General features: G+C 40.6%; 1 protein-coding gene across 3 annotated transcripts; it reads left to right on the plus strand.

Moving 5' to 3' along the window:
* The first annotated feature begins 17,724 nt into the window (after window positions 1-17,724).
* CCNF (cyclin F) lies at window positions 17,725-56,875 on the plus strand. Of its 3 annotated transcripts, none has more exons than XM_069063279.1 (17): window positions 17,725-17,866; window positions 22,135-22,289; window positions 26,166-26,272; window positions 27,926-27,993; window positions 28,340-28,533; window positions 30,696-30,749; window positions 32,370-32,474; window positions 39,592-39,669; window positions 40,749-40,900; window positions 42,175-42,339; window positions 46,065-46,188; window positions 47,281-47,461; window positions 50,010-50,097; window positions 50,968-51,067; window positions 51,550-51,677; window positions 54,102-54,271; window positions 55,169-56,875. In XM_069063279.1, exons 1-17 carry the CDS (start codon window positions 17,848-17,850, stop codon window positions 55,630-55,632), a joined length of 2,352 nt encoding a protein of 783 aa, XP_068919380.1. In that variant the 5' UTR covers window positions 17,725-17,847; the 3' UTR covers window positions 55,633-56,875. The 3 variants fall into 3 exon arrangements, with proteins under 3 accessions (XP_068919380.1, XP_068919390.1, XP_068919399.1); XM_069063289.1 differs by having other exon boundaries at window positions 54,105-54,271; XM_069063298.1 differs by having other exon boundaries at window positions 55,342-55,477.
* The last annotated feature ends 15,214 nt before the right edge of the window (window positions 56,876-72,089 follow it).

The raw sequence follows: 72,089 nt of genomic DNA on the forward strand, positions 1-72,089 counted from the left end.
AATGTCAAACAGAGAATTTTATTTTTGATCCTGAGGATGTTAGCTACTAGAGTTTATTGAGTAGAAGGATGACATGGTGTAGCAACAAGCACCCCAAGCACGTCCTCAGGGTTTGCTGACCATACAGGTTCTTGGATCTGCTTTGTTAAAGGAAAGCAACTCAAAATGGGTTAACAAGCTTACTTTAATCAGTCAAACATATATCGTTTACCTTGTTCAGGGGAAAAAGGTCAGCACCCCAAACTTCAAAATATACAGACAGAATTATCAAGACATTAACAGATCAAGTAGACAGCTTTCCAAACTGTCCAACCATTACATCCATACCCAGTCAACATCTGGGTTTCCACATCTGGGTTTTTCAAAGCCGGGGGACTCTCAACAACAGCTTCCCAGAATTCAGATCAAATCACAGAACACTTCTCAAAGTGAGTCCCAAAACAAAGCTACACATCAGGGCTTATATAGCCTTCTCCTGGCTCAGAGAATGTAACAACTTTATTGACTCACTGGCCAATCAAGAAGTATCTACTGAAAAACAAGCCTCCCTCCCCAGGCTTCAGGTGCATTGTAGCCTAGGGGCAGGGAAGATCTTCCAAATTTGCATTCCCATTACACATGGTCAGACCTGTGCTTTTGAAGGATCACTTTGACAGCTTAGTGGAGGAAAGACTAGAGTGTGGAAAACATTAAGGCAGACCAACCAGTAGGCAATTGCTTAAGAGTGATAAGGGTGGTGGCAATGTCAGAGAGGAGGAGATAGGTGTGAGAGATGCTGCAAAGGTGAAATCACCAGGCCTAGGCAACAAATTGAACGGGGGGGGTGAATATGAGGGGGCTGTGTGTGAGAAAAATTGAGGGTGACCCCTAGGTTGTGGGCCTGGGGGACTAGAAGGATGGTGGTGCCTTCTACAGTAATAGGGTGGTTTGGAAGAAGGGAGAGCTTAAGGGGAAAGACAGTATGTTCAGATCACACCATCCTGAGCTTTCTCCCCTACCCAATATAAATTTAGCCTGTTAGCTTCTCCTTCTGGCAAGAATTTAATTGTCCCTTAGAGAACAGGCTTGAGAAGTCTATTCTGCCTCCCTTGGAGCCACACAATGATAGCCTTCACCACAAGTGGGCCTCTTTATAGGAGTAATAAGAGACTTAAAATATCCAGACATTGGCTAAAGCTTTCTGCCAAAAGCATAGTAGCTAATCAATTATTTATGTGCCTTAATTATAATTTCATTTTTTTAAACTACAGTAGAGGAGGCGATTTGGGGAACTGTTATGTAGAAGGAGAAATCATGAGAGGTGTAAACTCCTTTTTTAGAAAATGATAGAGGAGAGAGCCCAGCATAATCTGTGTCATAAATTCCATTCTTCATCCACCCCAGAACCTTACCATCTGCCCTTTTGCTGCTCTCCTCCTCAGCTGGAAGAACAGTCTCTCAACCAAATCTTCAGTCACCATGCCCCCCCCTTCCTCATACCCACCACTCTCCCCCCAAGTTAATCCACTCAGTTTTGCATCTTTGTCCTAGGATGTGGAGAGTTAGTGAGCAAACTGGGCATCTTGCCATCCAGTCCATGTTCCCCCCCCCTCGTTCATTTATCAGTAATAATAAATGACAGAGAAAGCAAAACTACCCAACTCTTATTGTATTTCTATTTTCTCTTCCAAGAAGGAAGATATTTCTGAACAAGAAAAAAAAATAAAAATAATAGTTGACTGAAAGCTAGGAATACACCTAGTTTCCTTCAATGAATCCAGTTCATCTATCTGGCTCTGATGAACTGAAACGGAAACAAAAAAAAGGGAAAAGAACATAAATATAATGTTTGTGCATGCTTTTTTGGAGGGGGGAAGGCAGGGCAATTGGGGTTAAGTGACTTGCCTGAGGTCACATGGCTAGTAAGTGTTAAGTGTCTAAGGTCGAATTTGAACTCAGGTCCTCCTGACTCCAGGGCCAGTGCTCTATTCACTGAATTCACCTAGCCACACCCCTATAAATATAACTTTAAAAAAATACACAGAAGAAAACAAAATTCAATTCAGAAGGGTTATATTTAATATTGGAATAGAGATTGGATCTGTAAGGAATTCCCAGGTAAGGAAATCCCCTCCTAGGGCAGATCAGCATCTTCTCTGTAACTACTTCTCAGTTCACAGAACCCTTAGTGTCCCAGTAATTTTTTTCAATTACCTAACAGTTCCATTTATTAAGTAGTTAGGTCCAAAGAATTTAATAAATACTTATGTCCTAACCAGCCAGTTGAAAAAAATGCATGAATTTAAAGGGAAAAAATATTGTATTTCATTCTTAAACAATTACTTCTTATTCTTAAATAATTATACTATTATTTACTTGTGTCCTCTTGTTGGACACTGCATGGTTTCTTAAACTTTGGGGTCAGACTGGATACCGCCATCCTCATTTCCTATCCCACAATGATTTTTTTTAGCAGTTCTTGCTTTTTAATCACAGCAGCCAATGAAAACCCAGCTTCACAAAATTAGGATGTTACAAACAAGAAAATTTAATTACTGGTGAATTCAAAAGTTTAATAAAAACGTCTCAAACATTTGAGAAAGGAACATACCGTGTTTCCCTGATAATAAGACACTGTCTTATTATTTTTTTTTTTGGAAAGAAAAACACCAGAGGGCTTATTTTCAGGGGAGGGCTTATGTTGTCCTGCCTCAGCTCTCCTCCGCAGCACTGCTCTCAATGGCGCCAGCAAGCAAATCACTGGGGAAGAACAGGATGACGCTCTCACTGCTGCAGCTCTGATTGGATGCAGCTCAGAGCACGGCGTGCGTTTCACGGGGGGGGGGGGGAATGGTGCATACAGAGGGTACCATAATGTAGCGTATAGCGCAGGGGATCACCTTCACTACAGTAGCAATCTCAATAGGGCTTATTTTCGGGGGAGGGCTTATTTTAGAGGAATCTTACACAGTAAGGGGAGGGCTTATTTTCGGGATAGGTCTTATTATCGGGGAAACACAGGTAGCACGATCCAACGCTGAAATTGTGAACCACCTTTAGCTGACTTGAGTTGGAACAGTGTGGGGTATCCTTATATTTCCCTTGAAAACTTAAATATCCCTCGGGGTCCCTGTGTGTTGGCTCTTGGGTCCCAGAGTACTCCAGTGCACAGTAAAGGAACTCCATCTCAAAGAATTACCTAGAGCACCAAGAGGTTAAAGAAGCTGTCCACAGTCACCTGGTTGGTAGCAGGATTTGAACTTCAATGTTGCTAAGTCCCATGACTGCTCTCTAACCACTACCCCTCACTCTCACATTGACAATAATAGTTTTTTTTTTTTTAAGTGTAAACTTAAAAAAGACATTGGGCACCATCTGCTGGGAGCTGGAGAGAACCACAAGCAGAGAAGATGAAAGTCATGACAATGTCCAAGGAGAGAACTTATCAGCTTCTATAGGAAATGTGTACTAAGTTACATTTGGGAGCTCTAACCATTGCATTCTGTAAATGTCTGAGAATATGCAGACCTCTGGGGAAACACTATTCACTTGTGAGTATTATCTCTAAGTATTTTTATGAGTTCTTCACTACCCTTTAAATAAACCTATTCGTTGTCTAAGCCTTATACAATTGTGGAGGGAACTGGAAACAACATGGTGGGATGGTGTCAGGAAATTCCCAGATCATCTGAGTGTAACCAGGAAGCCAGCATCCTGCCAAGTAAAACATGATCCCTCTGTGTTAGGAGGAAATCCCTGTCACAAGGGTTATGCACAGATTTTTTAAAATGTCTTTTATGCATTTGAAAGCATCTTTCAAGATTTCTTGAGTTGTTTCTTTTTCAGTCTATTCCACTTTGGGTCTTTCAATAATTTAGTTGCTCTGGTATTTCATTATATCAGTGCCCTTCTCCACTTTGCATACTTTCTTTTTAAGTAAAGTTTTATTCTCATGGATTTTTCAGCCATTTTTTTTCCCTTGATGAATCTGTTATTGTTTATTAGGAGGACCTGAGGATCCTAGCTCCCTTCCAATTTCTAACTGCCATTTTGACTGAAAACTTGTTCTTGGACTTGACATTAGGAAGATCTGAATTTACCTCCTACAGTTACTCCCTATCTACATGACCATGGGCTAACCACATAACCTCTCTCCAGATGGAGACCAGAAAAGCTAAATTCCATCCTTGTTGTGTCAGGGCAAAGTGAAATTCCATTTATAAATGTTCAATAATTTGCAAGTGCCTCATTTTATCCCATAACAAACCTAAACCACGCTTTAGGGTCACCTCTGACAATGGGGGGATAATAGCAAAGAGAGTACATCAAAGGAAAGCAGTACAACTCAGCTGTCTCCTACAACTTTCCAACGAAGATCAAAGAAGACAGAGCAGTCATCAGGGGAAACCACAGTACATCATATTTCCTGCTTAGGTCAACACAGGGAGATAACCCAAAGCTTATGGGCCCTGGGAAGACAGTTTACCAAAAAAGGCCTCACAATAAGGGACAGGAACAAGGAAGCACCGCTATATTGCTCTAACCCAAGAAGAAGGTAAGGTAGTTTTTGGGATAAACCCGGGGTTAGGCCCTATTACTTATTCACCAAAGAAGAGAGCACAGACAGGAGAGCCTGCACCTCACAGAGGTGAACCTGTAGCTATGCGATGCTGTGACACTGGGGGAAGAAATTCAGCTTACAAGCTCGGGTGGAGCCCTGAAGCTGAATGATCAGAGCTGGGAACTTAGACCAAAATGAGCCTGGAGTTCTGTCATTCTGGAACTGTCCAGTCTTCCAGCTAGATGACCATAGGTAACAGGAGTTAGGATCAGCAACTGTCTTCAGGAGTTCCAATGAGGATTAAGCCTGTAGTTATGTCATCCAGAGCCTAGAGAGCTCAGACTGGGAGGGCTGGATCGTATGGCTGAGGGAACCAACACTGATGGTTTGCAATTCCCTGAACTGAGCCACCCCTGAGATCCCTGAGGAACATAGCAACTAAATCCTAGGAATGCAATGTCAGAACTCCAGATAATAGAGATCAGGACTCAAACTTGCCCCCCAAAAGTGCACAGAACCTGACCCTAACACAAAATCCCAGTTCAGGAAGTAAGATTGGAAGAATGAATAAGTAAGAAAGCACCATAAAAAATAGTATGAAGCTAGGGATGCCCTGGACACAAACCCAGAAGAAAGGGAATAATAAAAAGAACTACAAGCAAGACCTCAAGCAAAAACCTAAGTTTGGCCAAAAAGTCAACTAACTAGAACTCCTATAGGAAATGAAATATGAGTTTGAAAAGTCAATATAAATGACAGTATTAGAAGAAAGACTTAAGAAAGAATAGCTTACACAAATAATAGATTCCCTGAACATTAAAATAGACCAAAAGGACTTAATGACTCTTCGAGACAACAAATATTAAAATGATGAAGAGGAAGAGGAGCTCATATAAAAACAACCAAACTGAAAAATAAAAGAGAAAAAAAAATTGGGATCAATGGACTATCTGACAGCCATGACCAGAAAAAAAAAGGGGGGGGGAGGGAGCCTAGCTAACATATTTGAAGAAATCATGAATGAAGACTGCTCAGACCTATAAGAGCCAGAGGGAAAAGTGAGAATAGAAAGAATCTACCAGGATCTCCTGAAAGAAACCCTTAAATGAGAACTCCCAGGAATATCATCACCAAATCCAGAGCTCCCAAGTCAAAGAAAAGTACTAGAAGTAGACAGAAAGTGTTCAAGTACCAAAGAGCCTCAGTCAGGATCAAAGGTTGTACTCTAAATGAAAGGAATTGGAATACAATATTCCAAAAGGTTAAGAGGCTTAGAAAGAATAATTTACCCAGCAAAACTAAGTATGATCCTTTTTTTCTTTGGGGGAGGGGTACATCTTTAATGAAATTAAAGTCTTGCAAGAACCCCAGATGAAAAGTCCAGAGCTGATTAGAAACATTGAAATGTTAATGCAGGAGTCAAAAGAAACATAAAAAGGTAAATATGTTTGAGCAACTGGAAGGGGCTATACAATGAAATATTTATATTTTAATAGGGTGAAAATAAACAAATGTCCCCTCAGAACCCTACATCAATGGTCATAAAGGAAGTTAAAACAGGAAACTAGGGAGTGTTTGTGTTGTGTTGTTTTTTTTTTAAGAAAAAAAAGGAAAATATACTAGGAAAGAAAATGGAAGAAAAGGAAAGATTTGCTACCTCACATATCAGATTCCCCCTTCCCACCCTCCAACTTTTCAGCTTCCTTTTATGTGTAGGCTTCCCCCATTATAATGAAAACTCCTGGAAACCAGAGACTTTCTTTTTGTTTGTTTTTCTATTCCCAGTACTTAGTACAGAGACTGGCACATAGTAAGCTTTTAATAAATGATTGTTAAAATAAATAAACAAACATGCTTGTTGTTTTTGTCTGCATGCACAAGAAGACTACCTAAATTAGGTGGAGGGAGCGGATGTCACTTGAACTTCACTTTCATATGAACTGGTCAAAGGAGGGTAGGGAAGAGAGGGGAAGAAACAGAGAGTTAGTTACTTTGGTGTAGAAATATATTCAAATCTGTGAATGGGATGAACTCATCCAAAAAAAAGGAAGAAGATAACAGAATGAATTTGAAAGCATAATCCAACAATATATTGCTTTTAAGAAACATAAAGATTCACTCAGAGTTAAAGGACTGGAGCAAAATCTATTTGGCTTAAGCTGAATTCAAAAAAGCATGATCTCAGATACAAAAAAAAAAAGCAAAAATAGACTTTATTAAAAGAAATGAGGAGAGAAATGACATCATCCTGAAAGGTACTACAATGAATTACCATCAAGATTTAACCTATATGCACCAGATGGCAAATTGATAATTTATGAAATTATGAAATGGGGGCAGGCAAACTGGTTCTTTGGGTACTCTCCAGGAAAGATTACGATTGGCAGCAGGAACCAGAGCAATGATCATACAAAGGATATGAGGGCAAACAGCACAGAAAATACAGAGACAAGCCCCAAAAAGTGGAAGAGATAGAGAGGCAGATGGCTATAAGGGAATAAGGGAGTGGATGGTGAAAGCAGGGCATAGGGGGGGGGGGGGGGAGAGGGTCAGGGTGAACCACAGAATATTACTCACATTACCATGGATTAGAGTTGGTACATAGCACGGGCCTGATGGAGACAGAGTAGTACAAGGGGAAGGGCAGGAGTTTGAGGTCTCATTTTTTAAGCTTTTTGGAGAAAACAGACCTGAGTCACCTTGTGGTTAGTTCACTCGCTACAAAATCAGCTCCCAATAGATGCACCTCTCTCCACCCAACTGAAGAGAGGGAGAAAAAGAGAAATCCCTAGAAACAAATACGAATAGTCAAGCAAAGCAAATTCCCACATTGGCCTTGTCCAAAAAATATGTTGCATTCTGCATTTTTAATTCACGTCAGCCCAAACCCAAGTTTTAAATAATTGTCCCTGGGGTACCAGGGTGGTGATTGAATGAGTTGAATCATATGAAAAAAAGGAGCCTGGCTCCCTCTCATTAAAGGTGAAGACCTGACCGAACCTGAACTGGACTGAATCCTGAGTCCAAAGCAAAAGGGCCCCAGAGGGAAAGGAAGTTGCTGGTGCAGTGCCCCAACCTCCAACTCCATCAGCAGTTTCACTGATAGACTAGAAATCAGTAAATGACCCAAATATCAAAGAAAGGGAGGACAGAATTTTCAAATCATAGACCAGTGAGATTGACTTAGTTCTCAGGGGGAAAATATCTAGAACTTTTTATTAAAAGGATGATTAGGAAGCATTTAAAAATTAAAGTGTTGATCCCTAAGGGCCAGCATGGCTTCATCAAGAAGAAATCATGCCAAACTAATCTCATTTCCTTGTTTGAAAGGGTTATGTGAATCAGGGGAATGCCATATACAAAGAATTTCAGGAAAGCTTTCAACTAAATTCATTCATGCTATCCTCATGGACAAGACAGGGAGATGTGGGCTAAATGACAGTTCAATTAGATTGATTTGAAGATGGTTGAACCACTCAAAGGGTGTGGCATGGTGTTGGACTGGGAATCATAAAGACCTGGTTTCAGATTCCCCCTTGGATACCTACTGTGTGACCGTGGGCAAGTTATTTAACATCTATGATTCTGTTTCCTCACACAAAAATGAGTATAAAAATACCTGTCACATACACTGCTTCTGGCTGTTGTGTGGCTCAAATGAGATAAAGTCTATAAAGCACTTTTCAAACTTTGAAGCACTATAGTTGTGGATGTTGTCGTTGTTCTATACCTGAGATAGTATAAGAAACTCCCACAATGGAACTATCCACTAATATAGATTGGCAACTAGAGAACAACCTATAATCTTAGTGCTTCCTGGAGTCTTGAAAAGTTAAGTGAATTGTTCATGGTCACATTACCAGTATATTGCAGAGGTAAGACTGGAACCCAGATCTTCCTAGGTCTAAGGCCAACTTCTTCTCTTTCTTCAGTATCATTATAGAGGGAGGTCTCTAGCCAGGGTGTCCCAGGATAAATGTCCCAATTATCAAAAAAGGGAGGCTGGAATTTTCAAATTATAGACCAGTGAGACTGACTTCAATTCCTAGGTGGGGGAGGGGAAGAAATCTAGAACTTGTTATTAAAGAAATTATTTGGAAACATTTAAAAATGGAAGTGTTGATCCCAAAGGACCTGCAGGGTTCATCGAGAAGAGGACATACTAACCTCATTTCCTTCTTTGATAGGATTAGTCTCTATCTCTAGTCTTGTGCTGTTTAACATTTTTTCATGACTTACATGAAAATATAGACACATATTTACCAAATTTTCTGATAAAATGAGCCTAGGAAAGATTACTAACATCTTGGATGTTATGGTCCCAAAAGATCTTGACAGGCTAGAACTAGATTCTAATAAGATGAAATTTAATAGAGACATAAAGTCCTACACTGGAGCTCAAAAAGTCAACTTAAAAATACAAGATGGGGAATTAAACACAGGTAGACATGAGTTCTTGTGGGGGAAAAAGCTGTAGGTTTCAGTAAATGGTAAATACATTTGAAGTCAATGTGTTATGTCAAAAAAAGCTGATGCAATCTTAAATTGCCTTGTGTCCAGAATGAGGGAGGTGATAATCATACTGTATCTGATCAGACCAAATCCGGCATATTATGATCAGTTCTAGGCACCACATTTTGTTTATTTTTTCAGTATGTTCTCTTATTTATTTTAATTCAACCAGATTCATTAAGTGGTTACCTCAGTTCTTTTGATATCTTTAATTCCACATACAGAACCATTGTGCCATAAATTGCTGGAAATGGAATGGATGAAGATAACTTGCTCTGGAGAAGCCATGTTTTCCTCCCATCCTTTCATCTCTCTCACCTTTTAAAATTTCTGGGTACCACATTTTAGAAAAGATATTGACAAGCTGGAGCACATCCAGAAGAAGGCAACCAGGATAAAGAGAAAACAGAAGACCAAACCACCAAGTAAGGTTTGGTTGAAGGAATTGAGAATATTTAGCTTGGAAAGGACTTAGGAGAAACTTGGCTGTAGTCTATAAGTATCTGAAGGATAGTTCTATGAAAGATGGATTAGACAAGTTCTAGTTCACCCCACAAGGCAGAACCAAGGGGTACATTTAGGACTGATATAAGAAAGAAGCCTTCAAGGTGGCACAGGAGGAGGGCAGGCCTTTGGGCCCTCTTAGGCCCCTGGTCCCACTTGGGGCTTGGCCTGCCCATCGCTATCTGGCCTTGCCCTTGTCCTTACGCCTTGAAGGTCTGGCTCCCTAGCCTGGTCTGTGAATCCTGAAGTCTTTCAGGCCTAGAAACAAATATGGAAGTGATCTTGATGCCATCTCTGTCATGGCACTGGAAGAAAAATCAACCTGAATCCTGTGTCTTTGGCAGCCTGTCAGACTCAAGGCTCTGTCATAGCAGAGATCTTCAGGCATTCCTAGCCCTTGCAACTTTTGTAACCCAAGATTTTTGAGATTCAGAGGAAACCATAGAGATGTAGACATCAACCTCTTCCTCCCAGAAGACTCCAACACTGGTTTTCTCCCCACAGGACCAGACTGAACAATGGATCCAGAAGGGATCTGGGATTTGATCTGCTTCACATCCCTCCATTCTCTGGAAGATAACTATAATGGTAATGTAATTTTGAATTTGAAGATCCCTTTGTGCTGACAAAACAGGTACATAGCACTTAGTAACTGATTAAGCCTCTGTTGGGGAAACAGAAGGTATGAACTCCTGTCTCTTGTTACTGATATAACAGAAAGAGGTTAGCTGAAACAGGAAGCTAAAGCCATACCTCAGAAATTCTGAGGTCACTAGTTTTAGCATCCAGGCCCTATAAAAGATGCCCTGCTCTCCCCAGCCTCTTTTGGGGTAGGAGTAGGGAGTGGGGAGGGAAAGGAAATCAAGGCCTCATGATTACTACTGGACCTAGAAAAAGATTTCTTAATTCTATCTGGTTAAGATAAATCCCTGTGTTTCTTTGAGAGAGACCAAAAGAGGACATTCATAATTACCAGGCATTAACGTCCCTACCTCAATAATGAAAAGATGTAAAAAGACTATGGTCAAACTACTAATAAAGCTGTAAAAAAGGAATATAGACACTTGTGAGGAAAAAAATGAGTAATAACCCAACTGACCTTGGAAACATAACCCTAACCTTTCCCTCCAACCACCCACACCAAGGAAAAAATAATAAATCTAGTCCAGAGGAGGAGGGGATCAGGGAAGAAGATTGATAAAAGGAAAAAACTTCCCAATAGAGCTGTCCAAAAACTGAATGGAATCTCCTCAAGCGGAAATCTTTAAATGGAGTCTATATTACTACTCACATGAGATGTTGCAAAGAGGATTTTTCCAGTTACCTGGTAGGTTAAAGGATCTTACAGGCCCCTTCCAACTCTGAAATTCTTAGATTCTTAATTGTCCTCCATTAGACATGCTTAAACTTGCCAATGTCCCTTCTGAAATGTGGTACCCTGAATTTAAGGACAATACTCCGCTTATATGTTACATAATAACACACTATCATTTCCCTTGTTCTGAACATTATGTCTCTGTTAATGTAACCTAAGATTGTTATTCACTTTTTGACTGCCATATCATATTGTTCACTCTTTTTTTTTTTTTAAAGCAATTGGGGTTAAGTAACTTGCTCAAGGTTACACAGCCAGTTATTTTCTGGGTGTGGTGCTGAGTATCTGAGGCCGGATTTCATCCAGGTCATCCCGACACTGGAGCCGGTGCTCTTACTCGCTGAGCCACCTGGCCGCCCCCATATTGTTCACTCTTTACCAAGCCAAACACTCACTAAATCCCCCATACCTTTTTCATATTATTCCCTCATCCTATTCTTGGCAGTTTTTTTTTAACCCAAACTTAGATCTTTATCCCCATTAAACTTCATTTTATTGTAATTGACACATCATTTTCATCTTCTGAGGTATTTTTGAAATGTAATTTCTACTCTCCAATGTATTAGCTATCCCTCTGAATTGTAAAATATAATGTAGATGCCATCTACACCTTCATCTAAGCCATTAATATGTTGAAAACAACAGTCAATGAGAAGCCCAAGGAATACCTCAGAAGAGTTCTTCCATCTAGTCAACAACAATCTATTGTCTAGATATTCAACCAATTTTGAACCTACTTGACACTACTTTCCCTTGGTCCACATCTCCATTTTGTCCACAGAGATATCATAAGAAACTTGGTTAAATGCTTTACTGAAAGGCAGATATTCTTTATATGTGGCTTTCCCTGATCAGCGCCTAGCAACCCTGAAAACAAAAAAGGAAATGGGATTAACTTAGCATGATTTATTCTTGATGAATTCATGCTGATTCTTAGTTATCATCATTTCCCTTTCTAAGTTCTCACATACAAAAAAAATCCCCTTAAGGGGTAGCTAGGTGGCAAAGTGAATAAAGCACCAGCCCTGGAGTCAGAACCTGAGTTTAAATCTGACCTGAGACACTTGACACACTTACTACTAGCTGTGTGACCTTGAGCAAGTCACTTAACCCCAAATGCCTTACCTTCCCCCCTCAAAAAAAAACAAAACCTTTAGATTTTTGCCATTATTCCCCTCTGAAAGTCAAGACAAATATTGCTGGTTTGTAATCTCACAGAAATCTGTGTGCTATGATTTCTCAGAGATCAACAACAGTGACTCAGTAATCACATTCAGTACTGCACAATATACTTTGTTCTGGCCTCTTGAACTCATTTAAGAAATATGAGTGCTCTTATCATCTCATTTACTTTGTTTCAATTCCCTGTTGAAAAAAACTAGCTGTGTGACCTTGGGCAAGTCACTTAACCCCAATTGCCCCCCAGAAAGCAAAAAAAAAAAAGAAATTCCCCCCAAAATTGACTTTTTATTCCTTACTTCCCCATCTGAAGATCATTCTTCTTGCTAAAAAAAATAGAAGCAATGAGAATTGAGTAGTTCTGCCTTCTCTTTATGATCTTCCTCCTATCTACCATTTTTAAAAAATGGTCATATCCCTCATCTTGTCCCAGTAAAGTTCCCAAAGCCCTTGTTATCATTCACATTCATTCATGGTTAGTCTCAGCTCATTCTGGGCTTTTGCATTCCTGACATCATCCTTAGAGCTCCATGAAACTCTTTTATATTAATCATCAATTGTCTGCTCTTGGTAAATTGTTCAATGCATTCCCTAAGCATTCACATCAATCTCTTTAGACAGCTTCCCATTTTCTTTCTTTCCAGAACTGTTTGTGTCATCAGTTTTGTAGTAGAGAGAATCTTAAACCTTTTAAGCCAACTTCCCCTATAGAATTTTAACTCACAGAATCCTGATATTTTTCCCTGCACTCTGAAATCTGCTCTCCAAAAATCTTGGGTACACATAAAACTATGGCCAATTTTTCTCTATATATCTATCACAAATTCTGACATGCCAGAGTCACTTCAAGTCAAGATTCTCATCATTGCTAATTTAATACCCCTAGCTCCTCCAGTAATTACTGGTTAGAACCAAGTTCCATTTATCATTTCCTCCATTTTTTGAAGGATGAAATTTTCATTAAGGTAGATGACCTCCAAATTTGGGAATGTCAGAATTTTGAGGAAGCAGAGATTTTACTTTTAACTTTTAGCAGAGAGGGAACACCAGCACATGTCCAGACAGTTGGAGTTTCCCTTTGACACAATATGATATGATCTCTTTCCAGAACTTCTCATTTACTTCCTCTGTTTCCTCCAAAGTAAACACCTTTATCTTTACCACTCAGTGGTTGCCAGGTTTCCCCAATCCAGTTCTTGGATATCCTCACATAAATGTTTTCTGAATATCCAAATGCTAAAATCAGCCAGATTTCCCATTCCAGCTCTTGAATTTCCTCACGTCAGTATATTTTCTCAATATCCAAAGCTACTCCACTAGACTTTTTATCTGTTCCATAGCAGTTATAAGTCTAGGCATAAATCACATTCTACCAAATCATATCAATGAGGTCAAATGACCTCCTTCCATTTAAATCTCAAATAGCTTTGGGTAAATGAGAGCAATTTGTTCCAACAGCCATGAAGGTGGCTAAAGGTGCTATGGAGTGCTTAGAGCTTGATCAGATATCAAAGGTGCCAAGGTATCCTGGCCATCACCCAGCCATCTTGACTCTTGTCTTGCCACTGGGCTCTGATGATTCTGGAAGAGTGAGGCTGGTGACTTTATGCAACTCTGCCTCACTTAAATCCAGTTCAAACGTGCATTAAGACTTCACCATGATGTCACTGGTCCTCTTCTAAGACAAAAGACTTGAACAACAAATAGCTTGATTCTCTATAATCTATGCATTTGTGTATAGATGTCTGAAGCTTTCAGTATTATTATAGCCCTTTTCTTGAATATCTTTTCCTGTTTAACCACTCTCGTGGCACTTACAGCTTATTCACTGGGGAAATCTCACACTCAAACTGGGCAGTTTACAGGAGTCTTGCAGAAATTTTGAGTACTACGGTTACCAGAGAATCTGAGACCTTTGATCCCTCAACTCTCCTGCTCTCTACACAGCAAAGCAACTCTTTGTTTAAGGGTAGTTGGTTTCATGGATCTACCCAATCAAAATGAGTTCTGAGACCCTGCCTCTTTTTGAATGTTCTGCATTTCAATGGGAACTAGTCATATGACCTTGGCGTAATGGAGCTGGCTCCAGACTTGAGATACACAAGTAGTTGGAATGCTTCATAAAGTGCGTTTATTCTTGGCATGGACTCAATAAGTAAACGAACAGTACATAATAACAAGGGAACTACATAATAATGAACATCTATCAAGTGGCTGTTAAATCCACTGCTCTCCAAGACCTAGGAAATCCCTTGGATTAATTTGGAACCAGGAGTTGTAGGATATATTAAGTCCTCCCATAAATGGGGCCTGGAGTACTACAATACAGCTCCCATAGGATGTCTGACTCACACTTCCCTTAAGACTGATCATCAGGTAAACATGTAAAAACTCTGGAATCAGGGTCCTGACTCGCTCAAGGTATGTAGAATTCAGGAAGGTTGGATACCTCCCTATCTCTGCTGTCTAGCAACTGGCAGGAGCCTCTACCACAGTCTGGTCAGTTAACCCATCATAGAGTGAGAATTGGCAGCCAGCCCCAGCAAGTCTCTGCATACCTTTTACTCCCTTTCATAACTTTCTCTGCTACCTTTGCATCACATCACTTCCTTACTACTTCAGCTAGACCTTGAAGAAAGAGTTAGAATGAAAAGGTGTTATATGTGAATCACTGGTCCTCTCTACTGTGTCTTTTTCCTATGCCATACCAACCGCTGCTCTCTACATTTTCTTCCTCTCCCTTCATTTCTAGTTTAAAGTACTCTTGACCATATCACAAGTCTAGGAAAAAAATATTCTTACTGGATCTTATCGTATGCACTCTATCACTAGCCAAAAACCTCTCATAACAGTATCTAAAGTCATGATCCAGAAATCTAAATCTTGTTCTATGACATCCTCTAATTTTTTTTTGTTTTAAAATTTTCATTTGTTATTCTGAAATTGATAAACTCTAACAAACATGAACATTTCCACATACAAAGAACAAAATAAAGCTATAAATCTCTTATCATGTGCAGGTTTTTTAAAAATATACAATAAATATAGTGGTTCCAAAATTGTTCTGCCTATGGCAGCATCTTATTAACCACCCGTGTACTTTCTAACCCCTCCCCTTCATTTTGAAACCCTTACCTTCAGTTCAACAGTAATGAAAACACCACCTGTTCATTTAAGGTCTTAAATTCTTAGTCTGGGATTCCCTTAATCCCTAACAATGTTTTCTAGGCTTTCACATGAGTGAATCATCCAAAGTGTGTAGTGATTCTCCAGTCTGACAATGTTTCAGGCTTTTCATAATGTTCCAGATAGATACCATAAGAAGTCAGCATACCTCCTGACTACTCACGTCAGGTTGACTTAAGTAAGTATTGACACCTCAGCACCTCTTGGCAGGGTGTCAATAATTGTGATGACTCCATTCTTCTGGGACTTGTCTCCTGATGGCTCCAGTAGTGGTTCCTCATTATTCTTTGTTGCTAAAGAAGCTCAGACCTAGTGCATGATTCCAAAGATTCAGCGGTCCTCCTTCCCTTTCTTCGATGTCACCTTCTACCCTCCAGCCTCCCGATACAAGATTGAATTCCTCTTGAATTAATTCTTTTTCCTTTATTTTCCTCTGGAAGCACTTCTTTCCTTTAAAGGGACACTTCTTGCCTCTTTGCTGTTCTAACCATAGTTCATCTCTCTCCCTCCAGTTGAATGTAAACTCCTAGAGGGCAGGAACTGGTTTTTGTCTTTGTATCCAGTGCTTAGTACGTGGTGCTCAAAGTTTGTGGAATTGAACAGAGTATTTCTCAATGATATCTCTCATCTTCCCAGCTGGAAATTATCTTTCCCTCCTTTGCAAACCCTGATCACTTTGTATTAGTCCTTGTGACCTGCTCACATCTTATATGGAATTATGTCTTATATCCTTGAGCCAGCTAGGTGGCTAGTGTTAAAGCTAGAGTCAGAAAGACCTGAGGTTGAATTCTGTCTCAGACACTTACTAGTTGCGTGACCCTGGGCAAGTCACTTGACCTCTCTCAGCCTCAATCCTGTCATCTGTAAAATGAGGATAGCACCTGATTCCCAGGATTGTTAAAGATCCAATGAGATAACTTATGTGTGCTCTACCAGACTAAGTACTTCTCAGGACAGGGATTTGTTCTATTCCTCTGTTTCTCCTTCACATTAGCCAATCACAAACCCTGTCAGTAAAGGTTTGTGAGATGAGTGCATTTCCAACATGCCCATGTTTGTATTTTGCAATAGGTTTCATTTAAACCAATCAAAGTCTGTTCTGCCATTGCAGCTTTTAGCAATTGTTTCTTCCAAGTGAAGGCTTAGGTACCGTCTGTTGTAATTTCACAAATATAAAATGGAAGCTGGAAAACATCTTAGGATCCTTTAGCTACAAATTTACTGGAGATTTCTGTTTGCTGATAGTAAAGGGACATTTTGCATGTCACTCAGAACACTGGTCTATAATATTCCCTGCTAGTCCTTCGAGCATTTCCGGGGAATACTGTCTCCTGATACCAAAGCCTAGAAGGCAAATAATGATATAGATGATAAAATAAAATCGTGGTCCAAATGGAATGCTAAAGCTCTGGCATCTGGCATCAAGGATGACTGGGGTGGCAGAAGAAGTAGTGAAAGGGGTCCACAACCCGTCCACGGTGTGGGTGCTCCATCATTGCTGGGCTCTGGGTCTTCTCAACAAGTGGCTGGCACTGTCCCCCCAAGGTTGTACTCTTGAGAAAGGGATGGGATATTAAAAAGATCTGAGATGGCTTCAATTCAAGTTAATGAGGAAGAGACCAAGTCAAGGAAAAACCAGGACACTGAGGCCAAGTGAGGTGAGGCCAAGTGAAGGGGGAGCCCAACAATACTGAACACAAAGTCCAGAGGACTGAGAAAAACGCCCCGGCTTTGCTAAAGGAGGTCACTGGCCACTCTCCGGGGCGGTTTCGGGGTTACTGGGGATGGATGAGAGGAAGCAGCCGGGGTAGCTAAAGTAGACCCCTCTTCTGGTCTTCTGGAGGTTAAGAAGATGGGTCCTTTTTAGGGGTTTGGGGAACGCCAACTCTACTGGAAGGAACCAGTGTTGAGGAAGGACTGAAGTGGCCAGAATGATTCGGCCGTACGGGGGCAGTGGGGTCAAGGGTCAAGGAGAGGATTCTCTTAGAGGCCCAAGACTCTCCCTTTATGAGGAGGACACTGCGGACACCCAAGGTTCGGGGACTAGACCAAGGTGATAGCGTCACGTCCGAGGCGACTCAAAACCCAGAGCGCTTAGCCCAGAGAGGATGCGTAACATCAGGGAGCAGTAGCTGGGTAAGAGCATCAGGCTCCAGGTCAACTTCTCCCCCTCCCACTTTCGTCCCGCCCCGCCCCCGCTGCTCCAACGCTCCGCCCCGCCCTCTCTCTCTGAGCCCTCGGCGCAGCTGTGCTCCTGGCCAGTCAACCGCTCCCATTCGAATTCGCGTCTTCACGCGCCCAATCAGAGGGCCCGGCGCCGCGGGGAGGACGTCGCGAGCCTCTCTTACCCAGCGCCAGCGCCTACCGCCTGCGCCTCGAGCCAGCCAATGAAGACGCCTGCTGTGTTTGAAAAAAAGGGCGCGAGGCGCGGGGCGGAGCCTGGGGAGTTTGAGAGGACTGCACGCGCGGCTGCCCAGGACCGGATTAGCTGAGGGCGCTTGGAGGAGGAGGTGGCGGCGGCAGCGCAGCAGCTGCAGCAGCACCATTAACTATGAGGGTCCGCGGCGGGGGTGAGTGACCGAGGGAACCTTTGAAACTCGGGGTTGGACTAGGACGCTGCGGACGGGGAAAACCCTCCCTGGGCTCGAGGTCCGCGGCCGCTCGCTCCGTGCTTCTCTGAGCTGGCTTCGCCTGCGACCCCTTGCTCTGTGTGGACGCTGTGCGTCCCCCCTAACGAAGCTCCCGAGTAACGGGCACAAAGAATCCCCTTGATTGCAGGACCCCCGCACACCCCGCATAAAGGGATCTCTGCGGTGGTCCAGCCAGCCCTTCCCCCCCTCATTTTACACGGGGGGAAACGGAGGCACGGAGATGTGAAATGACCCTAGATCAGGACGTGAACTCGGTTCACTGCCTGCACGTCCCGACCTGCCTTCTCGATCTCAGCCTTCGATCGGGGGCATCGAGCACCTTGCTTCTTTAAAGGGCCACCTCTGTCCAGGTGCCTACCTGGTATTGTGGGCGGCTCTTTGGACGCCGTTTCAGAGAGGCCTTTTAAATGAACAGAATGGGTAATGAGTACATAGCATCCTAGTCTTCAAAGCCCCAATTAGAATGAAAAGTCAAGGATGTACCCCCACGGGTTCTTACCTGGTAGATTTTCGTGGAGTAACAGACTAACTTAGGAAGCAGTCTGTCCCCAGGAAGCACTGCTGCCCTTTGCTTCGAGGTTATATTGAAAGAACAGGTTTGAATTACCCGACGATTGAAGGGAGTGTTTGTAAAACGTGAGGAATTCTTAGGATCATCAATTTAGAACTGAAAAGGATCTCAGGGACTCATTTTGTCCAGCCCCCTATTTCCAGTTGAGAAAGCTGAGGTGAGTAATTTGCTCAGGGTCGAACAGTTATACTATGGTAAGGCTAGCAGCTTGCTGGTGGGATTAAGAGCAAGCTTACATTTGAGGCTGGGGAGAAAAAAAAGAGAAGAAAAGAAGCAGGCAGGAGAGCTGGGGAGAAGGGGTAGAGCCTTTGAGTGAGCCTGAGTGCCCAGAGGGCCAGTGTCTTTTAATACCAAAATTTTTTTTTAATGCAAATCTCATTGATGTGGGAAACTCCGTCTGCCCTTGCATATTGGTTCTACCTCTTGCAATTTATAGACTTTAGAGAGTTTCTTAGAACACTGGAGAGGAATAAATACTTGCCCAGGATTATACAACCAAGATACAGGATTTAAACCCTAGTCTTCTGGCCTTGAGTCCAGCTCTATCCACTGCTCCACACTACCTCTAGCTAACATACTTTAACCTTTTCTTCAGTTAGTTATTAAGCACCAGGTACTGTATTGCTAAGCACTACAGGTACCAAGAAAGGAAAGGACAGTCTACCCTCAAGGAGCTCAGTCTAAAGCAGGATACAAGCAACTGTATACGAACAAGCCAAATACAGGATAAGTAGGAAGTGATTAACAGAGGGAAGGCACTAGAATTAAGAGGTATTGGGGAAGCCTTCCTGTAGAAGAAGGTGGGGTTTTCTCTGGGACTTGAAGGGAGCCAGGAGTCAGAGATGAGGAAGGAGGAGAATATTCCAGGCCTGGGAGACAGCCAGAGAAAATGCTTGGAGCTGTCTTGTTTGTGGAATACCAAGGAGGCCGGTGTCATTGCATCACTGTGGGGAGGTATAAGAAGACTGGAAAGGGGGTGGCAGCTGAAAGCTAAGTTATAAAAGGCTTTGAACACCAAACAGGATTTTGTATTTGACCTTGGAGATGTGATAGGGAGCTGTTGGGTAATGAGACGCATGATCAGACTATTGATTTAGAAAAATCACTTTGTCAGTTGAATGAAGGCTGGACTGGAGTGGGGAGAGACTTGGGACAGTCAGGACCCCCATGTGTCTTCCCCCCCCCCCCAACCAGCAGGTTATTGCAGTAGTCCAGGCATGAGATAACAAGGGCCTGCATCAAGGTGGTAGCAGTATCAGAGGAGAGGAGGAATACTCTAGAGATGTTACAGAAGTGAAATTGACATACCGTGGCAACCGATTGGATATGGGGGAGGGGGCATCTAGGTTTTGAGACTGGGGGAGTGGTGGTACCCTCAAGAGTGATAGGGAAGTTTGAAAGTGGGGAGGATTTAGTGGGGCAAGATAATGAGTTCAGTTTTGAACATGTTGAGTTTAAAATATATACTGAATGTCCAGTTTGAGACATCTGAAAGGCAGTTGAAGATTTAAGATTGGAGGTCAGCAAAGAGGTAAGACTGGGTAAGTCGATTTTAAAATCATCAGCGTAAAGATAATAATTAAATTCTGAGACCACCAAGGACAGAGTCCTGTGGGACACCCACAGTTTGTGGATGTGACTTAGACAAGGATCCAGCAAAGGAAACTGGGAAAGAGTAGTCAAATAGGTAAGAGGAGAGCTAGGAGATAGAGTGTGGTATCAGGAAAAGCTAGAGAGAAGGTAATCAACAATGTCAATGACTGCAGCCAGGTACAGAAGACTGAGGATTGAGAAGTGGCCATTGGCTGTGGCAATTAGGCAAACTTTGTTGAGTGGAGAGAACAATTTCAGTGGAATGAAGAGTTTGGAAGCCAGATTGTAGGAGGTTAAGAGAAAGTGAGAAAAGAGAAGTGTAGGTAGCGATTGTAGATGGCCTTCTCAAGGGGTTTAGCCACAAAGTACAGAAGAGATATAGGACAGTAGAATCAAGTGTGGGTTTTTTGAGGATGGGAGGAGACATGGTTGTGTTTGTAGGCAGTAGGGAAGGAACCGGTAGAGAGAGATTAAACATAAGTGAGAGAGTGGGGTGATCTGCCGGAGAAGAAAGGATGAAATGGAATCCTCTGTGCAAATAGAGGCATTAGCCTTATCAAAGAGAAGGAACATCTTTTTGTATGAGACAGAGAAGTGAAACAGGAGTTCATTGCAGAGGTCATCTGAGTGATAGAAGAGGGAGCTCTCAGCAAATGGCCTCAATATTTTTAGTAAAATTGGGGCGGCTAGGACCCTGGATTTAGGAGGACCTGAGTTCAAATCCTGCCTCAGACCCTTAACACAAAACTATCCGTGTGACCTTGGGCAAGTCACTTAACCCCAATTGCCCTACCTTTCCCCCTCCAAAAAGCAAAAAAAAAGTTGTTTTTTTAAGAGTGGGGGGAAGGGGAGCCATGGGATGTTTGAGGAAGAATGAAGAGGTTTAAGAAGAGCCACTGTGGAGAGTTAATAGGGAGATACAGAAGGATTACTTAGCAGCAATGAGTGCCCAGTAGAAATGATGTAATATAAATCTGTAGCAGACCTAATCAGAACAGTTGCGTGATTTTTTCCACCTTTATTCAGCAGCATGTGTGTAGGAGCAAAGGGAATAGTAGATAATGGGAGGGTACAACTGGCAATATGATAAAGGGGCCAGGAACTGAAGAAAAGATGACAGGAGTTGAATTGGTTTACCAAGGAGTCCAGATTAGAGAAAAAGGAAATAGTGACTAGTGCAGGTGGGTAGCTTGGGGGAGAGATGAGCAGTCAAAGGACTGGAAATCACAGTGTTGCTAAAGAGCAAGGTTTGCTGTGGGAAGGCAGAAAGAGGTGGAAAGCTAGTCGATTATGGTCAGACAAGGGAATTTCTTGACTCGAGGTCATCATTACATACATCACCTGCTGTGCTATAATGCAGTGAGATTAGTGGGGATTTTTTTCCCCTATGTGACAAGATTCTACGTATTTTTATTTTATCAGATTTTTTCTATGTTCTTACTGCCATTGTGCTAATCTGCAGCAACGCACTTTTCTAATAGTTGTTCATTAGTTAAACTTGTTAAAATTGTGTCTGGCAGCTAGGACAGAGCACTGGGCCTGGAATCAGGAAGACTTGAGTTCAAATCCAGCCTCTGACACTTACTAGCTGTGTGACCCTGGGCAAGTCACTTAACCCTGTATGCTTCCGTTTCCTCATCTGTAAAATGAACTGGAGAAGGAAATGGCAAACTTTTTTGGTACCTTTGCCAAGAAAACCCCAAATGGGGTCACAAAGAGTTAGACACAACTGAACAACAAGAATTGTATCTAAAAAGCAAACAGGCTTAATGGGCACCCATGAATCTTTCCTATGAATAAGGTGTATGGACTTTGGGCTTCTATAGAGGTGTTTTGATGAACTTGCTCTAAGCTGTATTTTAGAGACACAAAGTTTTGATGAGGTATTACTGTTCTTTGCTTAAACACTTGTCCTTTATTGCAACATTCTGAAATTTTACTTTTGATCTTTCCTTAAATATATTTTACTGTGACGTTCACTTTCCCATTCACCAAATTTTGGTATTGTTGGTTTTTTTCCCAGTGATTCACTGTAGGTGCTCCAAGTGTTTTTGTCTTCCTTCAAAGCGCAGAATAAAAAAGAGGCCCCGAGTTTTAACTCTATTGAGTCTCCCTGAAGATGTCCTCTTTCATATACTGAAATGGCTTCCTGCTGAGGATATCCTTGCCATCAGAGCTGTAAGTTACATTCATTAGTTAGTGCATCAAAGTATCTTACTGCTAACTATCTGTTAAAAAAAAAGAGAGACATTGACTATTACTGAGTATAAAAAGTCAAGAAAATTCTATTCCTTAGTAAAATGGATACTGTTGAATGAACTTCACATCAGTGTTTTCCTAATTTATTATTACAGGGAAAGAGTCAATGTAAGAAACCTTAAAGAGTATTCTATGTTGAATTGCACAGTTGGAAATGATACAAAACTGGGGAGGTTTCCTAACCTCCAGGACAAAGTTGAGTTCCAAAAGGATATACTGGCAGACTGGGACAATGGGCCATGCAAATGAGATGAAATTTAATAAGGGTAAAATGTAAAGGATATATTTATTTTTGCTAGCACTTTATTCTAATTACATGTAAAAACAATATTTAGCATTCATATTTTTAAAGTTTTGAGTTCCAAATTTTCTCCCTACCTTCTCCTTAAAAGGGTAAGCAATTTGATATAGGTTATATGTATGCAATCGTGTAGACATATTCCTATATTAGTGATGTTGTGAGAAAACAACAAAAATAAAGTGAAAATAGTATGCTTAGATCTGCATTCTGACTGTCAGTTCTTTCCCTGGATGTGGATAGCATTTGTGGAATCATTTTGGATTGTTGCATCGCTGAGGACAGCTAAGTTATTCATAGTTGATCATTGCACAATGTTGCCATTACTGTTTACAGTGTTATCTTGGTTCTGCTTACTTCACTCAGTTCATATAAGTCTTCCTAGGTTTTTTCTGAAATCTGCTTGCTTATTATTTGAATATAAAAATTTAACAGAGAGTGAGGGGTAGGGGCTTGCAAACCAGCAGAAGAGCTGGACATTTCAGTGGAAGGCAAGCCCAATATATGAGAGGCATGGTGCCATAGAAAGGAGACTGGATTTGAAGAAGACAGGGGGTCAAGCTCCAATTCTGCCACTTATCACCTATGTGACCTTGAACAAGTTGCTTAATTTCTCTGCATGTCAATTTCCTCATTTGTAAAATTGGAAGATTGGACCAAATGACCTCTAAGGTCTCTCCTGGGTCTAAAACTATGATATAATAATAATATGCCAAGTATGATGTGACTTGGCAGCCAGAAAAGCTGACACAATCTTAGGCTGCATTAAAAGGTATACAGAGGGGGTGGCTAGGTGGCGCAGTGAATAGAGCAGTGACCCTGGAGTCAGGAGGACCTGAGTACAGACACTTAACAGTCACTAGCCTGTGACCTTGAGCAAGTCACTTAATGCCAATTGCCCTGCCTTCCCCCATCCAAAAAGCAAAAAAAGAAAAAGAAAAACCCCAAAACAAAAGAAAGATAAATAGTGTCTAAAATAAAAGAAGTAATGATTCTGTTGTCCGCAGACCACATCTGCATTATTATGTTCATTTTTGGGTGCCATATTTTAAGATTGACATTGACAAAGGAGACCAGTATGGTCAGGATAACTGCCATATAAAGATCAGATGAAGATAATACCTGCATTTCGGTATTTGAAGACCTGGCCTTTGGAAGAGGGTTTGGATTTGTTTTGTTTCGCCCACAGGCACATCTAGAAGCAATTGGTAAATGTTTAAGCAGCAGATTTTGGCTTCATGTAAGGATAATGGAATTACAAATTAGAAACTGGAAAGGAAGTTAGTTAAGCCCTCTTTATTTTACAGATGTGGAATCTAAGATCTGTTGAGGTTATAAAGCTTGTTCTAGGTCACATGGGTAATTAGCAGCAAAGTCAGAATTCAAACTGAGGTTTCCTGATTCCCAATGCCTTACTCTTTCACCCTACTGTTCCCCCCTTAAAGATTCCGTAGAATTAGAACTGTCCGAAATTATACTGAATTGTCTCTGAGTATTGTGGTGTATTCCCTATCACTAAAGTTCTTCTTAATGAGACTGATTGGCCATTTGTATATGGTGTTGGAGAGGAGATTCCTGAGCAGGTATGGGTTAAATTAGATGACCTCTAAAGTCCCTTCTAAATACGTTTCTGTAATAATTATGTGACTGTTTTTGAAGCCATCTAAAGTGTAGGGACTGATGAGCCAAATCTGGTTCGCCCAGCTGCCTAAGATAGTTCGTTGTAAAATGTGGTTGCCCTGGTGGTGAAGAAGTTTCTATTTATGTCTAGCTGAACTCAGTTTTATTCAAGCCCCTCATCTCTTCATGCTCTGCTTCCTTTAGTAAATCGAAGTACTGTTAAAACTCTAAAAATACATTTTCATGAACAAATGCCACTCGACATCCAGAGCTGGGAGTAACTTTGGCAACGTTCTTCTCTAACTCCTTCATTTAACAGATGAGGGGACTGAGAACCAGTGACAAGTAAGTTATCCATGATAAATGCAGCAAGTTAGTGGTCTAGCTGGAACCAGATAGAGCCATAGTCTTCTGACTCCCAAGGCAGAGTCTTTTTTACTGTAGCTCTTAATCACCTCCTCTCATTTCATAATATTTTTGGACCTTGTGGGATTCGAAAAACTTCACATAGTAAGTTGAAGTTGATGTGTACACTATCCATCAAGGCAAATCACAGCCTCTCCAAGTTTTAGTAGACGGTCTTTATGAGTTACAGTGATAGAAAAAAATTCATCACTTAGTGCCCATCTTTCTGATGATGTGAAGTCTCTGAATTTAGTTGGGCTTGTCCTTAGACTGCCAATTTCTAATCCATCACTGAGCTGATGTTCCAATCCTTCCCTGTTTTGTGGGATCTGTAAGAGCTTGCACTCATATTTAACTATGATTGTTAGATTTAACTTATCTTTTTGCCATTCTTTTAAGTTGTTTGTCAGAAATAATACAAACTTTCCTGCTTTTCTACTTATACACTCAACAATATATTCTCAAGACACAAATGTTATTCTTAACATTCAGAGCTGGAAGGAACCTTGACAGCTATCTGATCTAATCCCCACATTTAATACAACCTGACACTAAACATAATTCCAATGTTTTGTGCTATAAAATCTGTAATTGTTTCTAACTCACCCGCTTCCCAATCTTTTTTTTGGTCAAACATCCTTTTAGTTACATCCTTATATTTGTTTTTTGCCTATTCATCATCTTTTTTTTTTCTTTTCTAGTCCAGTTATATCATTCAGTAATTTAACCAGTACTATAATACTGCGTGTGTTTTTTTTCTCACTGTAGAAGCTCTTAGGTTAAACTTTCAAATCACAAATAGTTGTGATTAACTATTTAGGATCATGGGGTTTAGAATTGGAACCTTAGAAATCATCTAGTCCAATCCCCTCATTTTACAGATGAAAAAACTGAGGCCCAGAGAGGGTAAGCAACCCAAATAGTTTCTAAGTGAAAGTGTGTAGTCTTTTCCTTCCTTTCCCCACCAACTTTGTCCACATCATTCCCTGTGCCCTGCTCACATCCTCCACCTTTTGAAAATTTACCCATCCTTGAAAGCCCAGTTTAAATGCTACCTCATCCATGAAGCTTTTCCTGATAACCTCCTGCTTCCTAGTCACAAATTATCTTTCCTTGCTCTGATCTCACATAGTATTTTATACTTGTGTTCCTAGCATGTTCTCTATATGTGTGTTTTCTTATATATGTTTCTTCATTTTTAATGAAATTCCTTGATGGCAGAGACTTTTTTTCAATATTTGTATCTTCAATGTCTTACACTTGATAGAGAATAAATATTAATTTAATTAAAAGAGACCAGGTCTTCATTCTGTTTGTATACCCCCCACCCAACATTATTTTGCATGTGCTAAATGCTTAATGAATTACTCTTGAATTAATTAAGAGTAAATTTGTACTTTGTTTAAAAGAATCCTCAGGAAGACATTTTAGTGAGATCCTTTTGGTTTCTAACCCTTTCTGGTTTCTTGTAGGTACATCCACATCTTAAGTATCTTGTAGATAATCATGCCAGTGTGTGGGCATCTGCAAGCTTTCGGGAGATGTGGCCTTCTCCGGATAACCTAAAGCTTTTTGAGAGGTAACCTTTGTTGTGTCATTGTAAACCACTGATCCTTCAGATTCAATAGCCAAATTCATCAGTGGCTAGTTGTTTCAGTCAATTGTAGGAACGTCTAGCCCACAGAATAATCAGAATTTTAGAACATAAAGGGCCTTAGACTAGGATCTAAACCTCTTATAATTTTACATCTGGAGAGATGCACATTCTCAACTGCTTTCTCGATATCTCCACTAGATGTTACATTGGCATCTCAAACTGCCTAAAACAGAAATTCGTTGTCCTCCCCTCTAAACACTCCTCTAAGAACGCCATTATTTTTCCATTTACCTTCATTTTGCAGCCCAGGAGTTTTTGTTGACTCTTTACTCTTTTATCCTCCCTATACCTAGTCACTTGCAAGGTCTTAGCAATTTCACCTTCGCTGTGTCCTCATCATTTCTCCGGGACTGTTTATACATTACTCTAACTCATTCACTTTGTACTTCAGTCAAACTGACTTATTTGTTGTCTCTCATACATGATATTCCATCCCCGTCCCTGCTTTTACCCAAGCTATTCCTCATGTGCATAATGCTCTTTCTCACCTCCGTTTCTTAGAATCCTACCATCTTTCAAAGTTCTCATTAAGTACCACTGCCTTCAAGAGACTTTAAGTCTGGAAAGGTAGGCACAGTCCAGATTGTAGAAGGTTTTATAGATAATCTCAAGGGTTAGGATGGGGGCGGCCAGGTGGCTCAGCGAGTAAGAGCACCAGCCCCAGTGTTGGAATGACCTGGGGATCGAATCCGGGCTCGGATACTTAGCACCACACCCAGAAGTAATTGGCCGTGTAACCTTGAGCAAGTTACTTAACCCCAGTTGCTTAAAAAAAAACAGAGTTAGGATGGACCTGAGAAGCCATCTAGACCAGTAGATCTGAACAAGAATTGTTCTACAACATACCTGATGTATAGCCACCTAGGCTTTGCTTAAAGACCTTCCATGAGGGGAATTATAAGAAAATAGTTTGTAAATCTTAAAATGCAATGGAAATGTTCACTGTTATCTAATTAAACAAGTACCCAAAGATTCTTTAATGAAAATATTTAGTCTAGTAGAGGCACTTAAAAGTAATAAAACTATGTGTGTTTTTAAAATAATCTGCAAATAAAACTTCCCTTACTCATATTAGTCTCCATGTTACTCAAAACTTTGGAAATTAAACCTTCTCTAGAAGTCAGTCTCCTGCTTTATTGCTCCTTTGCTGTGTTTTCTCTGCATTCATAGACCATAGCATGTTACCATCCATATGTTCATATCTTTATAATTCTTCCTTACCTTAGTTGTGCCCTATCTCTCTAGTTTGCCCCAATAAACTTTAAGCTCATAACAATAAGGGGCCATACCTTTTACTCTTGTGTCCTTATATGTAATACTTAGTTCTAGCCTTGATCATCCTGATAGGCACTTACCGGGTAAATGAATAAAGAAATGTTCATTCTTATCTTGTGGGCACACGTGTTGTGTCAGATCCACTTGAACTTGAACTGAACCAATAGTTTATGTCCAAGTGAATTGGAGCGATTTTATTAGTTAAAAGATGACTTTTAGTTGGTTTCAAATGCCTCTATAATGCTAACATTTCTTTGAAAGAATAAGATCTCTAATCAGCCCTTTGGTGTTTTTTTTCAGGGCTGCTGAAAGTGGTAATTTTGAAGCTGCTGTGAAGCTAGGGATTGCCTACCTCTACAATGAAGGCTGTAAGTGTTCAACTGAGCAGGGCCAAGGTCTCTAACAAGTTTATGGGAAACTGCTACAGATCAGAGGCATTTAGACCCCTTTAGTCTTTGTGAAATGTTGTCAATAGATATGACCCATTTTGATCTTCTTAAAATGTTTCCAGTTTTTTTAGACCAACTTTCTAAAAAACTTAATGTTATAAATATGCCCAGGAATATAGGTGTTTCCAGAATTTTTTACTGAAATACTGTTAAAAATTTTGACCATCTGATGTATGAGATCTTTCCATATTTTTATATCAAGCCAGGTCAGAACCACATACCTTATTAAGCACTAAATAAATTTTTTTCCTGTCCATCATTCTAGTGTCTATTTCTGATGAGGGTCGTGCAGAAGTGAATGGATTAAAGGCATCACGTTTCTTCAGTCTAACGGAACGCCTGAATGTTAATGCTGCTCCATTTATCTGGCTATTTATTCGCCCTCCATGGTCTGTGTCTGGAAGCTGCTGTAAAGCTGTAGTCTTTGAAAGCCTCAAAGCAGAATGTCAGTTTCAAAAAGTAAGTTATAAGGATCCATACTTTTGTAATAAAATTCCTTTCATTTGAAACTTACTTTAAGCTTTTAAAATGTCTAAAATAACAATTTGCATGTAGTGAATATTGGATAAATGTTTATTTTTAGTGCTTCAGAGTAAATACAGTTTTAGCTGACAAAGTCAGGACCCTAAGCAATGTGAAAAAAAGCTTGTTAAGTCTAATCAGTAAATGTTTGTCTACCTGATGTGTATCCAGCACTATGATGGTTACAGAAAAGTAAAGGGCAAACTCCCTGACATGCGGAATTTATAAGCTGGGAAGACAAAATACAAGTGTATAAAAAAGTATAAGTCAATATACATATATAAAAAATGCATAAGTCATTCAAAATAACTGTATAAGATGACTCAAGTGTATGATTAGTCAATCAATGAAACATAGAAAATAATTGCCTAAAGATCTTTGGAGGGAAAAGATGTCATCTTTGGCTTGTCAGAGAAGGAAGTTGTAGAGGAGAGATTTGAACTGTGTCTTGAAGAGGTGGCAGGATTTGTATGTATCAACAGAACAGGGATGGTGTGAGCAAAAGAACAGAAATAGAAAGCAAAACCTGTGTCCTTTGGGATACTGAGGAGACTCACTTGGTTGAGGGGAAAGGGCTCTTGTAAGGGAAGAGCAAAAGTTAAGGTTTCTTGCACACATGTAATGGGTGTTTGTTGGATTGAATTTAAAAAGCAGGTTGAGGTTAAATTGGATTGTTTCATGAATTCATAAGTTGGTATGTGATCATGTAGCTAGAAGAAGCTATTGAAAGTTTTGGGGCAAATAAATGATGAAATCAGAGCGGTGTCTAAAAGATTAATTGGACATCTATGTGCAACATACATTGGAGGGAAAAGTGTTGTAATAGTCTTATAATTGTAATAGTGTTCAGGTATGAATGAAATGATAAGAACCTAGACCTGGATGCTGGCAGTAACAAGGAATCTTCGAGACAGTTCTTTGTACCATTGTTGACACTTAATGTTTATTGAATCAAAAGGAAAGAAGCCTTATAAAGGAAGAATGGTTACAATTAAGAGACTCATTGGGTTTGGGAGGCCAGGGAGAATGAGAAGTCAAAGATAACACTGGGCTTTTAAATGGAGAGTGGTGGTGCCATTAACAATAATAGAAGTCAGGAAGGAGAGGGCAGCTGAATTTTTTGGAGAGGGCCATGCTGAGTTAGAAGTTACAGCAGTATGTTAAATGTAACTATAGAGCTGGCAGTTGGATCAGTGCATCTGGGTTTGGAAAGATTGGAACTGGACATTCCTGCCAAGAGGTGACAGTGGAAGGTAATGAAACTGAGGAGACATGAAAAGAGAGCACAGAGAAGGGCTCGAGCCTGCCCTGGGGATGAAGGGAGAAAGAGCCCGGAATAGAGGTCGGAAAGGAGTAATTAGATGAGTAGAGAGAACCTGCTGCAGATGGTTTCAGAAGCTGAGGCAGGAGATGGCATCAGAGAGATGTGAGATGTCTACTCTGGAGGTGTCAAGTATGTGGCTTACAATCCTCCCAAGTCACCACAACCAGATTAAAATGGACTTGGGAAATTTTTGTAAAAATACAGTAAAATATAGGTAACATTTCATTTTAAAATTAAGTCATTATGTGCCCTGCAATGGGGCATTATGTACATATTAGTGGCCCCCATTTCTATGTGAGTTTGATACCACTAGTTTGCTCTTATCAGCTAGGTGAAAGAGAATGAGGTTTGAAAACAGGACAGTGGATTTGGTGTTTGGGGTCCAGTGGTGACCCTGGAGAACGAAGAATGCTGTGGAATGGATATAGAAGCCTGCTCACAAGGGGTTGAACCAGAGACCAGGTGGAAAGGAAATGTACATTGCAATTGTAACATACTCCCTTGAGAAACTCAACTGTAAAACAGCTAGAGAGAGTGCATTAATTAGAAAACAGGCAGTAGAATAAACTGGAGTTCTTTTTCTTCTTCCTTTAAATATAGGAGAGAATGGCCCTCATGCAACTGCAGTATTTACACTTTGGAGGGGTCTGCTGAGCATTACTTGCCTCCTACCCTGTCTAGCTCAGTTACTTTCTTCAGCTGGGGGTTTTGAGGAAAAATTTTCAAGCCTTGAGCAGTGATCTTTTGAAGTAATTGCCTTTCCTTTTCTTTTAAGGTTCATAAAGGATCTATACTATATTGTTTGGGTAAAGTTTTAAGCCTTTTTGAGGTAAGTTAACCAGTTATGTATAGATTTGAAATTCTAAAAATATGTTCCAAGTATAATTTCCTCTGGGTGATCTACATAGTCTAGGATAAATATAAGGTGACAGTCCAGCAGCAACTCTTATTATACAGAGGTCACATTTTTGATGACCTCACCTCTCTAGAAGAGCAGGTCACCTGGAAGCAGGAAAATAAAAGGTGTCCAAACCACTCCAGGCTTCAGTTCTTCAAGCTTGGCTAACTGGTCTTCAGTCCACAGAAGAGGAAAGGAATGAGTGCAGATACCAGGGACAAGCACCCTGAGAACAACAAGAGGGGATTGTGTCCAAGCTGATAGGAAGGGAGAAGACAAAAGTCATAAACCTGAAACAAGACTGTAGAGAAAAGAGCAGTCTGCAGGCACTTTAGTGGAGAGATAAACAGCCTCATATTCCTTCCCTAAAATATTCAGTTGGGGTTACCAGTTACATGCCAGTCAGCTGTCACCGCATAGTATAATTCTCCAGGGTACTGATAATTCGGCTCTACTTGAGGGAAAGGCTCCCAACTCAGAGCTGGCAAAGGAATGGAAATCTTTCTGCATAAGCCATGACTTGCTCATTCCCTCATTATGTGGCTTTTTAAAGATAGCAGGGATGGAGATTCCATATGGTTCTTAATCATAATACTAGTCAAGTTCTGCTCTAATTTTAATCTACTAACAAGTTGTATTGTCATTCTACCTGTGACCATGGACCTTTTCAAAACATAGGTAGCACAGCGAGTAAGAGCACCGGCTCCAGTGTTGGGATGACCTGAGATCAAATCCAGGCTCCGACACTTAGCACCCACCCAGAAACACCTGGCCGTGTAACCTTGAGCAAGTTACTTAACCCCAATTGCTTAGGGGCAGCCAGGTGGCTCAGCGAGTAGGAGCACTGGCTCCATTGTCAGGATGACCTGGGATCAAATCCGGGCTCAGATATTTAGCACCACACCCGGAAATAACTGGCCATGTAACCTTGAGCAAGTTACTTAACCTTTTAAAAAAAAAAACAACATACCTGTCTTTTGTCCACATAGAAAGTGGTTTTTGTATCACTTGGAAGCCTTTTCAAATACTAGTTTGTACTGATATTTGCTGACACTGGGAGTTATGTCTTTTATTGTGCTTAACTTTTTTAAAGCTAAACTTATGAAAAAAAAAAGAATGGTGACATTTCTATAATTTTTGTTTGTTTTGCTTTTGGGAGGGGCATTTGGGGTTAAGTGACTTGCCCAAAGTCACACGGCTAGTTAAGTGTCTGAGGTCAGATTTGAACTCAGGTCTTCCTGACTCCAGGGCCAGTGCTCTATTCACTACGCCACCTAGCTGCCCCATTTCTATAATTTTTTAAGATCTATAAAGTACTATATATACATTATCTCATTTGTCAACAGGCTTGGGTTTTAAAATATTAACATTTCTAGAAAGAAGGCATTGTGGTTTAAGAGCTGGAATGCTGACCCTTTAGGTTAGATATCTGATTACTTGTTAGGATAATGTACATGTAATGTGCATATCGATGTAAATATAAGTGGCAATAAAAGTTAATAAATGGCTGGTTTTCAGTGAAAGAGCATTTATGCTTTTTCTTATTCTTAGGATGAAGAGAAAAGAAAAGAAGCACTTGAAATGTTTGAGGCATCATCTAATCAGGGATGTTTAAATAGTTCTTACCTCCTTTGGGAAAGTAGTCAGAGGACTGCTGTAAGTAACCTTGGATCTTATATCCTTGTGCCCCTACAAATGCAATTGCTCCCTACCCTCCTTTATGTATGTTTTTTACTTTTGTGTATGTTTTTCCCAATACCATGTAAGATCCTTGAGGACAGGGATTGTTTAGTTTTTGTCTTTGTGTCAACAGAACCTAGTGTTCTGCCTGACTTATAGTAAGCATTTAATAAATGATTATTGATTAAAAATGAAAACCAATGTGTTCTTACACAAACGGGACTTTTTGATATGGCAAGAGTCATATCAATAGGGCAAAAAAACCTCCCCTTTCTCCTAGCCTAAACCCTTCTAAAACTTATTATCTCTGTTACAGAATAGAGGACTCTGAATGGTTTTATACTGGCAGCACTTTCCAGAAGTTGGGGGGTTTTAGGTAGTGATAGGGGTAATGATGGGCCATGTCATGGCACTCTTTTTTTTCTGACTTTTTAAAAAATTTTTTTGTTTAATTTTAGTTTATAACATTCATTTCCACAAACCTTTGTGTTTAGAATTTTCTCCCTCTTCCTCTCCTCCCCCCTTGCCACCATGGCAGCATGCAATCAAATATAGGTTCTACAAATACCTTTACATTAAACGTTAGTCAAGTTGTAAAGAAGGATTATAACCAATGGAGTGAACAGTGAGAAAGAAGGGACAAAACAAAACACAGAGAGAGAGCAAGTAGCTTGCTTCAATCTGCACTCAGACTCTAGCTCTTTCTCTGAATGTGGATATCCCTTTCCATAATGAGTCTTTTTTTTTTCAAATGCTTTATTAACTTCTGATTTACATCATTCATTTCCGCCAGATTTTGAGTTACAAATTTTTCCCCGTTTTTCCCCTACCCACCGCCCCAAAATAGCAGTCCCACAGGATATCCCCTCCTCCAGTCTGCTCTCTCCCATACCCCTTTCAACTTTTCCAGTGGATTTCTATGCCCCAGTGCCTGTATATCTTATTTCCCAATTACATGTAAAATAGTACTAATAATAGTATCTATATATATATATAGATAGATATATGTAAGTATTTTATTTTAAAACTTTGAATTCCAGATTCATTCCCTTCCTTCCTTGTCACCCACTGTTACTGGGAAGATAAGCAGTTCAGTATAGGTTGTACATGGGTGGCTAATGCACAATAACATAGTAGATAATATTGTAAAAGACTGACTATATTTCCCTCCCTCCTATCCCACCTCCCACTTCTTCTATTCTTTACTTTGATCCTGTCCCTTTTCAAAAGTGGGTGCTTCCAACTTCCCTCCCCCCCAGCCTGCCCTCCCTTCCATCATCTCCCCTCTCATCCCCTTCCCCCCCTACTCTCCTGGAGAGTGAGATACCCTATTTAGTGTGTATTTCATTCCCTCCTCAAGCCAAATTCAATGGGAATAAGATTGACCCATTCCCTTTTGCCTTCCAATTCTTCCCCTCCATTGTAACCATTTTCCCTTGCCTCTTCTATATGAGATAGTTTACCCCATTCTGTCTCTCCCCATCTCCTCTCATTATATTCCTCTCTCACCTCTTAATTTCACCTTTTAAGTATCATCCCTTCCTGTTGAATTGGTCCTGTGCCCTCTATCTATGTATACCTGTAAACATGTATATACACATTCACATATGTATTCATATGCCCATATACCCTCATATATATATATATATATATATATATATATATATATATATTCGCTTCAACTACTGAGAAAAGTTTCTTAAGTTGCAATTATTGTTTTTCCATGTAGGAATGTTAATAGTTCAACTTTGATAAGTTCCTTATGATTTCTTTTCCCTGTTTACCTTCTCTTGCTTCTTGTATCTGAATGTCAAATTTTCTATTCAACTCTGGTTTTTTTCAGCAAGAATGCTTGCAATTCCTCTATTCCACTGAATGACCATATTTTCCCCTGAAATATGATACTCAGCTGTGATGGGTAGGTGATTCTTGGTTTTAATCCCAGCTCTTTTGACCTCTGGAATATCATATTCCAAGCCCTTCGATCCCTCAGTGTAGAAGCTGTCAGATCCTGGGTTATCCTGATTGTGTTTCCATAATATTCAAATTGTTTCTTCCTGGCTCCTTATAATATTCCCTCCTTAATCTGGGAATTCCAGAACCTGGCTATAACATTCCTAGGAGTTTTCTTTTTGGGCTCTTTTTTAGGAGGTGATCAGTAGATTCTTTCAACCTCTATTTTTCCCTCTGGTTCTAAAACATTAGGGCAGTTTTCTTTGAGAACTTCCTGGAGGATGATTTCTAGGTTCTTACTTTGATCATGGCTTTCAGGCAGTCCAATAATTTTTAAATGATCTCTCCTGGATCTATTTTCCAGGTCAGTGGTTTTTCCCATGAGATATTTCACATTGTCTTCTATTCTTTCATTTGTTTGGATCTGTTTAACAGCATCTTGATTTCTCATAAAGTCATTAGCTTCCATTTGCTCCAATCTAATTCTGAAGCAATGATTCTCCTAATTGAGCTTTTGAGATTCTTTTTCCATCTGGCAAATTTGGCTTTTTTTTTTTAATGCTTTATTAACTTCTGATTTACATCATCTGTTTCCACCAGATTTTGAGTTACAAATTTTCTCTCCGTTTCTCCCCCACCCACCGCCCCAAAATAGCAGTCCCACAGGATATCCCCTCCTCCAATCTGCTCTCTCCCACATTTTCCCCCATACCCCTTTCCACTTTTCCAGTGGATCTCTTTGCCTCAGTGCCTGCACATCCCATTTCCCAATTACATGTAAGATGGTATTAATAATAGTATATATGTATATATACATACACACACAAACACACACATATACATGTATATGTGTGTGTATACATATATATATATATATATATACATACATACATACATATTTGAATATTTGATTTCAAAACTTTCAATTCCAGATTCATTCCCCTCCTTCCCCGTCACCCATCCCTACTGGGAAGATAATGTAGTTCAGTATAGGTTGCACATGTGTGGCTAATGCAAAACAATAACATAGTAGATACATTGTAAAAGACTGACTATCCTTCCCTCCCTCCCATCCCACTTCCCACCCGCTCTACTCTCCACTTTGATCCCGTCTATGTTCAAAAGTGAGTGCTTCCAACCTCCCTCCTCCCCCCAGCCTACCCTCCCTTCTATCGTTCCCCCCTCTCATTCCCTCCCCCCCATTCTCCTGGAGGGTGAGATACCCTATTTAGTGTGTATTTCACTCCCTCCTCAAGCCAAATTCAATGGGAATAAGATTGACCCATTCCCTTTTGCCTTCCTATTCTTCCCCTCCATTGTAATCATTTTCCCTTGCCTCTTCTGTATGAGATAGTTTACCCCAATCTGTCTCTCCCCATCTCCTCTCATTATATTCTTTTCACCTCTTAATTTCACCTTTTAAGTATCATCCCTTCCTGTTGAATTGGTCCTGTGCCCTCTATATATACTTGTAAACATATATACACACATTCACATATGTATTCATATGCCCATATACCCTCATATATAGACAAATATATATTTCTAATCCGTTCAACTACTGAGAAAAGTTTCATAAGTTACAAGTATTGTTTTTCCATGTAGGAATGTTAATAGTTCAACTTTGATAAGTTCCTTATGATTTCTTTTCCCTGTTTACCTTCTCATGCTTCTCTTGCTTCTTGTATCTGAATGTCAAATTTTCTATTCAACTCTGGTTTTTTCAGCAAGAATGCTTGAAAGTCCTCTATTCCACTGAATGACCATATTTTCCTCTGAAACATGATACTCAGTTTTGCTGGGTAGGTGACTCTTGGTTTCAATCCCAGCTCCTTTGCCCTCCGGAATATCATATTCCACGCCCTTCGATCCCTCAGTGTAGAAGCTGCCAGATCCTGGGTTATCCTGATTGTGTTTCCACAATATTCAAATTGTTTCTTCCTGGCTGCTTGTAATATTCTCTCCTTAAACTGGGAATTCTGGAACCTGGCTATAATATTCCTAGGAGTTTTCTTTTTGGGATCTTTTTCAGGAAGTGATCAGTGGATTCTTTCAACCTCTATTTTGCCCTCTGGTTCTAAAACATCAGGGTAGTTTTCTTTGAGAACTTCCTGGAGGATGATTTTTAGGTTCTTACTTTGGTCATGGCTTTTAGGCAGTCCAATAATTTTTGATCTCTCCTAGATCTATTTTCCAGGTCAGTGGTTTTTCCCATGAGGTATTTCACATTGCCTTCTATTCTTTCATTTGTTTGGATCTGTTTAACGGCATCTTGATTTCTCATAAAGTCATTAGCTTCCATTTGTTCCAATCTAATTCTGAAGGAATGATTCTCCTCATTGAGTTTTTGAGATTCTTTTTCCATCTGGTAAATTCAGCTTTTTAAGGCATTCTTCTCCTCATTGCCTTTTTGGGCCTCCTTTGCCATTTGAGTCAGTCTGTTTTTTAAGGTATTATTTTCCTCAGTCAGGCTGTTGACTCTCATTTCATAATTTTCTTGCATTGTTCTCATTTCTCTTCCCAATTTTTCCTCCACTTCTCTTATTTGGTTTTCAGAATCTTTCTTAAGGTCCTCTATGGCCTGTAGCCAGCTTGTATTTTCCTTTGAAGCTTTTGGTGCAGGAGTTCTGACTTCACTGTTCTCCTCCTGTTCCATAATTTGCTCCTTTTTGTTCCCAAAATAGGAGTGTATTGTTGGAATCTTCTGTCTGCTTTGTTTCCTTTGCCTGGTCATGTCGCCCCTCAGTCACTTGACTCCTGGGCTTTTTGCCACCAGAGTAGGACTCTGCTACCAGACAGGGGAGCTTTCGTCCCAAACACTGGGGTTTTCTCAGCTACCGGAGGTATTAGATGGGTGCCCTCTCTGAGGTCTCCACACGCTCTGGCAAGCTGGACACACACCCCAGAACCTCCACCCTAGATTGCAATCCAGATCCAAGCAGGTTAAAGCAAGAGTGATTACCCCTCAGACTGGTGCTTGGTCCCCCTACACTCTGCAGGCCAAGAGCTGAAGCTGCCACGTGGCACTGGCTGGCTGTGCCAGCGTCTCAGCAGCTTTTCGCCCTGGGGGTAAAAGCTACGCACTCCCACTTAACTGGTCCCAAAGTCCAGACTGTACTGAGCTCTCGCTTTGTCCTTTGTGTCTATGTGTTGATAAATCTGGAAACGGCCACAGCTGCTGCTGATCTGGAGTCCCTGTGGTCAGTGGCTGGTCAGGCCTGCCCTGGGGCTAAAGCCTTGGCGAGGTGCTGGGCTCGGCTCTGGGCTCCCAGAGCGCTGCGTTGGATTCCTGCAGGGCTGTCCTCAGCGGGAGGTTAGCTTCTCTGTGTCATTTTGTGGGTTCTGCAGCTCCAAAGTTTGTTTAGAGTCCCCTTTTTACATGGATTGGGGAGGGTGGAAGCCGGAGCTGCGGGAAGGTCGTGCTTCTACTCCTGCAAATTTGGCTTTTTAAGGCATTCTTCTCCTCATTGCCTTTTTGAGCCTCTTTTGCCATTTGAGTCAGTCTGTTCTTTAAGGTATTATTTTCCTTAGTCAGGCTGTTGACTCTCATTTCATAATTTTCTTGCATTGTTCTCATTTCTCTTCCCAATTTTTCCTCCTCTTCTCTTATATGCTTCTTAAGGTCCTCTATGGCCTGTAACCAGCTTGTATTTTCCTTTGACGTTTTGGTGCAGGAGTTCTGACTTCACTGTCTTCCTCCTATTCCATGCTTTGCTCCTTTTTGTCCCCGAAATAGGAGTCTAATGTTGGAATCTTCTGTCTACATTGTTTCCTTTGCCTGGTCGTGTGGCCTCTCAGTCACTTGACCCCTGGGCTTTTTGCCACAATAGGACTCTGCCACCAAACAGGGGAGCTTTTGTCCCAAATGCTGGGTTTTCTCAGCTACCGGAGTTATTAGATGGGTGCCCTCTCTGAGGTCCCCACACGCTCTGGCAAGCTGGACACACACCCCAGGACCTCCACCCTAGACTGTAATCCAGATCCAAGCAGGTTAAAGCAAGAGCAATTACGCCTCAGACTGGTGCTTTGTCCCCCTACACTCTGCAGGCCAGGAGCTGAAGCTGCCACGTGGCACTGGCTGGCTGTGCTGGTGTCTCAGCGGCTTCTCGCCCTGCGGGCAATAGTCATGCACTCCCACTTACTGGGTCCCAAAATCCAGACTGCACTGACCTCTCACTTTGTCCTTTGCATCTGTGTGCTGATAATTCTGGAAATGGCCACTGCTGCTGCTGATCTGGAGTCCCTCCGGATGGTGGCTTTTCAGGCCCACCCTGGGGCTAAAGCCTCAGTGTGGGGCTAGGCTCAGATCCCAGAGCGCTGCGCTGGCCGATTCCTGCCAGCCTGCCGGGCTTTCCTCAGAGGGAGGTTAGCTTCTCTGTGTCATTTTGTGGGTTCTGCAGCTCCAAAGTTTGTTTAGAGTCCCCTTTTTACATGGATTGGGGAAGGTGGAAGCAGGAGCAGTGGGGAGGTCGTGCTTCTACCCCATCATGAGTCTTTTGGAGTTGTCTTCTAACCTTGCATTGCTAAGGGGAGACCAGTCTATCAAAGTTAGCCATCCACACATATAGTGTGTCTGTAATTGTGTACAAAGTTCTGGTTCTGCTCTTCTCACTCAGCATCAGTTTATTATATAAGTCTCTCCAGGTTATATGAAGTCTGTCTGCTCTTCATTTCTTATAGCACAATAGTATTCCATTACATTCATATATCACAACTTGTTTAGCCATTCCCCAGTTGGTGAGCATCCCCTTGATTTCCAGTTCTTTGCCCCCACAAAAAGAGCTGCTATAAATATTTTTGTACATACGTGTCCTTTTCCCACTTCTGTGATCTCTTTGGGATACAGCCCTAGAAGTGGTATTGCCTGGGTCAAAGGGTATACACTTTTTTATAGCCCTTTGGGCATAGTTCCAGATTGCTTTCCAGAATGGTGGGATCAGTTCACAACTCCACCAACAATGCATTAGTGTTCCAGTTTTTCCACATCCTCTCCTGTTTTGTCATCTTAGCCAATCTGGCCGGTGAGATGTAAGTCATGGCACTCTTAAGGGGATGTAGAAAAGGAATGGAATAGTCACACCTGAGTTCCACAAAATAAAAAAAAGAACCTAAATTCATTGTGATGTTCTTCCATTGACAGATGTCAGACCCTGGAAGATACCTCCAGAGCCTCCGGAAACTCAGGGACTATGCAACCAAGGGCTGTTGGGAAGCACAGGTAAAATCTTCTGAAGCCAAAACATTACTATTTGTTTACTCTAATTTCCAGTTTATATTTCTTAAGTGTGTTTTATTTTAATAATTTTATCTCTCATCTCACAAATGAGTTATCTAGAGTAGATATTTTCCACATTTTACAGATAAAGAAAGAGGCTCAGAAAGATGAAAAATGAAAAATCAGTGACCCTTCTTGGGTTAAAAACCAGACCATCTTAACTCACAGAAACACAGCATCAAATATCTGGGAGAAACTTGAATGGCTATCTCATGCAGCTGATAACTAAGCCTGGATTCCCTCTATAATATCCCCAACAAGTAGTATGTAGTCTGAACTTAAAAACCCCAAAGGAGGGGGATTTTACCACCTCCCAAGGCAGCCCATTTTACTCTAAATAGTTTTAATTCTTTGGAATTTTTTTTTCTTAAGTCAAGCCTACATTTTTTCTTTGCTACTTCTGCCGAAGGCTCCTAGTTATAGCCTCTGGGGCCAAGGAGAGCAAGTCTGAGCTCTCTTGTTCACGACTCCTCGTGTAGTTTCCTTTCTTTCTTTACATTACCCAAAGATGGAGAGGCAAGAGGAGAACATTCTTTTCCTCTTTGCCAGTCCAAATCCTAAACTTCTCAAGGCCCAATTAAGTCCTATCATCTTTAATTCTTTCCTAATACCTCCTAATAATAATCTCCACACCACCTGAGGCCGGACATAGACTCAGGTCTTTGTGACTGCAGGCCCAACTCTCTATCTACTGAGTTACCAGCTAAGTGTGTGCGTTGTCCAGGGGCACACCTGAGAGGAGAACCCAGGTCCTCTGACTACAAACTGAGGTCTCTTCCCACCATACAACACTTCAAGAAAGCCTAAGGAGGGACCTTAGAAGTCATCTGGTCTAACTCCAGAATTTGACAGATGGGAAAGCTAAGTACCAGAGAGACAGTGACTTGGCCTGTCTTGCACAAAGTGTCTGAGCTAGACAGTGAGCCCAGGCCCCTGGCTCCAAATCCAGTTTTTTGTTACTATGAATTACCTACAAGTCTGTATTTCAGGCTTATTTTTGGTTTTGTGTTTTTTTTCTCAAGATATCTTTAGCCAAAGCTTGTGGAAATGGAAACCAGCTTGGATTAGAAGCAAAATCTTCTCATGAAGTGGTGTTGCAGCTCTTTCAGGCTTCTCACCCTGTCAGCAAAAAGAGCATTTTCACTGTGCAGAAGGGAATGAATGACACAATGAGGTAAGCACTCAGGTAGGAATAGCCAGAGCATATTCTGTAAGGTCACAGGAAACAGAATTGCTTTCTTTGGATTCTTTACTGTGCATTATTTGTTTATCCAGCATTATTAGGGATAAATAATTACACATAAATCAATTTTTCAACTTAACTGAAATGCCTTAAAAGTGTTTTTTAATTATTTAAAATTTTTTTAGCTATTTTTATGTTTCATACTTCCTGCTCACTTAAATTAAGTATGCTTTAACTTTTTAGAAGTGCATTATTAGGTTATTATTATGGCCAACAGTTATTAGACCACTATAATTATGTTATGCCTTCAGGGTCTTTTTTAGGTACACTATGTAAAGCTGTTTGTTTTTTTGCTACATGCCTCCAACTGTCCTGCTTTTTTTAGTGACTTCTCTGATGTTTCCCTCAAGACTAGGCTATTTGATTGTCTATTATTATCCCTTTTTGCCCCATCTATGTGCCTGTTTCTCAAAGCTCCTCCACTCTCACCCAACTATAGCCATTGACTAGGAGACCAAACTAAGCTTGGTTACCCTGATTAAGAATATGTAGTCCTTCTTAGTGACAAACCAAAAAGTTCTTTCAGGTGCATGAGTTTTAAGTTCATTCATTTTGTGACCATCATTTTGACTGCCCAGAGACTTTTATTACTTAATTTCTAGTTCTGGGCTATAATCTAGTTCACTAATTTCCCTTAATTAGTGACCTCCAGATAAATGGGGTATTATTGCTCTCTATGTGTTCCCTTAATATTTCTCTAAAGAACCTCTTTCTCACCTTAACTTTCTAATTTCTACACAACCATCTTGAAATAGTTTCAAACTCAATAGCTAACTCTAGTGAAGGTTTTGTCAATGTGTAAAAGTAGAAAATGATCCATTAGCCCTTAGACACACTTGGCTGAGCAGTTTTCTTGTGGGTGTAATGGAGGATAAAACAACAGGTCTGACAGTCCTCAAGGAGCAGTAGGCTCACTCCATGACAGATTCAAGTTTGTGATCTCTTTGGAATCAATCATTTCACCCAAATTAATCATTTAGCATTTTCATGCATTATGAAAGCAATCACCTAGACCATAGCTTGTTCATTTGTACAAATTGATTCAGCTGTAGTCAAGGTTGGTTTTAGAGTACGTTTGTTTTATAAAGTTCCCTCTTATAGGGGGAAAAATTTGTATTGGAGATTTGTTAGTTTTATTAAATATAACTTTTTTTTTTTAATGCTCTTACTAATGCAGACAGTGGATGTGGGTGCTGTTTTCATAGGTACATTTTGATCGACTGGCTAGTGGAAGTTGCCACCATGAAGGATTTTACAAGCCTTTGCCTTCATATGACAGTGGAATGTGTGGATCGTTACCTGAAGCTAAGAGTGGTGCCTCGAGCCAAGCTGCAGCTTCTGGGGATTGCTTGCATGGTCATCTGTACCCGGTGAGATACCTACCTGTTCACAAATCCTGCAGTGTTGACTAAATGTTCATAGGAGAGGATGCTAATGATTTGGATGTTTTGTTTAGTGACTTCAAATTTTCTAAATCTGTATGGACCCTATGGTGTGCTCTGTGACATGAGAAATCTCCAGAAACTCAAACCTAGGCTATATAAACATTAGATGTAGGATCTCAGCAGGCATTTTCACTTTTTAATTTTGAAACTGTGTTTATACTTTGTTCCAACATGTAACCCAGCTGTAGCTTCTTTGTTCCTCTGGGTTTTATGGAGTAGGTACTTTAGATTCAGGAGAGCTGCCAGTTTTCTATGCCCTCATTTATTTTCTAAGGTCTAAAATATATCTGTCAAAACCTGACTTCTCAAATTTGTCCTTTTTTTTTTTTTTTTAAGAATCTTAGAATATTTTTTATTCTTTTTAGAATCTTGAAAGCAAACCCAACTAAACTTAATACAAGCTAAGCATCCCAATTTAGGAAACCAATCTATACAATATCCCTGACAAATACCCCTACTTATTCCTTGGGATGGGAACTCACTGTTTCATAAGATGACTTGTTCTATTGTTAACATCTCTCATTTGGGGCAAATTCTTCTTTACATTCAAATGGAATCTTGTCTTCCTATGATTTTCACCAATAGCATTTAGTTTGGTTTTCTAGAAAAACACATACATACTCTCCCTTCAAGTATCTGAAAAACCAACATGTAAAGTGACAGTTATCATGTCCCTAAGTTTGCTTCAGGCTAATGTAGCGCTAGTGCAATATTTACAGCACCCATGATCACATTCAAGAACTTGTCTATAAATATCGCACGACATTCAATCACAAAAATATACCAGGTTCTCCAGATAGAGGACAGAACTGAAGCATTTATTTAAACACCAGAAAAACGAATCCCAAAACTAGTAAGCTGATTCCGTCATTGTACCAAAGATATTAAGAAGCCATAGTAATACTGAGAGCCACAGCATCATTCAGCCTTCCCACAAACCAATACAAGATCAATATTTACTCACAAAACCCCTTTCTCTCTCCTTACCTAAGCACCTCCCTTTCCTACCATCTCTTTGGTTCTGGCTCCCAGCTTCCTGTGGGCTCTGTTTCCCTTCAGCAAATTCCTCCCACCACAAGCTCCATGTGATTACATTCAGCCTATTAGGGAACAGTTTACTTTCAAAGCAGGGAAGATCTTCAAATTCCCATTCCCATTATAGCTAAATATGACCAATTTATTTTATTTTATTTTATTTGCTTTTTGAAGGGGGAAAGGCAGGGCAATTGGGGTTAAGTGACTTGCCCAAGGGCACATTTTAACTCAGGTCCTCCTGACTCCAGGCCTGGTGCTGTATTCACTGTGCCATCTAGCCTCTCCATATGACCAATTTCTTAGACCATTTCTTATATGACATGATTTCTAAGTGCATCATCATCTGAAATATTACTTTCCAGATTTTCTCCAATTTTGTCAATATATAAGTGTGGCCTCTAGAATTGAACATAATATTCTAAGTATTATTTAACCAGTGGAGAATAGAACATAATTATCACCTAGATGCCATACTTTGGTTAATGCAGCTTGTGGTATTGTTGAAAATCTTAGCAACACCTTCATTTGATTTACAATCAAACAAAACCTCCCCAGGTCTTTTCTTTTCCCAAAAATATTTTAAATTAACAATTTCAACAAGTACAAGCAAAATAAAGAATAAAGCCCCAAATTAACAAAACTTTGTACATTTTGTAAATCCTCTCACTTAAAAAAAATGTTTGCGAATTATTTACCAATTCTATTAATTTTTTTTTTTTAAGCAATTGGGGTTAAGTAACTTGCTCAAGGTTACACAGCCAGATGTTTCTGGATGGGTGCTAAGTGTCTGAGCCTGGATTTGATCCCAGGTCATCCCAACTCTGAGGCCGGTGTTCTTACTCACTGTGCTACCTGGCCGCCCCCAATTCTATTAATTATTAATATTATTTATTTTGTTAAAGATCACCTTTTGGTTTTATTTATTATTTCAATTATTCTGTGGCTTTCTACCTTACTTACTGACCTTAATAATTTTCTGACTTCTCTCATTTGGTGTATTACTTTGTGTCTTTTTCTTTGAATGCACACTCAACTCAAGTTTATTTTTTACTCTGCTTAATAGAGGTAATCAGCACTATAAATTTACATCTGAGTACCTCTTTGCATTCCGTTGATATATAATATCAATATTATCTGTGATCTACAGTTTTTATCATTCTTTTACCTAGGCTTTGAAAACTATTATTACACTCCCTTGTAAAGGTTATGCTTTTTTGTTATGATTGTTTGTTAATATTTTAATTTCTTTATTATTGTACCCACTGTGGAGAATGGCCAACTTGTACCAGTGATTAAGCAAAGATTGTGTAATAAGTGTCAATGTCCATATAAAGGGCCAAGCAATTGTGACCCAAAAGGTCAGGCTGGGCTGGTACCAGAGTTTTTTTTTTGTTTGTTTTTGTTTTTTTGTTTTGTTTTTTGTTTTTGTTTTCTTTTTTGGAGGAGGAGGAGGAAGGGCAGTTGAGGTTAAGTGACTTGCCCAAGATCACACAGCTAGTAAGTGTGTCAAGTGTCTGAGGCCGAATTTGAACTCAGGGCCTCCTGACTCCAGGGCTGGTGCTTTATTCACTGCACCATCTAGCCGCCCCACCAGAGTTTCATAAGAGCACTGAAATTAATAAGACTAAGACAAGCAGGAAACCAGTTGCTATAGTGGAGGCAAGATAGGAGTTGGGATGGGATGTGCAGAGTAAGGAAGACAAATATGGCCCAAAGACTTGTTCCTAGGTCTTTGGCCTAATCATATGACTATATAATCAACTATATAATCAATTCATATCTCAGTAATGGATGCCAAAATTCATGTGCAGATTATGTTATCTAGGAGCATAGCTAATGAAGTTGAACCTCTTGAAAAATAATGCCTGGTAGAGCTGGCATTCATTGAGCTGTTGAGAAGTATGAAGTTGCTCTAATGTGGATAATGATGATTATACCACACAATCTCAAGATGGTCCCTTCAGGTGAGGCTTTGACTGTGTGAGGCTTTAGACCATCCAATACCTATAAAAAGCTAACAGTTTTATGGAAAGAAGCAGGGTCCTTTGACTAATTTTTTAAATCTTTAGCCAGGCTTTTTGCCATTCTTTCTATACAGATTCTAGGGTACTCAGGGATAGCTTAATGAAGGCAGCAAAGGTTGTGTAGATGGTTTGGTCATTCGCCACCAGACAGCTAACTTTCTTTTTCTTCGTAACCTATCCTAACTTCCTTCCCTAATATTTTTTTTTTTTAAGCAATCAGGCTTAAGTAACTTGCTCAAGGTTACACGGCCAGTTATTTCTGGGTGTGGTGCTAAGTATCTGAGTGAATTTGATCCCCAGGTCATCCCGACACTGGGACCAGTGCTCTTACTCGCTGAGCCACCTGGCCGCCCCCTTCCCTAATATTCTTGTTGTTTTTTTTTTTCCTTTTATGCCCTCCACCCTTTTTCTTTCTATACATATTGTTTTGCTCCCCAGTGGCACCAAAGGCTAAAAAAGTAATTTCATCTCTTATTGTTTCATACCTTTTCCATGCCCCATAGCAGAACTTTCCATAAAGTCTTGGTCATTGCCAAACCCAACAAGCTTTCAACATTGAATTAAAGTATGGTATATCTCTTCATTTTTCAGTTTCATTAGCAAAGAGATCTTGACAATTCGTGAAGCAGTTTGGCTAACAGATAACACTTATAAATATGAAGATCTAGTGAGAATGATGGGAGAGATCATTTCTGCCCTGGAAGGAAAGATTCGAGTAAGTTACAGATTTTTAAATTAAAGTTGTACTTCTCTCTGTCCCGATGAGTGATTATATGTCAGTGAGGTAGGGGGAATAACCACTGGCATTTGGATTGGTACCAATCTGGTGTCACAAGGGCCTTTCCCAGAGTGGGGAAGGTAAAGGCAGGATCAACAATTAGATTCCAACAGCAATGCTACCAGTGTGTATTGGTAAGAGAAAGAGGTGTTCTGGGCTGAAGAGGAGCTCACGATATCTAGAAACTGTAACTTTACCTGTCCAAAATACAGACCTGTGTGCCACAGTGGTAGCGTTAGACTCAGGACAGTACCAGGGAAGGAAGTGGAAAATCCATATGGCATTGTCGGTAGGATAGTGGCCTTGGAATCCATAAGAAGCTCTGTGTTCTTGTTCCACCTCAGGCACTTAACAGGTTCTCTCTCCCTCAGTTTCCTCATCTTTAGAGTGAAGGGGTTCCTCTTAGGCCCCTTCTAGCTCTCCATCTGCAATCCTAGGAAGTTTCCTTTGTCAAAGATGTGATTTATTAAGAATGTACCCATTTTAAAAGTCTTCTTTCTGATACTTTATTGTGGCAATCAGGGGATTCGGGGGTCTCAAAGAGTGCCAGTAAAGTACAAACTCTAGAAGGACCTATCTGGAAAGCCTTCAAGTCCAGGGCCAGTGACGGCCTGTGTGTGTCTTCTGAGGACGAGCCTAGCCAAAGCCAGAAAGACTCCTCACCAGAGATGGTCACAGGAAGTAATGAAAACCATCAGCTCAGATACAGAAAGGGTTACACTCTGCATCAGCACAGGGAGGGCCACCCGCCCCCGCCCCCCTCCATGAAGGCAGGACCCCTTTCAGTGCATGCTGCTTTTGAGCCTCATTACTGTGTTTGAATATGTGGCAACAAGTGTTTCTGAGGATCCACGCAGCAAAATTTGTGTTTGTGTTTCTAAAATAAATGAAGTATTTTGAAGAAAGATTTAAATTCATCTAAGAGACTGACTCCCCTTTCTATATAGCAGGATATTGTACTTACATCTATGTGCTATTTAGATCTGAAATCTTAAGTTTAATAAATTGGAGTGTTCTCTCCTTTATTAGATTCCTACTCTTGTAGATTACAAAGAAGTGCTAGTGAATGTAGTCCCAACAGAGAGAAGAACTCTTCACCTGTACAGCTTTATCTGTGAACTCTCCCTGTTGTATACGAGCCTCTCTGTGTACTCCCCAGCCCATCTGGCTGCTGCAGCCCTATTGCTGGCCAAGCTGATGCACAGGCAAGGTAAGACATACTCTACAGTAATAATAATAGCAACATTTGTTTACCATTTACAAGGTTCTTTGTATACATCATCTAATTTGATTCTCATAAATAACCCTATGAGATACGTAATAAAGGGGCTATTTTCCTCATTTTATAGATAAGGAAACAGGTTCTATCCAGGACATTGTGACTCACCCCAGTCACACAGCTGATGCCACCGTGATCTGCGCTTTTCTCCTACTCATACCTGGAGTGCAGTGTAGTTATAGGACTGCTGTGGAATTTGACAATGATAACATTTCATAGTTCATAAGATATTTTTATCTCTGTAAAACTTACTTGTATGTACTTCTAGGGAAAAGAGGAAAGTCAAGGCTTACAAGATAACCTACAGATTCTCTTGCATCCAGGGTGGGACTGGAAGCTCCTACCAGGGATGGAGAACCTATGGCCTTGAGACCACAGGTTCCCCACCCCTGTGACATGGGTCAGGCTGTATGAAATCTCAGAAGGGGTTACAAGGTATAGGATACAGCCAACAATTGTGGTTTTACAGCAGTGATCCAGAATGAAGTTATATATGTATGTATCTTCCTCTGAGCTCCCTAGGTAGGATGCTTTTTATTTATAACTGGTTAAAGAGATGAATTCATGAGTGGACATATAGCTAGTGTTTATTGTGTTCATTTACTCTCCCATCGACATTGTTAGGTAGGCAGGGAGAGGAAGAACATGATTTCCTGTCTCGTGGATGATGGGACTTAAAGACCTTGAGTAGAAATGATGTCTGTGGCTTCACAGATTCAAGTAGGACCAGGATAAAGAATGAAAGGAAGGAAGGGGCGACTAAGTAGCACAGTGAATAGAGCACCGGCCCTGGAGTCAGGAGGACCTGAGTTCAAATCCGGCCACAGACACTTAACACAAAACTAGCTGTGTGACCTTGGGCAAGTCACTTAACCCCAATTGCCCTACCTTCCCCCCTCCAAACAAAACAAAAAAAAAAAAGAGTGAAAGGAAGTCATGGTCATGCCTATTAGGTATTTCTTGGACTTGTTTCCTTAACCCAGAGGCAATTCCTGAGTCTCTCCCAAGTTTTTCTCAGCCTTTCAGGCTCATCTTCTTACCATGTTTCCCCGATAATAAGACCTATCCCGAAAATAAGCCCTCCCCTTACTGTGTAAGATTTCTCTAAAATAAGCCCTCCCCCGAAAATAAGCCCTATTGAGATTGGTACTGTAGTGAAGGTGATCCCCTGCGCTACACGCTACATTACGGTACCCTCTGTATGCACCGTCCCCCCCCCCCGGTGAAACGCACGCCGCGCTCCGAGCTGCATCCAATCAGAGCTGCAGCAGTGAGCGCATCATCCTGTTCTTCCCCAGTGATTTGCTTGCTGGCGCCATTGAGAGCAGTGCCGCGGAGGAGAGCTGAGGCAGGACAACATAAGCCCTCCCCTGAAAATAAGCCCTCTGGTGTTTTTCTTTCCAAAAAATTTAATAAGACAGTGTCTTATTATCGGGGAAACACGGTAGGTCTGTGGGGAGAATGGAATGTCTTTCTCCCTTTTCTTACCCCTTCACCTACCTCCCCCACAAAGAGACAACTCTTGTCGCAGACATTACAGGAAGAATAAAGAAATATCTTGACTCCTCCAGCCTGGTAATGAGACTATGCCCCCAACTTCACACCCCTGAGACAGCAACAACAGACTTCTGTTCCCCAAAACATTATTAGCATTGTACTCACATCATCCATCTTTTTCACTGTGCACGTTGAATTCTGAGGGAAGTCTCAAGACCGCCTCCTACATATGGCTTCATGTCCTTTTGGTCTGGAGAGTAGCAGGTGAAATGGCCTGAGTAGTACTGACCACAAACCTAGATTCCCAGCTTGGGCAGCATGGTAGTCTTGGCAGTCATGCCCATTCCCAAAAGCAGATACTGAAGAGGTAAAGTAAGAGAAGAGGCATTACTGAGTCTTCATCTAGCCGAGATGGCAGCCTCCTGAATATGATGCTAAGAACTGTTCCGCAGTGCCTAGTCCATATTGTCAGAATAATGTTATCACTGTGATTTTGCCCTGCCCTTCCACTATGACTGTCTTGTTGACAGTTTGGATTTAGCATCTGTCTGATTCTTTGCACTTCTTTCAACAGTTAGCTAGCAGGTGAGCAGGTTCTGATGAGGGCATTAGAATGTGGCCAAAAAGACGTCTCATCCGGTGTGATCTCTGACTTAGTTTGATGATATGCAGGTTGTCACTCTGCAATAGCCCATCCATGTAAAGACCTCACAGCCCTCAGGAACTGAAGCCCCTTTTCTGATTACTTGGCTTCCTGGGTCTTTGCTTGGGCCATCAGAGTTGGAGAAGAGGCTCTTGTAAGGCCTACAGATATTGAGTAGCCTGCAGTGCCACTGCTGCTGATAGAATTTTATTGGAATAGGGACATTTGAGTCTTTGGGGACTATTTCTTGGCACTAAAGAAGTCAAATGCCCTTGAGAAGTGAGTGTTGTGATGCTGCAGCCCTACCACTTTGTCTCACTGACCCTTCTTCTTCCCCAGCACATCCCTGGACAAGTCAGTTGTGGGAATGCACTGGATTCTTCTATGAAGACCTTATACCCTGCGTTTTGAGCCTTCACAAAAAATGGTAACTTAGTTTAAAAATTCACAGTGACTTGAAGGGAAAGGAACTATATGCAGATATGGTTTACCCAACTTCTGAGCAACAGTGTGGCCTAAAACATTTTTCCAAAATAATCTGAAAATACTTGTTCAGTAGCAGACCTCCTTTGAGATTGGACAGGTTGTTGTGCTGTACGCAAGCCTTGTTTGTATTGGTTCTAAGCTACAATGCCCAGCATTCAAAGGAAGTTTTATTTTTCTTTATTCCAGTGGTTTTGGTGTCAGTGATGAATGCAGGGAATCTAAATGAATAGGCAGAAAAATAATATTAATTAATCCCTTACCAAAAATGGCTTCCATGCTATACAAAGTTTTATTCTGTCAAGCTAAGAGGAATAGACTTTGGAGCTATGGTGCTTTTAGCCTGCACTCTAAGACTCTCTGCACTCTTTGATGGCCAGATTGTGACATCACAAATCGTTTCAGTGACCGAATTAGAAACTTCAATGAGAATAGCAATTGTTGGTCAAAAAAAAAAAGGTACTGATGTTAGCCTTTGTCTCTCTGGCCACCCATCCTCTAATCCTCCCCCAGAGTAACTGATAGGTGTAGAATTAGATGGGGCCTTCTTGGGTGAGCACTTGGACTTCTCTCACAGCCAGTTGCATGCTACACAGAGACCTTAAATGATTGTCAAGGGTCTAGTACCAATCTAACAAATGTATTTCCCAAACTCATTTAGAACATCTGTATATTTCCATCTAATTTAATATTGACTTTTAAGCCTTCATTATCACTGGAATGGGAGCAGCCAAAGTCTTAAGTATTGGATAATCACTTCTCTGCATTTGATTCTTACCACTTCTTTTCCTCCTCCTGTGTCTTGTTCTCTTAGCTTCCATGATGATGCCCCAAAGGATTATAGGCAAGTTTCCTTGACAGCTGTGAAACAACGTTTTGAGGATAAACGATATGAAGGGATTGGCCAAGAAAAGGTACTTTTATAATTGTCTTTGACCAATTATCTAAAACTAGGCTTCTTAAAGTTTTGCACATTACTGCAACATTCTTTGGCACTGCACGGGCGTGACAGCATGTGCAGTGCAGGGTACACATGTCCATGTGTTCAGAACCAAGGCCACAGTCAAGTTACATGATGCAACATGGGCAAGTACTGCCAGAAACACCTTAGATTCTGTACAAGTTTGATTTTTTAATTCATTTTTGGTCACTGTGTGTTCAGAAACCTTTTACTGCTGCCCAGTTTTTCTCCACCCACATTTTAAGTAGCACTCATCTAAAAATGTCTGCTTTAAGTGTGTCCAAAGTTGAGAGAAGTGTGTATAACTGAGCTTTACCTGTCCCACCTGTTCAAAAATTAGATGACACTTTGTGTTTGTATCATTCATGTTTTGGCACTGGAGAGAATGAAAAAGGAATGAAGAAGCACTATTACTAGCTATCTTTTTTTTCAAAGGTAATGGGTTATGGCCAGTTGTGCAAGTTATTAGGAGTAAAGCAAGAGGACACAGAACCTTCTTCCTCCCTCAATGTGGCAGAAATTCAGACCTTCCTCAACTCACCCTCTGGGAAGAGAACCAAAAGGTGAGATTCATGTCCACACTGATAGGCCTTTTTACAGAGGCTCTATTTTTTCACCAGGAGGAATATGTCCTGCTTTTTAAATTTTGCTTCTAGGTTTTTGTTTTGTTTTTTATGATCGGCATTGTCAATGTGTTACTTATATCAGGAATGGACTTTTTTACTACTTTTCTCAGAAAAGGAAATAGAGCCAGCTGTAAAGAAACTACCAAAGGAAAAAACTCTTGGTCCTGATGGATTCATAGGAGAATTCTGTCAAACTTTTAAAGAACAGTTACTACACAAACTACACACTGTTCTCAAAAATTGAGAAAGAAAGCACCCTATCAGAATCTTCTTATGAGACAAATTTAGTCATAGTACCTAAACCAGGGAACAATAAAACAAACACAAAAAAACTACAGAGAAATATCATTAATGTTGACTCAAAAATTTTAAACAAAATCCTGCCAGACTAATTTATCCAAGAAATCATCCATTATGACCAAGGGGGATTTATACCAGGAATTTAAGGATGTTGGTGGAGCTGTGAAATAGTGTGACCATTTTGGAAAGCAGTTTGGAATTGTGTAAATAGAATGATTAAAATGTCTATGCCTTGTAAACTATTCATTAGTAGGCTTTTACCCCCAGGAAGCCACCCACAAGAAGAAAGTACCTCCATATTCCAAAATATTTATAGCAGCACTTTTTGTGACAGGGACGAATTGGAAACAAAGTAGGTGTCCATCAATTGGGGAAATGGCTAAACAAAGTGCAGCACATAAATGTGCTGTAAAAAATGAGGTGTGTGATGAATACAGAGAAGCCTGGACAGATCTATGTGAAGTAGGTGTGAAGTAAGCAGAACCAAGATGACAGCATACATGGCAACTACAACAATGTAAAGAGAATGACATCAGAAAATCAAAGGGAAATGTGGCCTGGAGTCAGGAGGATCTGAGTTCAAACTCAGCCTCAGACACTTACTAGCTGTGTCACCCTGGGCAAGTTACTTAACCCTAACTGCCTCCAAAAGAAAAGTAAGTAAATGTAACAAAATTAGATCAAGTAGGACTTAAATGAAGACATACAAGAGGACACCCCCACCCCTTCATGGAGGTGATATCCACAGATGTTACACATGGCACATATTTTCAGACTTTTTCCATGTATTGATCAGTTGTGCTGATTTTTTTTTCCTCTCTAAAATTACTGTTTGTGATGTGGGATGACTTATGGGAGGAGGAGACTTAAGAAAACTGCTGATGTAAGAAACAAAAGATAGCAGCAAAAACTCATTTAAAAAAAATAAAGGTAGGAGAGAATGATAGCTTGAGGCGAGGGGGAGGAGGGGGATGGCAGTATCAGGTAAAAGATCCTGAGGGATGGAAAAAAGTGCCATTAACAATAACAAACAGGAATAGCTAATATTTATGTAACACTAAAGTTTCTAAAAATATTTTACATTCATTATCTCATTTAATCCTCATAACAACTTTGTGAATTAAAAACTAGACTATCCATCTGTTCTACAGCTGAGCACCCTGAAGGCTCAGTGGTTCTTTGACATGGTGCCATAGCAGGTAAATGAGGAAAAATTTGAAGGCCCAGTCCAGCATGCTTGCTGCTACAGCATGCTGCTGCCTCATCTGTCATTCACATGGCATCATCACAGCAGAAGGGAAGAAAAGGAAGATTGGACAGAGGAGATTGAAGGAACAAGCTTCTCTAGGATATGAGAGAGGGTGGGATGAAAGGTGTGAGTAGAGAGGTTGACCTAAAGCAATAAGAGCTACCTCAGTGTCCAAGTGACTGGAGGAAAAAATAAGGGGATGAGAGAGAAGGGGAGAAGGTGATTTGAGGGCCTCTTAGTATATAATAGATAGTCTTTCTTTGGGTAGGAAAGGGTTAAGTGATTTGCCCAAGGTCACACAGCTAGTGTGTCAAATGTCTAAGGCTAGATTTGAACTCAAGTCCTCCTGACTCACTGTGCCACCTAGCTGCCCCTGTAAAGACATCTTTTGAGAGAGAGGGAGCAAAGGATAGGAGATGGCATAGTAGGTTTGGAAATAACCACCTACAGAGCCCATCAGGGAAGAATACAAGGACTGCCATGCACCAGTACAAATGTCCATTTGCGATTAGATAACCTATCTGCCATGGGCCCTAGGCAAGGTTGTGTGACTTCTGTCAGTGACTCCGATAGCCAGAAAAAAATGGAGTGGGGAGGGATGGCTGATGTTCATTTAACAAACACTTGGTGTTGCTTGTCCTTTTAAGACCAAAGGTCATAAATGACTTGGTAAAGGTCAGTGCTAGGACCAGCATCTGTGTCTCTTGAGTGCCAAGCCAGGTCTCCTGTTTTGTTTTTGGCTTGTGGGGGAGTCTCCACTGTACCACATTTCCTGCTCTGTATTTAATTTGGGCTGTGTTCTCCTTCCTTAGAAGAAGGGAAAACAGCATTCAGGAAGATAGGGGAAGTTTCGTAACAACACCTACTGCTGAATTATCCAGCCAAGAGGAAACTCTCCTGGGCAACTTTCTGGATTGGAGTTTGGACTACTGCTCTGGATACGAGGGAGACCAGGAAAGTGAAGGGGAGAAGGAGGGAGATGGTAAGTGTCGGGTCACATGTCAGCAGTGAAGAACACATGTCCTTTGTTAACACGTGGTCGCCTTAACTGTGTCCTCTCAATGCTGAATAGCTCAAGTTTTGAGTGATCACACATCATGACCTTTGTTTAAAGGTACTGAACACTGTTTAAACCCCTACCTGGTGATGCCTGTCTCGGCTTTTTTTCATGCCTAGAAGAATAGGTGTATTGCTTAAGTTTCATTATTTTAACAACATTGGAGAAAGGCACAAATTGCTATTTTTTGTGCTGAAAATTGTGGCTCTGCCTCCGCCTGGTCAAGCTAGGCCTCTTAGCATCTGTGCGACCTCAGCTGGATGTATATTCATGCAGTAACATCTCGCCAGTACTGTGTGATATAGAGACAGATTTGAATTCTGAAAGCAGTATTTTAATGTAAGACCTGAATGTACATAAAAGGTTACTATCCATTGCTCAGTAGATCTATAGTCAAATTATGTGACAAATATAATCTTACGTGCTACTGAAAGATAATCTGTGGTTATCATTTTCAAGGCTGGAATGGAAATTGCTGCCTCTAATATCCTGAAAGTCTGTCTTCCTAAATTAAAGAGGGTTGAGTTCATGGCGAATTGAAAACTGGTGAAGTTCTTAGGGTCAATAAAGGCTCTATGGGTGCTATCTCCTGAAATCTGAATGACTTGTAAGACCGTCATTCGTTGGTTCCTTCCTATGGGAACAGGTCCCTTAGCATCCTCTTGTCAGAGACAGTGTCCTGGGCAAGGCACCCAGTGTGAGGCTGGGCTGGGTGGTGGCACAGCTGATGTTCTTACCTACAAGAAGCTCGATTCCACAGGTGGGCTTTTGTTGGTTCTCCAAGACTACCAGTCGCCTCTTTCTTCTGTTTTGTTCCTACAGTCACATCTCCCAGTGGGGTCCTCGATGTAACTGTGGTATATCTGGATCCAGAACAGCACTGCTGTCAGGAGTCCAGTGATGAAGACAGCCGAGTAGAGGACCCCTCCAAACAGGACGCGCCACTGCAGCCATCAAACCACACGCATGCTGAGAAACACTGGCTTCTTTTTCAGGATAGGAGAGAGTCCAGAACAGAAGTGACCTCAGGCTATTCCTCAGTCAACAGCGCCAGCCCCACATCCTCCTCCATGGAGAACAACTTTGGAGCATTTATCAAAACTACCTCAGCGCTGTCCCCAGGCAGTGACCCAAACACTCACCCGTGTACACCCACCTACTTGGAATCATGTTTACAATCTCTTCACACCAGTCCCGTTGAGAGTGGCCTGCACCGGAGACAGGTGAAGAGGAAAAATGTGGCCGAGCATAGTGACAAGAAAAACTTGGGATTCTGGAGTCTGTGATTGTGTGGTGTTTGTCGCTTTAAATGTTTACTAAAAAGAGAATTTCTATAATGCCTTCTAAGGGTTGTGGGGGGAGGCCAAACATGTATACCTTGTAAACTCCAAAGGCAACAGATGTACAACCTGTTGGGGTGTCCAGACTGGCAACCTCAGACATGGAAGATGGAAAAAATCGCTGTTGGCACCAAGCGGAACCTTTTTCCACTTAGTTCTATGCAAAACAAAAAGTGCACAGTTGAATTCTCCATCCAAAAGAAGCACACCAAATCCTCTGGCAATTCAAGCCCAAAGCAATCATGCCTTATTGTGTTAAGCCTGTTTTCACCACCTTTTCTTTCTGTGGGGTCTGCTCCTGGGAAAGCAGAGGCTGAATACCCTTCTCAACATTAAGAATGGCTCTCACTCAAGGTCTCTTTCCAGTGGGATTCTTTACTGAGTAAAATCTGATGTCCAGTGCCAGTATTCTAGACTTCAAGCAGCATTGAATTCAAAGGTACATTCCCTGAGAAATGCTTTATTGATGTTGCCCGTCAGAGTGATAGCTGACAGGATACCCCTAAGCATTCAGCATGGTTCTCTGGTGCATTGACTCTACCTGCAGGGTTTTGGTTGGGCCTTGGGGAAACAAGGATCTCATTTAGCAGGGATTCCATCCCCATGGAGCCCTAGTCGTGGCAGAGGCTGTTCTTTTATATTTTAGCTTAGAACTCCCCATCACTAACCAGGTTGTCTGAAGCCTTCACTGCCAAGTGCCTTCCCCACCAACTTTTAGCTCTTTATGAAGAGTTGGTCTTTACAATAAAAGAGTCAAATGCCTTTTTTTTTTAATAACCTCATTGCTGTTTGTATCTTTACTGTTTCTATATCCAGTGTTGGTGCCAAGACCTGCTCTTTATACAGTGGGTTTTAAGACCACTTTTAGTTTATTACCATTGCACTGCCCTCACTTAAATTCATCCTTTAAGATGAAAATAAACTCAATTTCAAGGGAACAGGATTTTTTTTTTTATTCCAAGCCCTATTTCCAAATGGCATCATGACAAACATATGCTGAAAGCATTTTCCTCAAGATGTGATTTCTCCAACCTGCTTCCTGCCTGGAAATGGCCAAATAGATTGGGGGGTGGGGGGAGAAGGGGAAACAAAAAACCAATGCAATTTGGGTTTGAAGGGTTTTGTCATTGTAAATTGTCTGAAATGGAATAACACTGAAACTATAAAGTAATTGTTTACTTTTATTAATTACTGTGGGTGAATGTCAGTTTTTTTAAGCTTCCCTTTAACTATACAATATTGAAGAAATAATGTGCAAGCCAATAGTTTCTCATTCTACATTTTCCCCTGGAATTAATGCAGCAGACAAGATTTCTATGGAAACATCCCTAGGGGTGTGATTGTTTTGAGGCTTAAACGTAGAAACTCAAATTTAAGGGAAGTCTCAACTGCTTTTAAATTAAAATGAAAAATCACATAGGTTATGTGGGTGTTGTTAGAAGGGCATTATAGGTATTTTAGTATAGCATATACTAAATATATATATATGTAATTTGAGAAGGTTAAGGCCTAAGTCACTGATTGCTTTGGAAAGTTCGCTGACAATTGCAAATCTTAAGGTGCTGCTGGAAATCAGTTCTTTCCATCTTCTTCGTTCCCACCCCCAAACCCTGCAGCCTGCTAAAGGGGTCTCAGGTTAATCCCAAATTCCTGGCTTTACTAAATTGGGCAATAATGAAGGAAAGGAACACCAAATAGTCCCACCTATTTCAGGTTAAACCTTGTCTCATATTATTTAAAAAAAAAACCCTCCATGTTGTTCCTTTTTCAGAAAATTACAGATATAACTTGAAAATCTACTACGGGAAAATATTGCTGGTAGATAAGTACAGGACCAGGCAAACTTCAGGCCCTTGAAGTTGGCTGGGCTTGAGAGATTGGAGAAACTGGAAATGAATTCAAAAACCTCGTCTACCATGAGTAAAAGAGGCAACAACTTTGTTCTTCCTTTTTTCCTTCCACAGTCCTGAGCCAGTCTTCTCTACGGAAGGAAAGAGCAGGGAATAGGGGCGGCCAGGTGGCTCAGCGAGTAAGAGCACCGGCTCCAGTGTCGGGATGACCTGGATCAAATCCGGGCTCAGATACTCAGCACCACACCCAGAAATAACTGGCCGTGTAACCTTGAGCAAGTTACTTAACCCCAATTGCTTTAAAAAAAAAAAAAAGAAAGAGCAGGGAATAGCACTCCCCAGCTCCACTAGGATCCTGCATGTTCCAGCATAATGTAGACCTGGAAAGGAGGAATGATCAGACCTTCCAGTCTGTATCATTAACATATAGTGATAGCAGGATCCAAAGCCTTCACTGCCACGGGCAGTCAGCCTCTTATCATAGGGAGTTATCTCTGGAGAGATAGCTAACCTGAAGCACATCCAAATTAATGTTCTATCAGCTATATACCGGCCAAATTATGCTTCTGAGAAGCCATCGTGTCACCAAATTCTTGGGTATTTTCTCCCATTTTTACCAAACTGGCTGTCAGACTGACTCCAGATGCAGCTTACTGTATAGCACCAAGAAGCCAGCGCTGCCCCTCAGCCAAGACATGGGACCATCAGTGCAAGCTTGTTTGCAAAATTGTCTGTGGCCATTCATTGATCGGATGAGGATAAATGTGAACAATAAAAATAGTGGTGCTGTAATCTCTTCCTGTCATTAGCATCCATCCAGGGGCCAAAGTCCTGGTTTCACCTGCCTGGTATTGTAGAGATGAGACTAGAGAAGCTGAAATCCTGAGCAGTATCAATACCATACTTCTAGAGTGTAGAGAGTAGCTAGTTGAACAGAGCCTTAAACCTGAACCTAGTACAAGTGCTTCCAGTGTTGTCTCCAGACTTTCCTCTCCCTGGTCTGAAGTCTTGTGCTTGTGCTTCCTGCTTGGACGACCCTTAGGTTTATCTGGTTGTTTAGAGAGGTCAAGACACTTGGGTCCCTTAGTACACCACCTTGGGAGAGGAGATTAGGGGGGGAAGAAAAGGCTGTAGATGAGCAATGCATATTCTATAAGCTAAACATATAAAATTTAATGCTGGAAGGTACTCAGATTTATTTCAACCTTGTTTTATAGATGGGAAAACTGAGACTTAAGAGAGAGAATGTGACTTGTCTGAAATTATTCAGTAGCATAATAGGTATTAAGTATATACTGATTGCTATCTTCCTAAAACACCTGACAGGCTTTATCTGTGCCCATGATGAATCACCCAGCTGAGAGATTCTTGTGACTTGTATGTTCGTCCAAATCCTAGAGTGCTGGTTTGGGATTACCTGTGACTCAAATGGCTCAGTTTCATGGATTTGGGTCGAAACCTGAACACCAAGCAAAACCCACAAAATATCAAAACTTGGTTGAAACCTTGATTATTTGGGAATCCCCAGCTCCAGAGCAAAGTCAAACTGCAGTCTTGGCCTTCCTTTACAACCTCTTGGTCTGTTCCTTCACACACCACTGGGTATTCATGCACACTGAACTCATCAATCAATCATGCACTAAGCCAAGTTGCAGGGAGGGAGGAAGACATGGAGACTTAAAACATCTTATGTATAGCAATTTGGCTGGATTGAAGAGGATTAATGTGTAATGAGTCTAAAAATATATCCTGGAGCCAGGTGGTAAAGGTCTTTAAATGCTAGGATTTGTATTTGATTCTGGATGTAACAGGAAACCCTGGGAGTTCTTTTTTTCCTTCTTTTTAGTATTTTTTTTAAATTTTTTTCAATTACATATAAAGATAGTTTTCAACATTCATTTTCTTTTTTTTTTGAGTTTCAAATTTTTGAGATTTTTGAGTTTCAAATTTTAATCCCATACCCCCTCCCAAGACAGCAAAGCAATAGGTTATACATGTGATATAAGTTATACGTGTACAATCATGTTAAACATTTCCACATTAGTCATGTTGTGAAAGAAGAAACAACAAAAGGGGAAAGCCACGGGGAAAAAAGGTGAAAATAGTCTGCTTCTCTCTGCATTCAGACTCCATAGCTCTTTTTCTGCATGTGGACAGCATTTTCCATCATGAGTCTTTTGGAATTGTCTTGGATCATTGCATTTCTGAGAACTAAGTCAATCATAGCTGATCACACAATGTTGCTGTTACTGTTTACAGTGTTTTGGTTCTGCTCATTTCACTTGGCATCAGTTCAGATAAGTCCAGTTTTTTCTGAAGTCAGCCTGCTCATCATTTCTTATAGCACATTAGTATTCCATTACATTCATATACCACAACTTGTTCAGCCATTTCCCAGGTGATAGGAATTCCCTCAATTTCCAATTCTTTTCCACCACAAAAAGCTGCTATAAATATTTTTGTACATGTAGGTCCTTTTCCCTTTTTGATGATCCCTTTGGGATACAGACCTAGTAGTGGTATTGCTGGATCAAGGGGTATACATAGTTTGATTGCCCTTTGGACATAGTTCCAAATTGCTCTCCAGAATAGTTGGATCAGTTCACAACTCCACCAACAATGCACTAGTGTCCTGAGAGCTTAAGTAGAAAAATGACACGATCAGAACTATGCTGGATTTGACCAAAGGCCAGATGGGAAGAGAAGGTGCAGACTGCTTGGAGAGCCAATAACCTATTCAAAAACAAGGAATTTTAAAGCTCACGGGTAGGAAACATGCCCTACACTTTGGCTGTGTTCCTGTTCTAACAATCATCTGGAGGTCTTCTGCTGACATATGCAGCATCCCTCACCACCTTTCCCATTGCTTGTTGCACTTTCAGTCATATCTGACTTACTAATCATGGTGAGGAAGTTGAAATATTCCACTGCCATTCCCAGATCGATCCTCCCTCTACCCATCACTCCCAGCCTCTCCTGAAGCCTGTGTTATTCAAATTTATCACCCAATCTACATCCTAGAGATTATTATTTATATATTTTTCTTGCCTCTATTGGTCTAGTGCCTGGACCACAGTTTTCCCAGCCCAATTCTTGCCCTCATACTAGGGAACTTTATATATCAGTGTTGCCTCAAAGACCCTAACTTTTCTGTTCATCACTCTATTCAGTCCTCATGATCTACTCCTATACTTTATCTCAGCCATGGGTGTACATGTTGTACATGGGTGTTCAGGGAAGACTGGCATCCCTGGTGTAGAGACTTGCCAAACCCTTTTCAGGGCTGCTCATCCACCTTTGGTGTCCACCTGGCTCACTCAACTCTTACCTGTGGCTCCAAGAAACTATAGCATAAGCAGTGGCCACACCCTGATAAACCATCTTGATAGGCTAAACCATTTTGAAGGTACCCAACCGGCCTAAAATCCTTCAGTAAGTTAGATGTCTACCCAAAGTATGTGAATGCTTCCCCAGACAGAATGAGTGTATGAAAACAAATTGTTCCAACAGCCAATAGTTTCAACAGTGCTGAAGCTCTTAGAGCTTGGTCAGACATGAAAAGATGCCAAGGGCATCCACTGCATCCCAGGCCATTGCCAGTCCTGACTTGTCTTCCCACTCTGGAAGATAAAGTGAGGCTGATGACTTTTGTGCAACTCTGCCTCACTTAAATGCAATTCACGAGCAAGTCAAAACACCACTCTGAGATACCATTGGTCCCCTTCAAAAATAAAAGACAAAGCAGAGCAACCTCAGCCATACACGGAGATCATATGTTTGACCTTGCCACCACCCACAAGTCCATGTTCATGAAAGTCCTTTTATTTAGTAGGATCTTTTATCATTCTATCTTAAGTATGCCTTATGAGCCCTAACCCTGTTCTTTATCCTCAGTGCATCCAGTCCATCCACCCCTCAGTTCTTTTGCAAGCCCTCACCTCCATCACACTGGCTATGCTGTCCTCCCATTACTATCTTGACCCCTTCTTGAACCCTACCCTATCCCCTACACTTGTATCCCTTATTATCCTTGTCCTCTTGCCAGTCATGCCTTGCCAACCCCTTTGATTTACTCCCATCACTCTTTTTCACATGAATGGAACTGGAGGAAATAATAAAAATGTTCTATTGGACATTTAAAGCCCTTTACAATCTGGCCCCTTCCACATGCCTAGAATATTCTTCCTCCTCACCTCTGACTTCTAGCTTGAAGACTCAGCTCAAATTTCACCTTCTGCAAAAGGTCTTTCCCAGACTATTTTACTGCTCAAAGGGCAGTAAAACTGCATACCCTTTGACCCAGCAATACCACTTTTGGGGCTGTATCCCAAAGAGATTATAAAAAAAAAGGAAAGGGACCCACATGTACAAAAATATTTACAGCAGCTCTTTATGTGGTGGCAAAGAACTGGAAATTGAGGGAATTCCCATCAACTGTGGAATGGCTGAACAAGTTGTGGTATATGAATGTAATGGAATACTATTGTGCTATAAGAAATGATGAGCAAGCAGACTTTAGAAAAACCTGGAAAGACTTATATGAATTGATGCTGAGTGAAATGAGCAGAACCAGGAGAACATTGTACACAGTAACAGTCACATTGTGTGATGACTGACTTTTGATTGACTTAACTCTTCTCAGCAATGCAAGGACCTATGACAACTCCAAAAGACTCACGATGGAAAATGCTATCCACATCCAGAGAAAGAACTTTGGAGTGTGAATGTAGATGGAAGCATATTATCTGTTCTCCTTTTCTTTTGTTATTTTGTTTGTTTCTTCTTTCTCATAGTTCTTCCCATTATTTCTAACTCTTCTTTATATCAAACTGCTTTTGTTGCCTTTGTTGCCTTTATGAATGTAAAAATATGTTTAATATGAATGTATAAGTAGAGCCTTTTTCAGCTGTCTTGTTGAGGGGGCAGGAAAGGGAGCGGGTAAAAGTTTAAAACTCAAAATCTTATGGAAGTGAATGTTGAAAACTAAAAATAAATAATTTTTTTACAAAGGTCTTTCCCAGGCCCCCCTTCTCTCTGAAATTACTTTCCATGTAGACTATATATCTTATATATACATAATTATCTACATGATGTCTCTCATTAGGATATAATCTCCTTGAAGGCAGGGACCATAGTTTTTGCCTTTCTTTGCATCTCTAGAACTTAGCACAGTGCCAGGCACATAATAAACATTTAATAAATGCTTTTTGAATGACAAAGCCAATTACATATATTTACAATTATTTATATCTTATAAGTTTCTCCATACAATTCATCCATAATACCTTACTGTTTATTTACACTGAATCTCTTCCCATTTTTGTTCATTCATCTCTGTATTTGTGTAAATATGTTTTCCACATGTGTGTTTCTATCTGTATAAGCAAATGTATATACATATGTGTATACACACAATACACATGCATATTCTTGATTACCTTGTCCTAATTATGATCCTTCTACCAGTGATTCACATAACACAAAGGACCCATGTTCACTTTGGGAGAGTTCTTACATTTCTGGTTTGTTGCCCCTACCCCAATAATCTGTAATTCCACTTTCTGATACCACTCAGCATGTTGTCACAGACTTCCCCTTGCTAGGACACAAATTCACAAGACCCAAAGAAAGGTCACAGAAAACAGGACCCAGAAGTGGAAACCAGCACATCATTTAGTAGCTTCCTATTTTAGCTAATTATTCTTGTTTGCAAAGTACACTAAAACAGAATCACAGAATTTGAAAGTTAGAAGCATCTCAGCAACCATCTAGTACAGGCCATACATGAAGAAATTCCCACTATAACACACAATAAGTGGCTGTCCAGGCTCTCCTCAAAGACTTCTTAAGAAGAAATCTATCACTTCTCAAGGCAAGCCATTATTCTTTGGGACAGGTCCAATTATTAGGATTAGGAACTCAGGAAGATTTGAGTTCAAATCTAGCCTCAGACACTTACTAGCTGTGTGACCCTAGGCAAGTCACTTAAGCCCTATTTCCCTCATCTGTAAAATGAGGACACATTGGAGAAGGAAAGGGCAAACCATTCCAATATCTTTGCCAAGAAAACCTCATGGACTTTGGAGTCACATAGAGTTGGACATAACTGAAGAACTGTTAGGAAATCCTTCCTGGCATCAGGACTAACTCAGCCCGTTTGTAATTTCCACCCACTACTCCTGGGTCCAAACAAAACAAGTCTAATCTTCCTTCAAGTACTTAAACACAGCTATCATGTATGTCCGCAATCTTCTTTTACAGGCTAATTCCTTCACCTAGTTCTCAAATGCCATGAACTCAAGGCCCTCCACCATCCTTATTGCCCTCCTCTAAACCCTACCCAGCTGATCAGCCCAATACTCCCGATTAGTTCTGACAAGGGCAGAGTACAAATAGCACTTCCCTCTTCCTGAAAGCTAGATATGCCTCCTAGAGCAGCCTCACTCTGGATTAGCTTTTCTGGCTGCCCAATCACATTGCTATCTCATGTTGAGCTTGAAATCTGCCACTTTGGTTCTTGGCCTCAGGAGAGGAAGGAGTCACAAGATTTTAGAATTTCAGACTTGGAAGGGAATTCAGCAGCCATCTGTAATCAAATCATACCGGAAAAAGAATCCTTCCTGCAACATACCAAACAAATGGTCACCCAGCTTTCGCCTGGAGACCTCCAATTTGGTGAAACCCATTACTTCTCTATCTGATTATGCTTTTCAATGCTTTTAAATTCATTTAAATGAATAAAGATTTGTTGAGAAGTTTTTCCAATACAGGTATGTAAGATGTTAGGAGAAACAGGAGTGCTGTGTCCTTAGAATACCGGTGCTCAGCACATCACCTAGAGCATATTGTGGGAATGTATCCATGTTGGGGTTTGGTTTGGAGCAGGCCTCTATTAGCATTAAGACAAGTAGTAACCTATGAGAATTTTATAAATAATGTCTTTGTTAAATAATCACATCTTTGAGGGAGTGTGTAATTTCCAGGCCTACTAGGAATGATAAGCATAGACCCTCATGCAAGAGTGCTAATTTCCTCATTGTTGAAAAACTGCACCCCATGAATTTTCCCCAGACTAGAGAACTGTCCAGAATTAGGAATATGTATTTTGCCATAAATCACTCTCATTGATCTGTTGGGGAAAGCAAACATTTAATTGAGGGGAGGGAATTTGGTTCCTTCCCTCTTCCCGGGCTAGTTGATTTAGGAGAGATAATGGAGGTCACAAGGTATTGATATGCTAACAAAGTGCAAGGACTAAGAAGAGCTGGTCATTGGCTGGGTAAAGATTGACCATATCTCAGGTGGGCTTTTAAAAGGCTAAGAATGTCTTCCCCAGACAAGTGAATAGTTTGAGAGTTGGAGGCAGGTGAGGCAAATAATACCTTTGGAAATGTGGCCCCTGAACCTGTAACAGAGAGCAGCAGACAGGGAGAGGATTTTATCTTTCCTCATTTTGCAGTGACGCTACTCAGCAGGAGACACTACATCTGTCAGAGAGCAATTCAAATAGTCATTTGAGGGCTTGAGCATTCAAGGTTAAAGCAGGAAGCAACTTCCAGGATTATGGTCTCCTGGTAGCAGAAAAGAGAACCAACTGTACAGTCAAAAGAGAACCAGTTCTGGGAGAAGAGCGTTGATATACATAGTAACAGCAACACTGCAGTCATCCACTATGAAAGCCCTAGCTCTTCTCAGCGATACAATGATCCAAGGCAATTCCAAAGGACTTATGAGGGAAAATGCTATCCAAATCCAGAGGAAGAACTGATGAAATCTGAATGCAGACAAGCATACTGAATCGCTCTCTGATGGAAGCATACTATTTTCACTTTATTTTTTTCATGGTTTCCTTTCCTTTTGTTATGTTTCTTCTTTTCCAACATGACAAATACGGAGATATGTTTTACATAATTGCACATGTATAACCTATATCAAAATTGTTTACCATTTTAGAGAAAGATGAGAGAAAAAAGAAAGGTAGAAAATTTTAAAACTCAAAATTTTTTTAAATAAATGTTAAAAATTGTCTTTACATGTAATTGGAAAAAATAAAATACTTTTTTTTTTTAAATGGAGAAGAGAGCTTAGCTGCAGAGGAGAATTCAACTCCTCATGGTCATATAACTAATAAGGGCCAGGGAGCCCAGCTGAGTAGCCAGCCCATCAGAGACTGAGCCTGGGAGGAGAAGCGCGAGAATATCACAGGAGGAGAAGGGGTATGTTATACCTGTAGAACCATATTCATATGTTGCCTACTCATCATGTGTTCCCTGAATATCTACCTTACTACTAGTGTATTCTAACTCTGTGCCCACTCTTTCAAGAGATTCTGTAGGTACTTATGGAAAAGTGAATCTTTGCTTTATGGATGGGGATGTTTTAGAATTTACTGTGTTCTTACTAAACCAACTTAGTAAATGCCTTTTCTTTATTTCTGTCCACTGGCTATCAATGGTAAATACATCAGTAATGATCCTTGAGCTATAATTTTAGGGGGAAGGAATCACACAAATACCCTAGAACCTGAGAGTCATCACTGGGGGCCTAACCTGCAAACTTTCAAGTTAGACTTGGGGAGGTATGTCCCCCCAAGGGGATCTACACTTACCTAAAATCAAAGAGGTAAATACCTCTTTGGTCCCAAAGTGCAGAACTAGAAACATTGAATGGAAGTTGTCAAGAGAAAAAGCCTGATCTCTCTTGCACATGAAGCCTTTCCAAGACTTGAAGATAGTTATCATGTTCTCCTTAAGACTTCTCTTCTCAGCTATGGTATCAAAAGATGGTCCAATACACTGGGCTCAATGAACGACCTTTCCACAGAGACCTGTATGGCTTCAGCCACTTACAGTCAATGCACTGGACAGAACTCCCAGTTGCAATTCTAGTGTGGTACCTCAAGACATGTGTCTTGGAATTCTTTTAATTGTTCTGCTTGGTCCCAGAGGAAGAGCCAAGAGAAAAAGGTGGGAGGAGTGAAGGGTTAAATTTTGACTTAATGCCTGGAGAGACTTCCTAACAATTAAACATCTCCAGGAGTGGAATGAACTGGTTGGGTTCCTCCTCCTTCAAACAAAGACTAGATGACTATTTGTTAGGTATACTTGAGCCGAGGACTTTTTCCTAGCATAGGCTGAATTAGATGGCCACTGAGGTCCTTGCCAAATCTGAAATTCTGTTATTTGTGCCCATTCTTCACTGGCATTCCCCTCCATGGTTCTATAGCCATTTATCTACTCAAAGTAGCTCATCACTCTCCTTGCAGTTCCTGGTAGCTCCCAGCAGATGGTGGCATTGTTACACCCACTGATTCTTGCCCTGGCTCCTATGAGCAGAACTCTCCAAAGCTCCCAGTTGCATGGCTTCCCACTAATCTCTCCAAGTAGGAGATGGACAGGTGAAGCCAAACACAATTCTGGATAGTTTCCCCACAGTATCCAAGTTAGAGAGATGAGCAAGGTGGAGCTATACAAGTTGGAGAGGTTGTTAGAAGGGTAGAACCAAACATTCTGCTAAACGTTGAAAGTGAGGGCTGGGGCAGAGGTGGGGAAAGGCAGTAAAACGTAGTGTTGTGATGGAATGAAATCTTCCATTCATAAAGAAAAGAAGGCAGCCTTGAGATAGAAGAATCAAAGTGAGAAGGAAACAAGACCCACCTGTTTCATGATTTTACCTAATCCTAAACACTAGAAAATAATTATTCGTTGACTGGCTAATATTTTCATTCCATCACACCACTCCTGCCATAGTGTCCCAAAAGTCTTACCGCAGTTTCAAGCTTTAATAGAATTTTAGGCTACTAAAACTCAAAACTGAATTAATACCTTTGGAACATTCTGTATTGATTCTTTTTTTTTCCTCCTTGGTCTTTGTTGGATGATTTTTAAAAATGCATTTACTATTTTTTCCCCACAATTACATGTAAAACAATTTTAAAACACTTGTTTGTTTTTTTAATTTTAAGTTCCAAGTTCTCTCCCTCCCTTTCTTTCTTCCCCCCTCATTGAAAAGGCAGGTAATTTGATACATGTTATATGTGTGCAGTCAAGAAAAACATTTCCATATTAGTCATGTTGTAAAAGAAAACACAGGACCCCCCCCCAAAAAAAAAAGAAAAAAGAAAGAAAGTAAAAAAGTATATGTCAGTCTGCATTCAGACAACATCATTTTTCCTCTGGGGATGGGTAGCATTTTTCATCATGAGGCATTCAAAATTGTCATTCAGAGTTACTCATCTGTGTACAAAGTTCTCCTGGTTCTGCTCACTTCTCTTTGCTTCAGTTCATGTCAGTCTTTCCAGGTTTTTCTGAAATCAGCCCCTCATTATTTCTTATACCACAACAGTATTCCATCACAATCATGTACCATAACTTGTTCAGTCATTCCCCAGTTGATGGACATCCCCTCAACTTCCGATTCTTTGCCACCACTAAAAGAGCTGCTATAAATATTTGTGTACATATAGGCCCTTTTCCTTTTTGTTTTTTTTTTTATCTCTTTGGGATACAGACCTAGTAGTGCTATTTCTGGGTCAAAGGATGTGCACAGTTTTATAGCCCTTGGGGCATAGTTGCAAATTGCTCTATGTCATGGTTCAATCTGGTCATAATTCTGCCTTAATTCTGCATTAATGTCACAATTTTCCCATATCCCCTCCAATACTTGTCATTTGCCTTTTCTGTCATATTAGCCAATGTGATAGGTGCAGGGTGGCACCTTAAAGTTGTTTTAATCTGCATTTCTCTAATCAATAGTGATTTAGAGCATTTTTTCATATGACTATATGAACTTTCATTTTTTTTCATCTGAAAACTGCCTGTTAATATCCTTTAACCATTTTACAATTGGGAAATAGCTCTTATTTTTATAAATTTGACTCAGTTCACTATATATTTGAGAATATATCAAACAAACTATACATCAAAGAAACTTTTTTCCATAGTTATGATTATTAACTATATTTCTCTCCATCCTATTTTCCCATTTATCCTACTCTCTCCTTTTACCCTGTTCATCCTCAAAAGTGTTTTGCTTCTGACTACCAACTCTCCCAATACATCTTCCTATCAGTAATGCCCCCCCCCATCTTATCCCCTTCCCCTTCTACTCTCCTGTAGGGTAAGATAGATTTCCATACCCAACTGGGTGTGTATGTTATTCCTTCTTTGAGTCAGTTCTGATGAGAGTAAGGTTTAAGTGCTTCCCCCATGCCTCTACCATCTTTCCCTTCACTATAAAAGTTCTTTTTCACCTCTTTCATGTAAGATAATTTACCCCATTCTACCTTTCCCTTTCCCCTTCTCTCTTTCTCACCCCTTCATTTTATTTTATTTTTTGATAATCATCCCATCATATCCAACTCATACCCGTGCCTTCTGTCTATGTCTACTCCTTTTAACAGCCCTAAAAATAAGAAAGTTCTTAGGAGTTACAAGTATCATCTTCCCACGTAAGAATGTAAACAGTTTATCCTCATTGAATCCCTTATGATTTCTTTTTTTTTTTTTGACATTTTAATAATCTCTTTATTATGTGCTCAGAGCATAGTCCTATGGTACACAAAAATCAATGTGTCCCAATAACATTTTCAGCAACTCTATACAGTCTCCAGTTACATCAGCAAGATGGATACAGTTGGAATTCCACAGAAGGTAAAGAAAAAGGGAAACATTTACACACCAAAAAACCAATAACAGAAGGGGAAGATCTACAGGCAAAATGATAAATTAATCAGCAAATGCTAGGAGATTTAACTGGAATTTTCAGAAAGACAAAACAAAAACTAACCAGATAGCTACAGGGTTACAGCTGATGTCTCAGCTTAAGTAAATAGGGGTAATAAAGCTGAGCCAGAAATTCTTCTGTCACTGACCAGCTAAGTACCTAAGCTAAAGTCTGATGTCTCTGCTAAATTCTGCAGGCTCTAGCTTGTGAGGTGACTAGCTGTCTTAAAAAAAATTCAGAACTACTAAAATTCTCTTACCACAATCCTCACAATAATAGGAAGAGTCAAGAAGGCTGCATGACTTACCCATGATCACATAGCTTGTCAGTCTCAGAGACAAAATTCAACACATCTTTCCTGATTTCATGGCAAATGCTCTTACCGCTCTGCCATGTTTTTGTTTGTTTGCTTTTGGTTTTAATTTGATTTTTTGTTGTTTAAATTTTTTTTTTACCCCTTATGATTTCTTATTTCCTGTTTACCTTCTTTTGCTTCTCTTGCTTCCTGTATTTGAAAGTCAGTTTCTGTTCAATTCTGGTCTTTTTATTAGGCATGCTCAAAAGCCTCTTCATTGAAATGTCCATTTTTTCCCTAAGGCTTATACTCAGTTTTGCTGGGTGAGTGATTCTTGAATGTAATCTTAGCTCCTTTGACCTCTGAGATATCATATTCAAAGCCTTCCAGTCCTTTAATGTAGAAGTTCCTAAATCTTGTATAATCCTATGGCTCTATGATATTTCAATTGTTTCTTTCTGACTGTCTGCAATATTTTCTCCTTGACCTGAGACCCCTGAAATTTGATTATAATATTCCTGGGAGTTTTCATTTTGGGATCTTTTTCAGGAGATGATCAGTGTGGATTTTTCAATTTCTGTGTTGATTCTTTTTTCATGATTTTCTTGTATCACTGTCATTTTTCCCCCAATTTTTCCTATACTTCTTTTATTTGACTATTAAAATCCTTTTTTAGCTATGCCAAGAATTCTTTTAGGGCCTGAGACCAACTCACATTATTCTTTGAGGCTTTTGGATGTTTTTACTTTGTTGTCTTCTTCTGAGTTTGTGTTTTAAGCTTCCCCATCACCATAGTAACTTTCTATGGTCAGGATCCTTTTTTGTTGTTTGATCATTTTTCTAGCCTATTTCTTGATTTTTAACTTTATATTAAAGTTGGACTCAGTGTGGAGAGGGCACTGTCTCAAGCATCATGTTTTTGTGCAGCTATTTTCAGAGCTAATTCTGGGTGTCTATAAGCTTCTAGATCTTCCAGGATGGTATGATACAAGAAGAGGTGTGTTTATTACCTTCCTGGCCAATGCTCTGATCTGTGAGTGATCACAAGCAGTCATTTCTACCCTGGAACTGTGACCAGCATTCCCACTCTCCCCTGCAGTGACAAGCTCTGGTATTCTAGTACTCTTCCTCACCCCAGGACTATGACCCACATCTGAGTATGGGCAGTGCAAAAAGAGTTCTGCCCCCAGTGCCAACAAAGGAACTCCTGTAATCTCCTTCTGACCAGTTGCCTAACCCTTTACCATCTGTGGCCTGAGAGCTCTGGAAGCCACTCCCCACCCTCCAACCATCAGTTACGCCCAAGGCCTTCTGCTGGTTTGCTGCATGGCCTGCACAGGACTTCACTTGACTTTCACACCAGTGCAACAGACCTTTCCTTCTGACTATCCTTTTGTGGGTTCTGCTGGTCTGGAAGTTGCTTTGAGGTATTTATATAAAGTTGCTTGGAGGGAAATTTGGAAGAGTTCAGGTGAGTCCCTATCTTTTCTCTGCAATCTTGATTCCGCCCCTCTTCAGACCCTAGAAAATAGGATTCAAAAGGGATAGGAACTTCCTCCTAACTCAGATAATGTCCAGCTCGAGGAGGCATCTTGAAGCCCAACGATGGCTGAATGACTAATGGCATTCAAACACCTGTTTACCCTTACTTCTCTACTGTTACCATTAAATGATTCAACCTTGTGGTGAATGTGCTGAATTTCCCCAGATATAGAGAGTATCAGGATACTCTCTATATCTGATACAAACTGATACAAACTCTAAAGAAGGATATGCAAAGAACAGGAACCCCATTTAGTTTTTGCTGTTGTTTTAAATTTATATATTCCCTTTTCCTTTGTAAAGAAAGATGAGAAAACACATTTTTGTGCTACAAAATGTATAAAGACCAGGGTATAAAGAGAAGGGAGAAATAGATATCAGACCAGGGTCCTCAGTCACAGTAGCAGTAGCAAGGGAATATGTCAGCAAGAATCCAATACAACAGATCTCTTAAACTAGGTGCCAAGAGAGGTGTAGAGGCCCTGAGGTTCCAGTAATTACAGTAATTCTCATTTATATACTGGTGTCCCACAAGTCTAAGGCTATAAAGATAAATATGAAGTAGTCCTTGCCTGCTCTTAAGGACCTTCCATAACTACTATGGCCAAAATGTGTGCTCATGGGGAGACATATAAGGATGAACTTCATTCCTCTAAATGAACTCCATTGGAGCATAAGGTTTCATCTATGGACAACTGCTGGCTACCACTGACATTTTCTGAATAAGGTATGTCTGTATCTGAACAGTAGCGGACAGGTAGCTTTTTTAACTCACATATGAAATGAAGTGAGGAAGAAAGGTTTTTTCCCCAAGGTAAAACTGGGCAAATCTTCAAAGAAAGAAAGGAGAATAAGAAAATGGTGAAAAGACCACATATATGTTATAAAGAGCCTGCCTTGAGATGGAATATGACATGAATGGGGAAAGAAAGAGGAAAAGAGACATGGGAGGCAGGGTTGGCAGAGTGTGCCTTTGAAGAGGAAGAAAGGAA

This window comes from Petaurus breviceps, unplaced genomic scaffold, assembly GCF_028583685.1.
Source record: "Petaurus breviceps papuanus isolate PSGF00001 unplaced genomic scaffold, PetGlider_PUasm1.0 138, whole genome shotgun sequence".
In the NCBI taxonomy this organism is placed as follows: Eukaryota; Metazoa; Chordata; class Mammalia; order Diprotodontia; family Petauridae; genus Petaurus; species Petaurus breviceps.

Bases quoted from the DNA above. Each gene is read 5' to 3' on its own strand.
- CCNF (XM_069063279.1), top strand. The intron at 40,901-42,174 runs GTAAGCACTCAG...CTGTTTTCATAG, and splicing joins GGAATGAATGACACAATGAG to GTACATTTTGATCGACTGGC. The intron at 47,462-50,009 runs GTAAGACATACT...CTTCTTCCCCAG, and splicing joins CAAGCTGATGCACAGGCAAG to CACATCCCTGGACAAGTCAG.